The sequence below is a fragment of the Canis aureus genome, chromosome 16 (assembly GCF_053574225.1).
Source record: "Canis aureus isolate CA01 chromosome 16, VMU_Caureus_v.1.0, whole genome shotgun sequence".
NCBI classification, from domain to species: Eukaryota; Metazoa; Chordata; class Mammalia; order Carnivora; family Canidae; genus Canis; species Canis aureus.
In genome coordinates, this window is record NC_135626.1 from 55,254,471 (window position 1) to 55,326,559 (window position 72,089).

At 39.6% G+C, this 72,089-nt stretch overlaps 1 long non-coding RNA gene across 2 annotated transcripts; it reads left to right on the forward strand.

Annotated features, from left to right (window-relative positions):
* Nucleotides 1-29,554: 29,554 nt before the first annotated feature.
* LOC144285394 (uncharacterized) lies at nucleotides 29,555-57,098 on the forward strand. Of its 2 annotated transcripts, none has more exons than XR_013353665.1 (3): nucleotides 29,555-29,735; nucleotides 51,176-51,273; nucleotides 56,793-57,098. It is a non-coding gene; the product is annotated as an uncharacterized LOC144285394 (long non-coding RNA). The 2 variants fall into 2 exon arrangements; XR_013353666.1 differs by lacking the exon at nucleotides 56,793-57,098 and adding an exon at nucleotides 53,852-53,981.
* The last annotated feature ends 14,991 nt before the right edge of the window (nucleotides 57,099-72,089 follow it).

A 72,089-nucleotide genomic window follows, 5' to 3' on the forward strand; every position in this document is an offset into this window, starting at 1 on the left:
ATTTCAGTAAACATCCCTATTCTAGTTCCCTATTTCTGTCATTAGCTAATTGTGGCACACTGGAAAAGTTAGTTAACCTAAGGCTCAATATCCATGCCTCAAAAATGAGGAATATATCAGTGTTCACAGGATGGCAAAGCTTAAAGTGCTTAGTACAAGAGCCACCTAATAAGTGCTCAGTAAATGTTAGAGCGAAAATGACGATGATGAAGCTTATAAACAGCTTTTAGCACAGTATTTAGCATGTAACAATGACTGGATCAGTGATGAGAAGTATTCACATTATTGCATTACTATTTGTTCTAAGTAAAGGATGAGAAGAATCCAGTTGGCTTCTTTGTTCAAGTCCATTTATAGACTATTCCCCACTGGGGTCAACACATGGCTTTTGCCAGACCTGAAACTGAGGCTTGATCTTGAAATGCCATCACATCTGCTATTCTGAGACCTTGCTCCCTAGTACCTACCTACCAACATTTTAGTTCTTTAAGGGGTTCCAATCTGGCCTAACAATAGCCAATAACTTCCAGGAAAACAAAGAGCAGGATATTGAGGTCTTTTGGCCTTTGCAACAAAGAACAGCTGGATCCAATTCAAAGCCTTAACTGAAGAAAGAAAGAATAATGGACAGCCTTCCACTGGTCATGTGTCAGCCACTACAGGCTGTCTCTCTACCACCTGCAGGAACAAATTCAAATGGAGCATTTTTATTAAGGAAAATCTTCCACCAGATTATAAGCAGTGACCCACTGAGAAATCAACCCGGTAGAGAATTGGTGGACAATACCATCCTAAGATGTTGCAGCAAAGAGTGGCCTTTGGAGTGGAGAGTTCTAGGTTCAAAGCTTGACTGCCTCTTTAGGTAGCTTTATTTATTCTTTCTGACCTTCAGTTTCCTCACTTTACACAAAAAGGAGATTATAATAATAACATAACACTTACGTGAGAGAGCTGCTCCAAGATTTAAACAGGATCCTATTTGCTGTAGCACATGGCACAACCTGCAGTAAGTAGTAAGGGTTCAAGGTAAGTCAACGTGGGTTAGTTCCCTTCCTCTTTCTCAAAGCTTTCCTGAATGTGTCATGAGTACAATGGTGGTAAATATATGGTGGATACTCTGTAAATGGCACTTCCCCACAAAGCAGTGAGGAATCTTGAGACCTATGCTCCTGAGAGTGGCACTCTAGTGCCGAGCGCCAGTGGGTAGCTGGAAACCAGTAAGACAGCATCAGATCTGAGCTTCTCAAAGCCCATTGTTCCTCCATTTGAGGCTGCAAATTATTGCCATCGCCTGCTTATTATTACTTCAACTCTCCCCTCCTCTTCCACATTTCAATAGCTCGCCTGCCTGCCCTTGGGCGTCTCGGGGAAGCCCTTTCCACACCCTCTAGGGAGTCTGCAATACAGCCCAGATGCTCTCAAAGATTAGAAATACTTTTAAGTTTAATCTAAAAAAATAGTCCTATCCTTTGTCTCAGGCCATTATTTCTACTCTTACCAATTTTGGGAGGATGCAATTTCCCATTCTTCATTTATAATATTTTGTTCAGGGTCTTTGTAGATTGTCAGTCTATATATCAAGTCTCCTGCTTGATTACACCATATAAATTTAGTTCTATTTATAAGTTAAAGCACAACTACTAATATAAGAATTAAATACATTTTCAGTTTGGGAGGCAAACTCATTTTTCTAACTCACCATCTCTCTGGATGAAACATTAGCCTCAATCTATACGTTAGAATTTTAGTGCTCCAGAAATCACCTCATTTTGGAGGCAAAAAAGGCAAATAACTTGCTTCCAATGATATTTTCTTGCTAACAGCAGAATCAGATCTCACACATAGGTGGCCTGGTTCTCAGGTCAGGCGTCTCTTCGCTGTCCGGTAATACCAGATCTGGAAGGGTCACTCAAAGTTTAAACTCCTCTGCCTCCTATGTAAGTTCTTTGGTATATGGGATCCTGCTGAGATCTCCTACATTCCCTGCACTCTGTTCAGTTTATTGTCCATGGACCACTTCCCATTCCTTCCAACACATCCAGGGGACTTTTTCCCACTCTCAGGGGCGACCTGCCTCACCTGTCTACCTGGGAAATCAACGCAACCTTACACTTCTCTTCTGCAACTCGCCCCAACATCCTCAGAAAAATCCATTTCTGCACTTGTGTGCTAATAGAATTTTGCATTTGTCTCATTTGTAGAGGACACTGCATTGAATTATAGTTCTTTATCTTTGCCTCTCCATTTTATGATTTGTTATTTTTGTGAGTTGTTCAAACTTAGCAATTATACTTTATTCATCTGCGTGTCAACAGCTCTCCAAAAAGTTTCTGACACATAATAAGCCTTAATAACTACAATCTTTTTGTTTGTTTTCATTTTTATTTTGTTTTGTTTGCAGACAATAATTTTCATGTTAGTTGCTTTAAGTGAACAATAATGCACTTACATGGAGTATAACTATTCTATTCTGACCAACATCTAAATAAGTCTGAACTTCTGTGGATATCTAGGATTTCTAGGAACTATAAGTACTAAAAATAGTAATAATAATTGAAAAACTTTGCCTGGAGAATTGAGTAACTTTGTACAAAGAAACTGAGAGAAGGTTTACAAAATCAGAGCACCAAATAGAATATCCAAGGGCTTCCACCTTATGTTTTAAGGTAGCTTCATTTGCCAATCTTAAAAAAGTCCAGAATTTTCTCTTTGACAAAAAGCAAAACAAACAAGCAAAAAACCACTTAAGTGGATATATACACCAAAGTTTTAATATCAAGAGATCAAAATTAAATTGTAGCAAAATAAAAACTTGCGGTTACAGAAAGTAGATAAAACTCTATAGTAACTTAAAGTAGAGTCTTATCCCAAAATGGCAATGAAGTCTCCAACTATAATTAAAATACCTTAATAACACTTAGAGTAGAATTCTTTAAAAAATAATCTGAACTCTGAAGTATGTTCCCATCCTTGGGAGTTATCATGGAATTTCTCAACTCTGTAAATTATTCAGTTCTTTAGCAGAAATACATGAGTATCGCACACTTAGCGTGTGGCTTAGAAGCTGTGAAACACTAATGTTGAGTGACCAAGACTGCCCTCTACTAAATACTACTTCTACAGGCAAATTCTTACTTAAGAGACCCTGTGGGGAGTCAGTCCACCACAACCCCCATAACCCTCTCTTGTTCCCTGGAACTAAAAGAGCTATGACTTAGGTGGATTCAGTTTCCAATGTAGCTTGCCCTGGGATTATACCAGATTGATATTCTGAGCCATGTTTGGTTATTCTTGGCACCAGACAACCACATTTTCTACCAATCAGGTTACGATGTGCTATAATGGGAAGTCATAATATATTTAACAAAGCTGAAAACTGAGAAAAGAAAAGAAAAAGTTCTAATGCATGAAATACATATAATTCTATAGTAATAAAGGAAGTAATACAGGCTCAGGTATGTATTTTGTCTTAAGAACTTAGCACAAACACCATTCAACACAAATTAAAAAGATAAAGCAGCTAGCGTCAGAAGCTACAAAAGGTAAGTTATTTAACAAAAATGCCACTGTTTAGATTTCTTAAAGATCTGTGTGAACTTATCTTACCTTAGAGACTGAGGAGAAGGAAGAGAAATATCGGCTCAAGTAAAGAATGCCCCACAGATCACAGTAATGACTCTCTCAGCTGGAAACAGAAATAAAAGTCATATCGATGGTGTTAGTGTTAGATGATGCATGTGTGTTTGTCCAAACTCTATGTAGAATTTCAAATGGCTTGATCCTGATCACCAATTCCTGGCCAGAAACACACTTCCATTCAAACACAACTAATTTTTTTTTCTTTTTTCTTCAGCATCTCCTCTAGATTTATGAAAAAGAAATCTTTTATTTTGGTTTTGTTCTCTTCTCTTCTTTGTATTTGGAATAATTATAAGTCACGTAAATAATGACCTGTATTGGCTACTGGGCCCAGTGGAGAGATGAAAGGACAAAACAAAGGGAACATGTTAACATGACTCTTGGAAAGAGCACAGTTGAAATGCATGGCTTAGCATCTGATGGAAACTGAACCTTAGCTCTTCACTTGACTTGTTTATGCCCCAGTGTAAGATGAGAATTATGAAAATCAGTATTTCAGTTTATGGTAGCTAGCTCACTGCCTGACAGACGGTGGGCATAGACACATAACATTTTGTATTCTGCTTTCACATACTTGTCCATGAATACATTATTTTTCTTTTATGTATGTAAACACTTTTGTGTATATGTATATATACTTGCTATTATATACAACAGTTACTATTAAGCAATGAGATAGTGCAAATCAGGAAATAAGCAGAAAACAACATTCAAATGAGGTTCTTCTTTTTCTGTAAGCTATAATTCGGGGGTGGTGGGAATATTCAATCCAACAAAAACATTCCTAAGTAGTTGACAAGATGGACCAAGTTCCCCTGGACAGTCCTAATGAATGTGTGTTGTCTCAGTGTACTTATTAATAGCTCCCTCTTTCTAAGGAGTTCCCTAGACTTGATCAATTAAATGTTCACACATTGGGCTCCTGGGTGGCTCAGTCTGCCTTTAGCTCAAGTCATGATCCCAGGGTCCTGGGATCGAGTCCCACATTGGGCTCCCTGCTCAGCGGGGAGCCTGCTTCCCCATTTCCCTCTGCTGCTCCCCCTCCTTGGGCTCTCTTGTTCTCTCTCTCTTTCTCTTTCAAATAAAGCCTTTAAAAAAACAAAAGTGCTCACACACCAGTGGCCAAATGACATATGGTTTTAAGGGCACTTGATCCAGAGAAAAGCTTCCCAGGGTTAGGTAAGATCCAGGGTGATGAGGGGACATGGTTGTGTAAAGAATGAGGTAGAAAAATGGTACAGACCACTGATTTCAGGGGGATAGAACAGTGATTACAGAGATAAAAGCACAGGCATCTATGAAGAATTGGAGAAAAATGAGGGATCATGTAGTTCAAAGGAGAAAACTGCAAAGGATGACACTAGATAGATCAGTAGTTATCAGCTCATCAGGGTTGGGACATTTTGGACCAATCTATTTTAAGAGCACCCCAAAGGAAGAACGGTGTTCTGTTTACTTGAATGAAAGGATGTGCCATGAACATGGGGAGTTATGGGCACAGAAAATAAAGAGCCTGTTTTATTTGGAAGCCCTTGGAGAACTGTTTAGATTACAACAAAGTAGTATCACTTTGTTTGTGGCCTCCTTTCTCCCGACGGCCGATGGGATCTGGCTAAGAACCCCAAAGCATGCAGCATCCATTTCGCCGCTGAGTTTACATTTCAGCAGAACAATTCCAGAATGAATCATTGCATGCACAGGTTGTTGGTTATGCCCAGTTTGAAGCCCATTTTCAAAGCTCTTTTCTACTCTGTGTTCAAGGCTAAGTTTGCAGAGATTTATGTGGAGATTTCTTGTTCTTCTTGAAAAATATAAAATCTTTCACCAGAGTATTTTTCTCACTCAGTGAGGCAGTGCCGGGCCTCCTTGTTGTTATTCTCCATAAGATCTTTTCAACTTCCACTCAAAACTCTTAGCATTTTTATTTAAGAAAGAAAGGGAGCAGTTGAAAACAGAGAAATTAGCCCCTGACATGATCTAAAATGGGATGGGAAGTGAATGCATCCCTTTAAAATCAGCAAAATGTAAGAGAGAAACCAGTAACTCAAAAGGACAAAACTGTGTGCCACATAATAGGGAACTGATTTTAGGAGGATTCAATTTCTCCAAATCCCCTGCTTCTAAGACCTAGCCTAATGTGCAGCAGAGCCTGAGGAGTGTGCAGTTGCTTACAGGGCTGACAGTAGCTCAACACTGGGAAATAAACCTGATTAAAGGATGATTTTGATGGAACATGCGTTATATATCCAAGGAGGATAGGGCACTAGGTTTATAGTGAGTGGGTTTCATGAGGAAAGGAATCTAGGGAATCAGTAGGTGGTAAACCCAAACCAGGCTCTGCCATTTACATGCGGTGTGGCTTGGATAAGTGTCTTAAGTTCTCTGAGCCTTAGGTTCTTCATCTGTAAAAAGGGGATAATAATAGTACCTACCTCAGGATTGTTATTAGGATGAAATGTGTATATAGTACACGCAGCAATCCCTGACACAGAGTAAGTGCTTCTTAACAACAACAGTAATAACAAAAACCCACTAATTATTACTACCCTACTCTAAAATCTCTGCAAATTTAAAGTTTCTGTTTCTGTGAAATGATTTAGTCTCCGGCTATGTTCCTTCCACCTACTCAAATCTCCCTAAAACCAAGAAGAATTTTTAACACTTAGAGCAAAAACTACCAATTCAAAATTTATAAAGGAAAAAATTCACACTATGCTTTTGAAATTTCCGAAGAGACGCTCACCCATACACCAAGTCCCTTAGTGATAAGAACATTCGCCCAGGTGAAGATGGGAAGCTAAGACATGATGGGGAGCTAGACAGGGTCAGAGTTTATCTTTATATCTCTTTGTTTCAGTTTATAGAAAAAGAAAGGTCCCAACTTCCAGACAGCCATGAAAACAAAATAAACAGGCATGTAAATGAGATGTGTTTTGGATGTGAGTTTGTATATGTTGGCAAGAAGAGCAGTGAAACTTTGACTCTACTTTCTTATTCTTTTTTCTGTCCCCCTCAGTGCCAGAGGAGTTATTTTTAAAAGCATGGGTTCGTGTTTTTGATCATAATGTTATGGCAAAAGGGTAGATGACCTTTACATTTAGTTAGTAGCTGTTATGCAATCGGCAAGCTCCACATGGCAGCGCCTTGCGTCTGGTCACCAATAATTTGGGTATTGTACAGTTCTTTTGTTTGCCCTCATAATTAAACAGAACTTACTAAGCCTCAGCATGGTTTGGTAGTAATTTATTAAAAATTAATAATTAAATTAAATTAATGTATTTAAAAAATATACATAAAATATATATTCCCTCCCAAGTTCTACCCAAGCATCTTGCAAGGCCCTGTCTAATATGGATAATACCCAGAGATAAGTAAGCGAGTGTGCTAAATTTTTACCGACACATGCAAGTGTTAACCAAGCTCTGTGCACCAGGACTGAGACAGGACATAATGGCCAGAAGCATTTCTAGTAAATCCTACAGAATAAAGACATAACCTATGAAAGCAGCCACATGAGATACAATTCCACAGAAGACCGAGGCTTGTAACTCAACGGGGTCACATCAACAAGACCAGAAGGGATTGCCATAATTTATATAGTGTCCTCATTCCCCACCATTTCAATTTTTATTTTTTCAATTCTTTATTCTGTGGGTGTTAAGTTCTGGGACGATTTTCCTAGAGAGAAGGATGATAATTTCTGGCAAACAACAACAACAACAACAACTACTAACTTTGTATGTTTTATGCACTAATATTTTTTTTTCCTGGGGAAAGAGGGGAAGGAAAAAAAAAAACAAATTACGTCTGTGGCCTAATATTTTTTTCAGACCTCACCTTAGAAACCAATGAAAGCATTGTCTATATTATTCCAAAATTTTGACAGAAAACTGAAAAATTTAGTAAATGTTCCAAATAGTTTTCTTTACACAGAATTGAACAACATGGAAAAATCTTAGCATGCCACTAACTGAATTTCTCTATTTTCTTTGGATGTTTGGTGATGGATGGTCTAAGACTGCCCATTAAAATACAGTCATATAAAATATGTAGCAGGGAAAAAGAATATGTGCTCATGAAGATTTATCTGATCTTCATCGCTAACTTTTTGTTGTAAAACAAACTTAGCTTTTCAATTCCCAGGTCTCTGCTCCCTTGTTGGTATTTTGCGAGGAGAACTGTATCTAACAAAACTGGTATCAAATTAGATTCGCTCCACCTGAAGAACCAAATAAAACTCTCGAGGAGAGGGTGGTGGGGATGGGATCTCATCATATTCCTATAGAAACAATAAAACGTAAATTGTGAAAACGGGCAATGTTTAAAATGTGCATTTCTTTATTTGCACCAACAAAAAGATGCACAGTTTTGAGACCTATGTTAGAACAGTTAACACACTAGCCTCTGAGATAAGCAACCTCTGCATAGCAGTGGCTTAGCCCAACAAAGATGGATCCGTCACACACGCAAAGTCCACTGTTGGTGGCCCTGGGCACATCTCCCCCAAATGTCTCATGGGTCTGGATGCCCCTGCCCTATGGCCCTGCCATCTTGAAGCCCTTTGCTTCTAGCTGCACAGATGGTGGAGAGAATGGGAGCTCATGTGGAACAGTCTTGAAAGGAGTAATAGACATTTGAATTGATTTAAATGACACCTGACTGTCTAGGGGTTATGACCTGGGAGCCTCTCTGGCTTTCGTATTTTATCTACAAACAACCTGTTACACAATTCCTGGATCTTCATAAATCACATGCACTCCTCTTAAAGGGTAAAGAAGCAGACAAGTGGGCAGGCCAGCACACAACGGCCAAAGCCTGATTTACTGGTGGACCCTAGTATAAATCAGATGCAGAGAACCAACAGTCACATTTCTCACAAACGTCCGGCGGTGGCTCTTTAAACGTCTTCCCGCCAGTCCTCAAGCACCAAGACCAGTGAGTATGCATGGCTTTTTTTTTTTTTTTTTAAGATTTTATTTATTTATTATGCATGGCTTTTAAACGGCCATTCCCCTCTACTAAGAGAAGGGGGCTGCTAAAAACAAGACAACCGCCCAAAATGGAAACTGAGGGCGAGTTTCATTCGCCCAGAACTGGACTCTTGGACTAGTCCAGAGGGAACCGCCTGATGCACCCCTTCCACCCCCCCCACGCACCCCTGCTATCCCCCCAAGCACCCCTGCCATCCCCCCAAGGACCCCTGCTATCCCATGCACCCCTGCTATCCCCCCACGCACCCCTGCCATCCCCCCGCACCCCTGCTATCCCCCCAAGCACCCCTGACATCCCCCCATGCACCCCTGCCATCCCCCCAAGGACCCCTGCTATCCCACGCACCCCTGCTATCCCAAAGACTCCTGCCATCCCCCCACGCACCCCTGCTATCCCAAGCACTCCTGCCATCCCACACACCCCCGCCATCCCCCCACGCATCCCTGCCATCCCCCTATGCATCCCTGCCATCCCCCAGCATCCTTGCAATCCCAAGCACTCCTGCCATCCCCCACGCGCCCCACCATCCCCCCACGCACCCCCCCACCATCCCCTCCTCACGTACTCCTGACACCCCCTCCTAGCCCTGCCATCCATCCCACGCGCCCTGGCCATCTCCTCCTCACACACCCTTGCCATTCCCCGCAGCCCTTGCCATCCCCCCCCGCAGCCCCACCAACCCCCTGCACCCCATCTTCTCTCCCTGCAGCCCCTTCACCCCCCCGCACCCCTTCACCCCCCTGCACCCCATCTTCTCTCCCTGCAGCCCCTTCACCCCCCCCGCACCCCGTCCATCTCCCCCTGCAGCCCCTCCACACTCCCCATGCACCCCCCCGCCCCGCAGTGACCAGCCCGCCTCCCGCCCGGCCTCCAGCGCCGAGTCCTCTGGCTTCAGCCTCCAAACCCGCCCCTCCCGCCGCCCACGCAGGTCTCGGCTCAGATCTGCACCCCTCGGATCAGCTCATCCACGCGTGAAGGGCCCTCGGGAGACCAGGCACCCAGCTGCGCACCAACTGGAAAGGGTGCAGAGGGGGGTTGTTTTCCTGCCTCCGCAGTGTCCGGTGCCCGGGGTGACACCTGCTGGGACACTCCACCTGCACCGGGTGACAGTGCTTCCCAAGGCCCCTCGCCCAGGTCTCTAGTGCCCAGTCCAGAGAGGAGGGGAAAAGGTCCCCTTGTCTCTTCTCTTCTCATTTCAGCCTGGCCAAGGGGAGGCGAGAGCTCTTGCTTTCCTGTCTCACATCAGGCCTCACCTTTGGGTCCTGAGACATGGACTTGGCAACTGTCAAGTTGGGGTCCCCAAAATACGGTCAAAGGGAAATGTGGGTTGTGCCCCATGGGCAGCCAGGGTCCTACAAACCATCGCCAGGTCTGGGGAGAATTGGTTTTCTTTCTTCCGGTTATTTTTGGGAGTGGCTCTGGGCTTGGGGAGGGTGGTATCTTCTGCACCCTTCTTGAGGATGGCTCTTGTGTTTAGGGGGTTGTTTGATAGTGCCAGGCGTATTTACTGTTTGTCTGGGCTGTCACCTGGCAAAATCATTGAAAGAATTTGCCTTTTTGGGGGCACCCCTGGTAGTTCAGCGGTTTAGCACCACCTTCAGCCCAGGCTATGATCCTGGGGACCCAGGATCGAGTCCCAGGTGGGGCTCCCTGCATGGAGCCTGCTTCTCCCTCTCCTTCTCCCTCTGCCTGTGACTCTGCCTCTCTCTCTCTCTCTCTCTCTCTCTTTCTCTCTTTCTCATATGAATAAATAAATAAAATCTTAATTTAAAAAAAGAATAATTTGCCTTTTTTTCCCGAGTGATCTACAGTCAGAAGTTGGCCAAACTGGAAGCTGATATTCAAAGCCTGATAGGGACTTTTTTTTTTTTTTTCAAGGACTGCTTCTCTAAGCTAGAAACTATGTAATGAGGGGTGAATGTGAGGGGGTGTGATAAATTCTGAAGCCTTTATGGAAGAATTTACCAAAACATTCCAAAGGCACACAGCTCTAAATATAGGATATGGGAATCTTTTTTTTTTTTTTTTTGATATGGGAATCTTTTGACTTCCATCTTCTCCTTGCTATAAAGAAGCAAATTGAAAGTAATTTCAATTACTTTGGGGGGTGCCTAGGTGGCTCAGTCCGTTAAGCATCGGACTCTTGGTTTCGGCTCAGGTCATGATCTCAGGTCATGGGATCAAACCCTGCACATTGGACTCCAAGCTCACTGTGGAATCTGTTTGAGATTCCCTCCCTCCCTCTGCCTCTGCCCTCCGCCTGCTTTCACACTTGCATGCACCGTCTCTCTAAAATAAATAAATAAATAAATAAATAAATAAATAAATAAATAAATAAATCTAAAAAAAAAAGACTGTAGTTGGATGGGTGGGTCAGCACCTCACATTTACAATATTCTATCCTTTAGTTGCATACTTCTTCCTATTTTAGATTTTTAAATTTTCTATTAGTTTCTCTAACCTCTGAGCCCATTCTCCACCTACTAATTCACCATAAGCAAGCACACACACAAACACTGTCAACGCCCCTCTTCCAGGAAGGAGACACCAAGGTGCAACTAGAAGTGCAAGAGTTTTATTGAATGAAAGACAGAGAGATGAAGCAGAGAAAAGCATTGTCATGCAGCTCTGACACCTAGAAACAGAGCCTCAGCTATGATGCAGATCTAAGCCATCTCAGCCCGCCAGTGGAGACTCCTAGAGCAAAGAAAATTGAAATTTGGGCCCAGAAATGGCCCAAATATAGTCCTCTGTTGTGCTTAGGCGTTGGGTGGATGCGGTCCAGGAGGCAGGGCTTCCCATGAATGCTAAGATAGATCCCAAAGGCATGTACATACACAGGTGACACCAAATTTTGTTTGAATTTATTTATTTTACATTTTAAAAGTATTGTTTGACTTTTTTTTAAGATTTATTTATTCATGAGAGACACGCAGAGACATAGGCAGAGGGAGAAGCAGGCTCTTCGCAGGAGACCGATGTGGGTAGGACTTGAACCCAGATCCTGGGATCACGACCTGAGCCGAAGGCAGCTGCCCAACCACTGAGACACCCAGGTGTTCCTCAGTTTCGCTTTTGTATCATTTACGCACATACACACTTGCGGAAGTGTCTACATATTTACATAAATTCATTCAATAAGAATTTTACTGAGTTCCGACTCTCATCTTCGTACTGTGTTTTTTCCCATCAATTTCATTTACCTCTAATATCTCTAGAGTAAATCTAAGTAGTTTTATCAAAAGTCCACACAAATAGTTCATATGTTCTTTATTTTCACATCTGAGAAAATCTTTCTTTTGTTTTTGCTCATGAATGACAAGATGGCATATTATGGAATCTTTGAATCTTGCTTTTTACCACTCCACACTGTGGGAATTCCGAAATTATCTCTTTTTATTTTTTTTTATTTTTATTTATTTATGATAGTCATACAGAGAGAGAGAGAGAGAGGCAGAGACATAGGCAGAGGGAGAAGCAGGCTCCATGCACCGGGAGTCTGACGTGGGATTCGATCCCGGGTCTCCAGGATCACGCCCTGGGCCAAAGGCAGGCGCTATACCGCTGCGCCACCCAGGGATCCCCCGAAATTATCTCTTAATGTTAAGTATTACTAAGGAGAAAGAGTTGACTTTTGTTCCTTTGGATATAACCTAAGTTTTCTGCTTGAATATGTAGAGAAATTGTTTTTAAATCCTTGAAATGAAAACATTTTGTCAGTGTACATTTATGTGTGAACCCTATTCTTTTCAGTATGTTTTTCAGATTAATCTTACCTGCAAATAAAAGAGTCGTTATTTATAGATTTGGGCCTCCATTTTAAAACAGGAAATATTTCTTTTACATCTCCAATAATCCAATAATCACTTCTGAACTCGTTACATAGTTCTTTTGCCCAGATGCAAAAGCACTGGTGCTATTACATTTTTATCTGAAAATAGACTGGACCTAATATCCTTCTGCTTCTCAACGCCAGTTTAAAAGTCCTAAGAGCTATTTTGCTAGTCATACTACTAAGCCCTACTTTTACAGCATCGTCTTGAAATTTGTCACCCCATTTCTTTACTTCTGTTTCTTACTCAGTCTCAAGTACTCCTCTGGGAAGCAAAAAGAGGTCTCTTAATCATCTGTATTTTATTAAGTGTCTAATAGACTATAGGAGAAAGCCAATGGTCTGTTTTCCCAACATTTCAGCTGAGTACCAGAATTTGGAGCCAAATTACAGCAAACCCTTTTCAAATGAAAGAAAGAAAGAAAGAACAAAGAAAGAAAGAAAAAACAAAGAGAGAAAGAAACCTTAGGAGTTCTATAAGGTCCGAAACAAAGCAAACAAACTTAGGTATTTAGAGTCTTATCCAAAAGACTTTGTCACTATAAACCAAGAGCAACTCAATGTATCTCAAAAAAGATGAAGGGGTAAGTCAATGTGGCTGTAATTTGAACTTTACAGCTCTAGGGAGTCTCCCCATTTCTAACCTGAGATTTAGACCACTAAACTATCTCCCCTAGAGGATTTATTTGCTTCATTTTGTTGGTTAAAAAATGAGTCACTGTAAACCAAACACTGTAAGAATCTTTATTTTTAAAAGAGCATTACAACCGCTTGATTGATTCAGTGGGATGTTGGAAACTGTTTTGTTCTCTGAAAATTTTGAAGGCTTTTATTCAATTCTGGACAACCAATGGAGGACGTTACAAAGGCAGTATCACCTCCAACTTCTTATCCTGAAAACCCTCACCACTGCTCCTCATCCCTTTCTAAATGGACCCCTCCGGGTGCTCCAAAAAGGCCTCTAAAAAAGACAGAACAACCAAAGCTTCACTTACAACGTATCTAATCAGAGTAGAACACAATGAGACCAGTACTTCTTATATTGAGGATAGCACGCACTCACTGATTCACTTATTCATCAAGCATTTATTGAGCATTCATTATTTATTATTGAGCATTTATTGAAACATTCATATGTTTCACTACTCCAAATGCTCACAGTACAAAGATGAACAAGACCTAGACCCTGGATGACAATCTAAATATTCTATGATCACAATTATGATAAAGAGGAGGAAGAAGGAAACAGAGGGAGAAGGGAGGTCGTGTGATCCCCATTCGTTTGTGTACTGGCAGGCAAAGTAATACCCCAAAAAAGAAGACACTGGAAAACTTGTATAATACATGAATTGGGCCCTTCTTATTAAATTGAACAATTTCAAAAAGACATTTTTTGAACACCTGCTGCATTTCAGGCACCGCACTAATGGTACATGGATGAGGAGGTCATTGTCTCTTGAACAAGACTGTGAACACCTACGTACAGAGACCGAAATACACAGAAATATGACACAGTAAGTAGAAAAGGTATGTGTAGAGAGTTAAGAGAGAAGAGTTACTTGTTCCAAGCTGGGCATTCAGAGAAGTCTCCTGGAGGAAACCATTGAATTAATCTTGAAGGATCGATATGAATGAAGGCAAATAAATAATAGATTCATTTAAAAAAATAATTTAATTAATTAAGTTTAAAAAAGTGAAAAGGTCAAAAATTGGAAAGGATCTTAAGGCAGAGAGAACAGTCACCCAGCCACCATCAGACACAGATTTGGCTCCTCTCTGAAGGGAAGTGTGTCCCCCTGCAAACAACAGGATTGCATACAGACCAGCTGAGATGAAACTAGATGGTAAATCTAATTAGATGATACATGTTTAAGCTTAAACTGAGCAAGGCCCTAGGCACACCCAGATGACTCCAGTGTGAAGCCAGCTCTTAAAGAAACCATGTTATGGTGGAAGTCACTCACTAAATAGAATTTATTTGATGACTTAAACTGTCTTTCCAAACTTGGGAGAACACCTCTCTTTATTTTCACGCTGTTTCCAGTTTAACGTATTTAAATAGTATATTAAAACATGCCTGATGCCTTGCTTCCTGTGATCCACCTGACAACCAACAGAAAATATAATCCCATTGCCCAGCTGGTTGCTGTAAATCCATCTATCTGATGTCTTTCCATATCTGTTTCAGCATCTTTTAAGGGTAGGTAACATGTCATTGATGTTTTACAAGTTTTTTTTTATTTTATTGATGTTTTACAATTTTTTTTTATTTTTTATTTTCTGTACTCCCTACTTACCAACATTAAGTATCACTGATTGTGTAAGTGACTTGGTTTGGAAATGATTAGTTCATAACAAGGCTATATTGATCCCTGCCTTGTTTCAAAATGCTCACTAATCTCCTAGAGGGCAGGGACAGGAGCAACCCTCCACCCCATTTATTTTCTGGCTTGTGGTTTCATGTCACTGCAGTGTCTTTACAACCGTTTTACATCAAGGACAACGTTCTTTTGGAAGCACACCATCGGAGTTGGGAAATGAGCAGAACGTGATGAGACGGTGGAGAAACTGGGTCTCCTCTGACCTCTGCTTCTGTAAGAACAGCTTCCTTTTATCTGCTTCCTAACAGTGGGGTTCTACACAACATTTCACTTTTTAAAATTCTGCTGACCAGAAAACACAAATTCAAAACCATAGTCCTAGCCACGTGTCCTCCCAAGCCAACATGCCTGCTTTCGACTAGAGAGTTACCCTTTGATTGGATTCTTCTGGTGGTGCAATCACTCTGTTAAGTACTTAAACTCTATTTACCTTGGTATGTCTGGGTCTTAAGTTTATCTCTACTGGACTTGACTCTTCTCATTCTAATACATTTTATATCCAGTTCTTTATATTTAATGGTTGTAGAGAAATGCTCGACCGCATAAAAATAAGGAACTAATTTAAGAAAGAAAATGTTAAGGTGAATGTCAGCCTGAGCTCTGTTGTACCCAGGACTTCTTAAGTTTTGGTCTAGCTATGCACCGTTTTTAAATATACAGTAGTCCATTATACTGGTAATTATTTTATACTGAGCAGTTTGTTAAACATGTTGTCATTTTATTTATTTATTTATTTTTTTTTTTTTTTAAATAAAGATTTTATTTTTTTTTTAATTTTTATTTACTTATGATAGGCACACAGTGAGAGAGAGAGAGGCAGAGACACAGGCAGAGGGAGAAGCAGGCTCCATGCACCAGGAGCCCGACGTGGGATTTGGTCCTAGGTCTCCAGGATCGCGCCCTGGGCCAAAGGCAGGCGCTAAACCGCTACGCCACCAGATAAGCCCCAACCTGGGAACGAAGGAGGATTTCTCTTACTCGACCATAGCCATGGGAAGTCTTGCATGCTGAATGGCAAGGTATGACATGTACTGGATAGAAGTATGTCCTGTAGTGGCCTGAATACTCAAAAGGGAACAAATGACCACTTGACACAGGCCTTGCAAATTGATTGCTCTAGGATAGGAAGAGGCAAAAACACATTATGATCTCTGAGCTCCTAAAAACCTCACCTGATCACTGAAATTGTGCTAAAAAAGAAACCATTCCCCTCCCCCCAAAAAATTATCTATTTCCAGACTTCAAAGACTGTCTGTGATTTTACTTAAGAGTGAGACATTTTGGAGGGCAGGTTGGACAGAGGATTCAAGAGCCTGCACCTGATAGGCTACTAGGAAGGAAAGTCAGAGACCAAGTCAGGTCCTCAAAACCCTGCTGACTCCTCCCATAGTCGTTGTCCAGCCTAATCCAGCGCATCTCATGGGTCCCAGGGAGAATGGGAATGCCTTTCCTGGCCCCGTGGCCTCCTCAATCACCACCTGCTACAGAACTGAGAGATTATGAAGTCCACCAATTGCAACATTTTTAAAATTTCTTAGTTCAATTTTGTCTGATCCACCATTAAGAATACCCTTCTTTCCTACAATTTTAAAGAAAAAAAATCTCCAGTGGCTCTGATTTTAGGGAGGATTAAAGGTGAGATGCCTCGGGGTGAAAAGGTATGCCTACTGTTGACTTCCCAACCCTACCTCTTGGTGAAGAGGTTACAAAGATACAGATCTAATTCCAAATCTAATGGGGTGGAGGGTGGGACAGGATCTTTTATGTTTCTGAACATCAACAGCACGAGAAACCATTCAAAGGACATAAAGACAGTGCTAAGGATAAAGCTGCGTTTCCTGCCAGAGTTATAAACTGCATGGAAAGACCCTCATTGGGATATGCATGCAGTGACTGGATCCCAAGAACAGAGCAGGGGAATAACAGGCACCGAGGTTTGTTTCTTTCCAGAAAACGGGACACCAGCGGCCTCGAGATATGAGACCCTCTGATATTTTATTTTCAGAACAAGACAGAACCCAACTGCAGCTCCCTCAGGAGAGCCCTACTTCCCAGCACTGGGTCTGCAACAGGAGCCCTGGCATTTCCTCCTTCGCAGAGAGTGCAGCCAGCACAACAATCAAGCTGTGATTGGGAGCTGAGCGCAGTAGTTAATTAAGGCTGCATCTTTTATTCTCCAGGGCAATTCAGCACAGCTTGAATGCGCCCCAGAGCCAGTCTGTGGTGGGAATGTCTCCCTAGGCAGTGGGAGAATCCAGTCTCATCAGCATGACAATAGCCCCCAGGATGCACTTGGACTGATGTAATGGCCAGAGTTAGGGGGGTGGGGGTTGAAAGCCTTGTAGCAGAAGCCTGGAGCGCTTGCAGCTGACTGGGGCTATTTCAGTGCACGAAATTCCTTCTCTCTTTCTTTCTTCCTTTCATAAGAGATGTTTGCTAATTGGTAGAGCTCAGAAAACAATATACCATTAAGAATCCCTTTCCTTCCTCCCACCTCCCCCACTCCCATTTTTTAAAAAATCCCCAAATTCTTGCCTCACTGGAAATGTCCACTTTTTGTTCTGTGGTTTGCAAGAAGTCCTAATTTTTCTTTCTTTTGAACATGGAACTTATAAACAACGATTTACTAAGAGACCCTGCAACCAATTCTTCTGTATCAGGGTTTCCCTAACGGGCTCCCCACCTTGTAGAATCTTGGCTGTGGTCCTGCTACAACTCATACGTTTTCCTTGTACATGATACATTGATACAAAACATTTTGGAAAAGTGAGTCATGGAAAGTTAGTCTGATTTTGTATTTTTTTTTCTTTTACCTTTTTTTTTTTTTTTAATCACGAGAACCTATTTAAAGCTGGAGCAATTGAATCATTTAAGTTGACAGGGTAATGGTCGAAATGGAGGCAGTGTGAGGAAGTGCCAGTTGAGTCTGGCGATGGATATTGTTTGGCTTTGCCACCAACTCAGGAGTGACCCAGGCAAGACCCGGTCCTCCTCTCCTGCTTGTGTCTCAATTTGCTCATCTGTCCAAGAGGAGGGAGGGACTCAGTGATTTCTAAGGCCCCTTCTGAGCTAGGTAGGCACTTAATGTGATTGTCACATTTTCTTAATTGACATGGGACATAAGCTCTGACGTGCCAGAAAATTTGCAATTGTTCTTTAGGAGAACAAGACATCCTTATTCTATCTAGAGCTTTTAAATTAAAGCTCTTAATCATTCTGGACAATATTTCCAGAAGAAGCAGACCTCAAAAGACAGCATACACGGACTCTGACTCACTTGAGAGACTGGCACCTGATGAACAGACATTAGAGCAGCGTTGCTTTACGAGAATGTTCTTAACATTCTGAAGTATACAGAATCCTGAGAAGGGGTCAGCTCTGCAGCCTGTCTCCATTTTCTATTCTTTCTCATTGTTCCCCTTACTTGGCATTTGTAGAACCACTAGAAGGATTGGAACATGTCTCTTTAAGCTTTTCCCAAAGTCAGATATTTTTTTTAAAGTGGTCTAGTAGTCTGGATTTATTATTGGAATCACAACCTGTCACTCCAGCTTACTTCTTCATACTCTCATCAGATTATGTGAGTTGAGGAGAGTTTGAAATATGGCACCATTCTTTCCCGCAGGACAGATAGCATGTTTGTAGAGATTGGGGTCATCAAGAGATCTGGAGGACTGGAAGGTGGTTCTTCAAAGAATCTCTGAGTTCCCTGAAATTGTAAGCATTTTGAATGTGTATATGTGTGCATATTACTGGGGAGCAAGTGTATCAGTGGTGGGGGGGCTTTCATTCTGCTTACAAAGATGGTAACAATCATGGTCTTAAGGGAAACAATCTGAAGATTGAAACCTAAAAGAATGGCATGGATTGTGAAGGGAGGGAGACTCCAGGTCTACATGGATGATTATCTCTTCTTTCGGATGTTAAAATAAAAACTCTGAGGTCAAAAAAAAAACAAAAACTCTGAGGTCGTTCAAGACATTTCTATAAAATTCCTGCTAATAATCTGTGGAACTGATTTCAGTTCCTCATCTTATTGCTTTCTGAGATTGAACAAAAGAAAAACAGTAATAAACTCTCAGAAGCTTTGGAAACGTACAGCCCCTTAAATAAAACATAACACCCACGCTGCAAAAAAGCCCAGGCACTGTCACTAAATAATCTCAGTTATGGGGTTATTTCAGGTGAACCAGGACTTTGACTCTACTATTCCCATCTTCTCCCAAAGCAGCAAAATTCCAGTGGATCTCTACACTCCTTCAGCCAAGATCCTGGTCACTTGTTCAAAAAGTATCCAGTTGAAAAGCCTCTTTGAACTTCGTAGGGGTCCATTTTATTATCGTTATTATAAAACTTTTGAGAAGAATGTGGCTTGCTTGGTATTTTTCTCAGGCCCACGTCTGAAGTTTAAGTAAAGGAATACAATACCAGTGTCTTTTTAAAGGTGCCAGATTTATCATCAGCATTTGTCTTGGCAAGGAAACACACACACACACTCACACACACACACGCACACGCACACACGCATACATCCAGACAGCCATAGTGGTCTTCTCAAAAGGGAAAGAGCCTGTCCCAGTAGTTTAGACTGTTTGCAGCTGGGAGCATAATATGGTAAAATGAAGACTGCATATCCCCCCTCACCCTTTCAAGCAGCCAAAGAAATCTTTGTCCAGCCCAGGTGTTGGCTGTGTCCTCTTCACTGACATCCTGTCTTGAATTATTCAGGCTCATTCATTATGTATCCCACACAGACACAATTAAATCGTTAACTTTCCCCTCAAGAGAGCAGCAGAGCCCCCAGGGACTGGGGGACAGTAGTGTTCCTCAGGGCACAGAGCCGCCTGGTGGAGCTGATGGGAAGGGGAATGGTTTGCCAAGAGGCTCTGGGCTGGGGGTGTGCGGGGGCCTCTCTGCTCTGAAAGTCACAACCCCACTGCCCAGCCATGTTCCTTATTTGACCGCAAAAGCAGCTCCCATGGAGATTTCCAGAGAAGGGGAGCTGAGGAAGTACTGAGCATTTTGAATTCAGTTTAGGGGTCTGCATAAATTCCCCGAGGAGCTGCAAACCCGCAGACAGACGTTTTATCTCTGTGATGAGCCTGCATTTGGTTCCATTAGGTAGGAAGCTGTGAATGAACTCCAGATCCCCACCAAAGAGACTTGGCTGGGGAGGGTGGGGTGGGGGGAGAGGTAGGGGAAGGGGAGCCTGCAGAGTCTCAGCCTTGTATCTTCTGAAGACCAGCAGTGAGATAATAACTAAGGATTTTTTAACTCAAAAAAGTATGCTTTTATGCTACTGTTCCTTCTCAGGATCTCAGACAATAGCGGGTGGCTTATACAGAAAGAGCTACTGCCAAGATGGTTCAGAGCATCTCTAGGAAATGAAATGCTGAAATTATAAACCAAGGTAGGTGTGTACTGGGGGCAAGAGGGTGAGAGAGGGAATCTTCCTTCCCTTTGCGCATCCTCTTGTCCTGATTCCTTACCACTCGGGGCCTGGAACCCTTAGGTTGAAGACCCACTCTGTGTACCAACCAAATCACTTATTTGTCCCTGTCCAGCCCTGCTGGGAACTGACCAAAGGCAATCTGGTGGCAGTTTATAGATTCTTTGTGGTAGATAATGGTAGGTACCAGGAAGTTCAAGGTGGGAGAGGTTTAATTATTTTCCCCATAAACTCACTAACCAGTTATAATCAAACTAGCTGTCAGACCAAATCTGTCACACACACACACACACACACACACACAGAGATATTAGTGTACACAATTGTTGGCAAGTAGCACAAAAAATAGCTCAGAGGACCTGTTCTTTGAGCTCAGGGACGTCTCAGTGTTGATCCTTTAAGAGGATCTGGGTCCACCTTCTAGAAAAGATTTACTCAAGATAGACATGACAATGGTCCACTGTCAGAACTCAGTTATCCCTATGGTTGGCCCCATGTCCCTATATCCTCTAAACTAGCCTCTTTCTCAATTGAGGCAATTTTGCCCCCACCCCCAGGGGACCTTTGTCAATGTCCAGAGACATATAGGGGTTGACAAAACAGAAGGGGAGGAAGGAGAGTTTTCTACCAGCATCTAGAGAGAAGAAACCAAGGATGTTATTAGACATCTTACAATGGACAGGATGGCCCTCACAGCAAAGAATTACTTGACTCCAAATGTCTGAAGTGCTGAGGTTCAAAACCCCTGCTCAAAGCCAATAACTGGACATAAGGCCTTTTAGCTGTTAATTCTCAGTTGTCAACCCTGATGTAAAGCTACTGCCTTTGCCGAATCCTTATGCCCTCTAACCACAAAGGTGCAGAGGTCTTGAAAATATTTGAACCAAGTCACATCTCTCAAATGCTCTAAGTCAATATCCCTTACAAATATCTCTTATGCTGGTTAATAAACTACTAACTTACAGACAGACTGGTAAATAGCTAACGTCTGGCATTGAGCGAGATTTGGTGACAAACATGCTTGCAATATCCACATCCCGAGTTTGTTTTTTCTGATACATTCCCAGCAACCACACATTAAGTGTGATTCTCTGACTAAAATGATAGTGATATGTAGGATGAACTATTCAGAGGAGTAAATAAGTTAGTACATGAAAAGGTCTCAGAATGGTGCCCAAAATGGTAAGCTGTCATTATTTATTATTAATGTAGCATATGAGAGAAGGAAAGTTAGAGAAATTCGTGTCACTCTCTCTCTCTAGGTGGTGTTCTGAGTTCAGGATATAAGGATTTTTTTTTTTTAATTAAAAGTAGTCAAATCACTAACATGTCCAGATAAATAATTTCACTGGAAAGCAGAAGCTAGAATAAAGAATTCTTAAGATTTCAAGCACTTGTTAGAGACATGAAAGTTTATTTGCAAAAGTTAGATAAATCCAAATCACGAGACAGGATTTAGAGGAAGACTGTCTAAATGTCTAAGCTGAAAGAATGGTGGCTTCCTTGGAAGCCAAGCTTGGGGCCCTGTAGAACCTGCCTGATTTAAAAACCTTATCTTGACCTCATATTCTTGGCAAAACTCCTTTTCAAAGGAAAAATTTCAGTATACACAGAAACACCCAAAACGAACTCAGGACACCTGTTAACTATGAGTGGAGGCACTTAAAGTAACTGGCATAGATTCTCCCTCTCGGTCCACATTCTGGTCAGGCAAAATCAAACATTTAGCTTTCACTTTTGCATGACGTATCATCCTACACACACCTCTCAACACATGTCCATTAGCCGTAAATGGTCCCAAATGTGGGCCTTTCTGAAGTGATAACAGCAGAGCTATTAAAACAGTGACAGATCCTAAAAATATCTGCTACTCCATCCCCTCCTTCCATTGCACCCTCCCACCCCATTTCCTACCATCTTGAATAACTTAACTTCTCTCATTTGCTGGCAAATTAAAACTGATTTATCTTGGCTTATTTACCTTGCTTATCAAACAAAGAGTAAACATGCTGGTAAACCAAATAGCAACTAGAAAAAAAGATACATGATTAAAGGGGTGTTAATCATATTTGACTCTTTTCCAAAATAGTGCTCATGGAGAACCTAGATTTAAAACTACTACTTGCAAGAAAAAAATATTAATATCTAGCGACATCCAATGTACTTTTAGAGTTATAAAATGTTTAAACTGGAATGATTATTGGAATACAAAATAGTCCAACCACTACTCATCTGTGTCTTCATTCATGCATTAGTTCATCCAGTGTTTACTGAGTACCTGCTATAAGCCAAGCATGTACCAAGCTTCAGGAGCATAAAGCTAAGCATAAAGCTAAGAAGCTAGACGAATGAACTAGCTAGAGCAGAAGTCAGCAAACTTCTGTAAAAGCCAGAGAGTAAATATTTTTGGCTCCACAGACTGTCATAACTACTCAACCTTCCATTTTAGTACAGAAGCAGCCATAGACAATCTGTAAACAAACAGGTATGACTGTGTTCCTATAAAATTTTGTTTATAAACACTGAAATTTGAATTTTATATAATTTTCACATGTCAAAAATAATCATTCTGGGATCCCTGGGTGGCTCAGTGGTTTAGTGCCTGCCTTCGGCCCAGGTGTGATCCTGGAGTCCCGGGATCGAGTCCCATGTTGGGCTCCCTACGTGGAGCGTGCTTCTCCCTCTACCTGTGTCTCTGCCTTTCTCTCTTTCTCTCTCTCTCTCTGTGTCTCTCATGGATAAATAAATAAAATCTTTAAAAAAATAATCATTCTTCTTTTGTTTTTTTTTTTCCCCAACTACTTCAGCATGTAAAAACCAACTCACAAAATGTACAAACCCAGGCAATAGAAATGTTTGGCCTACAGGCCGTAATTTATCAATTGCTGGTCTAAAGGGGGAAAAATACAAGAAATCATAACTTCCTAACTGGTAACCTGAATAAGGTAAAAAAGAAAAAAAGGATTGTGATTAGATACCCATGTGAGCCTAAAATTTCTACTGGAAGTGAAAGAATAAAGGAAAGTAAACCTTCACTTAGCACCTTTTACTTCCTAAAATCATATCTACATCTCAGGTGCTGCTGTGCCCCTTTCTACCTCCATCCCCACGTGAGGTCCAGTGGGTTTGAGATCGTCCAGGTAATTAAGGACACTTGTCTCAAGACAGAGAAATCTTAAAGAGTTTGGATAGTATCTGATACCATAATGAATTAAGAATATGGAGAATCTAATATGAATGAAAAAATTTAATTGTCTTGTGAGTTTCAGAATTTTCATCTTGACCATGGAATCAAAGACCTGGGGGAAGATCTTATGATTGATAAGCAGTAGGGTAATATGAAATGTATTCAAATTAGGAACATAAAGAAGTGGAATATCTCCTCAGGAGGGGTTACAGAGATTTGGGGATAGAGAGTAAGATTTGATTTGAAGTAGGTCCCAGTAGGAAATGTTTAAGGTGTGTCTGGAAGATAAATGAAAACTGACTGTGGTATTTTCAGCAATGATAATAGCCTAGTGATTTGGTATAACTCAGATAGGTCAGCCTTTCTGGAGTGAGTACATGTGACCAAAAGTTAGAGGAAAAGTGGGCTTAGAGGCAAAGCATTAAGGGTCTTCAGTAATAGGAGATCCGAATCAGAGGAGAGATCCAAGAGGGTTTCAAGCAGGAGAAAGGCATGATCAGATCAGTGCATCAGTGGCTGCATCTGTGTTAATATGGTTAACTCTGGTCACAAGGTAGAGAATGGCATCAAACACGGATCAGAGACATGACAACTTGCCCAAGGTCACAGAATTAATAAGAGGAAAAGAAACATACACATACATACCCAAGAAAAATTAAAAATAGAAGCTTCTGATACCTCTTCTAGCACATTCCATTGATAAGATTTGGTCTGTTCTCCAGCCTTGATCACAAAGAAAGACCTTCGAGTAAAAGATGATAGTGCTGATTCACTCTCTATAAAGCACCCACTTTGAATTATTTTTCTAGGTAGCCAAATATATTTGCCAAGAACCATGTCTTCTTGAACTCTCCTCCTAGCTGATAACAGCATTCGTTTTTTTGTTTGTTTGTTTGCTTTTTGTTTTTTTTTCTGTTATATGTATTTTGATAACAGCATTTGACTATGAAGTGACTATTAGAAAAAAACAAAGAACAGCAATCTGCCTGCAAGTCAGACCTACTCCTGATGTCTTATACACACCAGCAATAGTCACTATGAAAAATTCGGGGATTCTAGAAAAGTATTTTAATGTTAATCATTCTTTAATTGTTGTCTATTCCCTTCATAAATGTGCTTCTTTATCTGCCATCTGAATTGAGGATACAGGGTATGAAAGCTAAAGAGAAAGTGCACTGAGTATGCACCTCCCCATGCCTTTATGTATTTTTGTTACATAAGTTCTTTCTGTATTTTCTGTCATGAAACCTTTAAAATATTGGTAAAGTTGACAACCAAATTCATTCCAGTCCATCCCCAGCATTGGGCCAAGTCAGAGTGGCTTGGAAGATGTTGAAGAGAGGGAGCTGGTGATTGGATGGAGGGTTCCTCTCCAAGGGATGACAGGAGGCAGTAGCTACATCAGAGCAGAAGGCATATCAGGCTGTCCTTACGGAAACAGAAATCCAAAAGTCTGCATCAAGAGGAGAAAGAATTCAAACCTCAGTATTCATTGTTAGCTCTTTATCTGCTCCATATAAAAAGAATAAAGGGGAAAAAAAGAATAAAGGAAGAAAATGTGATCTGAAGCACAAGTAAGAACACTTTTTCTTTTTTAATTTTTTTGTTTAAATTCAATTTAATTAACATACAGTGTATTATTAGTTTCATTCATGAGAGACACAGAGAGAAGGTAGAGACATAGGCAGGCTTCTTGCAGGGAGCCTGATGCTGGACTCGATCCCAGAACTCTGGAATCATGCCCTAGGTCAAAGGCAGACTCTCAACCACTGAGCCACCCAGGCAGACTATTAGTTTCAAAGGTAGAATTTAGTGATTCATCAGTTGCATATAACACCCAGTGCTCATTACAAGTGCCTTCCTTAATGTCCGTCACCCAGTTACTCCATCTCCCTACTCACCACCCCTCCAGCAACCCTCAGTTTGTTTCCTAAAGTTAAAAGTCCCTTATGTTGTTTCCCTCTGTTTTTGTCTTATTTTACTTTTCCTTCCCTTCCTCTATGTTCATCTGTTTTGTTTCTTAAATTCCACATATGAGTGAAATCATATGGTATTTGTCTTTCTCTATCTGACTTATTTCACTTAGCACTATATCCTCTAGTTCTATCCCCGTCATTGTGAATGGCAAAATTTCAGTCGTTTTGATGGCTGGGTAATATTCTATTGTCTATATATATATATATGATAGATGATAGATTATAAATAGATAGATAGATAGATAGATAGATAGATAGATAGATAGATATTGCACATCTTCTTTATCCATTCATCTGTTAATAGACATCAGAGCTCTTTCCATATTTTGGGTATTGTGGAAATTGCTGCGATAAACACTGGGATGCAGGTGCCCCTTCAAATCACTGTGTTTGTATCCTTTGGATAAATACCCAGTAGTGCAATTTCTGGGTCATAGGGTAGCTCTATCTTTAACTTTTTGAGGAACCTCCATACTGTTCTCCAGAGTGGCTGCACCAGCTTGCATTCCCACCAAAAGTGTAAGAGGGTCCCTCTTCCTCTGCATCCTCACCAACATCTGTTGTTTCCTGAGTCGTTCATTTTAGCCATTCTGACCAATATGAGGTGCTATCTTATTGTGGTTTTGATTTGGGTTTCCCTGATGCCAAGAGATGTTGAGCATTTTTTCATGTGTCTGTTGGCCATTTGTATGTCTTCTTTGGAGAAATGTCTGTTCGTGTCTTCTGCACATTTTTTTTCCTTTTTTAATTTAAATTCAATTAATTAACATATAATGTATTATTGGTTTCAGAGGCAGAGGTTAGTGATTCATCAGTCTTATGTAACACACAATGCTCATTACATCACATGCCCTCCTTAGTGCCCACCACCAAATTACCCCAATCTCCGTACCCCCCTCACCTCCAACGACCCTCAGCTTGTTTCCTATGATTAAGAGTCTCTTATGGTTTGTCTCCCTCTCTGATTTCATCTTGTTTTATTTTTTCCTCTCTTCCCCTATGATCTTCTGTTTTATTTCTTAAATTCCACATATGACTGAGATCATAATAATTGTCTTTCTCTGATTGGCTTATTTCACTTAGCAAAATATCCTCTAGTTCCATCCATATCACTGCAAATGGCTAGATTTCACTTTTTGTTGGCTGAGTTCTTTATCCATCCATCTGTCGATGGGCATCTGGGCTCTTTCCATATTTGGCTATTGTGGACATTGCTGCTATAATAATTGGGGGCTTCTGCACATTTCTTGACTGGATTCTTTATTTTCATGGTGTTGAGGTTGATAAGTTCTTTTTAGATTTTGGATACTAGCCATTAGGAAGCTTTCTTATATTTTTAGAAGAAATATACGTCTATGACATACTATGTAAGAGAGGGTTCTCACCAACTTTACAACAAACCCGCTAGCATCCCACCCCCTAAGCTGATGCCTGTAAATTCTCCAAAAGCTGCCACCACATTTTTGATAAGAAGTCAAGAGGAGAATCAAAAGGTAAGATGCATCCTGAGGTCTCCATCTGCTTAGTCAGGAAAGAAAGATTTGTGGAAACTCAGTGTTATCTTCCTGCGTCTCAGCCTCACTGGAGTTCCCCTACTGGAATTTTGTACATAGATAGACTGCCTTGTTTGAATAATCAAGAACTCCACAGATGATGAATATTTTTATTCCTACTTTACAGAATGCCCAGAATCACCTGGCTACGACAAAGTTAGCACCCCATCATCATTGTGTGTATGTCATAGGGTCATGAAGGAACATCCCACCAGGAGCCCAAGAAGCTGTGGTGGTCCATTAGTCATGTAGCCCATTGTTCTACATCTCCAATCAGAGAAATGGAAGAATTGCCCAGGGAAACTCCATCTGGAGGGCCACCAAAGCCAACTTGAACTTTGATTTCTCCCCTTCATTCACCTCACAGACACCCAGTCCCTTCTTCAGACCCAATGGAGCCTGAAGGTTTCAAATGAGCCGTAGGAGGAAGGCGCATTATTAAGAGAATGGAAACAGAGTGGATTCTGACCAAACGGCAACCCCTCCAAATGTAGTGTGTTCCAAAATAGGAACAATTGGAAAGTCAAAATAAGTGTGGAGAAACCCAGAAGTTGCAGGAAAAAAGTCTACATTTAAGAGAGGTTTGAGGCCATCAGGAATTTTCTATCACTGCTCACATGTGGCTTACCCGGAGACATGGATGGGGCTAAGAATCTAAGATTATTTTCACTCCTGTCCAGACCTTTGTTTCTTCTAGACTTTATACATCTTGGAGACATGGGAGCGTGAACTAATCGACATGGAATTACTTACGATAATAGTTTCCAGAGCGATTACATTACTTTTGGATTCTAAACACAGGTTTTGTTTCTAAAAGAAAACTATATTGTTTGTTTCGAATACTTGCTTTCTTTTTTTTTTAACACTTGTTTGGAGTTTCTCCATGGAAGGCGGCAGTAGCAATGTTATTTTTCCTGAATAAAAAGCATCCAAAGGGCCATTTAGCAACTTATCGTGCATAAGTACAGACACATTAATAAATATATGTGTAGTCCTACAGTCCCTACATTTCAGTGGGAAAAACAGAACATATTAGCTTGTAATGGTTTAGTTTACTTTGATTATCTTTTACACTGATTACTGGCTATCTTCTAATATTCAAATAGTATATTCCCTATGCAAGACATTTAGAAAATACAAAAAAAAATAGTTACTCAAGTCATATAAATACTGCTAAGAAATTATTTTTTTCTTTTCTCTGTCTCAATAGTTACATAGATCTAAATATACAGATAGACATATATTATACATATATATTTTATGTACTATTTTTACCTAAAATGTCATGAATTTCATTCCTGTTTTGATGACTGAACTAAAATCTACTGTATAATCTTGCATAAATGACCAATTTGAGCACATGTTGTTGACCGCCTCTTTGCAGACAGATTCTTTATAATAGGATCTCAAAAAAAAAAAATCAAAAAAATTAAAAAAATAAAAAAAAATAGGATCTCAGATATCGATTGTTGAGTTATAAAACACTTAAAGATACTAACACCTATTGCCAAAGTGCACTGTTTACACTTTCAAGTAGTTTATAAAATAACACTCCTCACAGCAGCCTTGATAGCATCGTTACCTATTCTTTCAAAATCACTTTTTTCAAAGGAGGTAAATATTTTTATCAGTGTTTCTTTAACAAGATTATTCCCTATTTTATTTTCTTTTCTTTTTTTTTTTAAGATTTTATTAGTTTATGAGACAGAGAAAGAGAGTACAAGAAGGCAAAGCGGCAGACAGAGGAAGAGGGAGAAGCAGGCTACATACTGAGCAGAGAGCCTGATGCGGGGCTCTATCCTAGGACCATGGGAGCCCAAAGTAGACACTTAACTAAGTCACCTAGGTGCCCTGAATTCTTTTCTATTTTCATTCACAATTTACATCTAGGGCAAGTCCTCATACTTTGATCAATGTGAATGGATTTCATGTGACATTGACATTGGCTCCCTGGGATGTTTTCTGCTCCTCAGATCTGATTGTCTATTTGGTGGGTCCTTGAAGAGACCAAGGCCAAACTCCCAATTTAAGCTCTCTAAAATCCCCAAGGGGCAGAAAAGTACCATGAGGAAAAGATATCATTATATCCACGTGGGACAACCAACTTCCTTCTGTTCTGTGACCTCAAACAGCCATTTTAATCCTTGTCATCTGTTCTGCTGCTTTGGAGCCCTGGGAGGCTGGATAGGAGAGTCTGCAGATTGTTCAATCACTCATTCATTTTATTTGCAATCTCAAACGCCATGCCTGTGTGCAGGAGGGACTTGGAAGACTTGGCAAATGTTTGACACCATGACTCTTTCCTGCTACTTGATAAATTCAGGATCTGGTAGTAGAAACATACGTATAAGCCAATAAAGCCATGTGACAAGTGCTGTCAGAGATGTGGCGCAGTGTGTCTCACACACAGATAATATAATAATCCAGCTACATGAGAAGGGGATTGGCTGTGAAGATGAGGCTAAAGGAGCTCTCTTGCAGAAAACACAGGGTATGCAGAGACCACAGTGTTCCAGAAGCTCTGCATTGTTTGGGGTGAACAGAATGTAAAGCTTAGGGTCAGAGAGTAGATGAAAATAAGACTGGAAAGAAGCAGGAAGAGAAGGCAATTAGGATTCTTACTGCTCATGCTAAGGAATCCGGATTTCTCCCAGAGATGACTGGAAGCACCTGATAGATTTGAGCAGCAGGGTTGAAGTTTCCTCTGCCACCAGCCCACAGAGTGGGTAAGAGGGAAAAGTGATTGGAACCTGTGGGTCACATAGAGCTGAGTTAGTCAAGGTGGCTCCGTTAACAGACGACATACAAAATAATGGGTAAATAGAAGAAGCTTGTAGTAGGTGGGTGGGTAGGTAGACATGGCTTAGGAGAGAGATAGGCAGATAAAGAGTGCGGTGTTAGATCTTGCACTTACCTGCGAGTTATAGGGAAAGACAGCGTAATCTACCAATGTCAAATGAAGCAAGACCAATCTATCCAAGCCAATATGGATGATGATAGCTAATAATGAGAGCTGCCTATGTTTCCTACATGTTCATAGTGCTGAGAGCTGGATAATGAGATTTCAGTGATTTTTAATTACTTTCTTTTTTTTATATGTATTTTGCTTTATATTATCAACCATATAAGTATTATTTTATGTGTTTTTAATAGTCCTGCAATGATGTATGTATACCATCAAAAATGTCAGTTTTGTAAAACCTAAAGCAAAGAGGAAAATAATTTCGGCTACCATTCGTAGTATCTACAGGTAGGTTTTACACAATATCCAGGGCTTTACATGTGTTTCTTTTTTATTTTTTTATTTATTTATTTTTTTACATGTGTTTATAATCCTCATGACAGTCCTGTGAGGTACTTGCTACCCTCAGAAAAAGGAAGGAACTAGTCTAAGTGCACAGACTAGTGTGGTAGATTACAAAACCCAATTCTCTACCCCTCCTTGTATCCACAGCCTTGGCAATGTGACTCTTATGCTGTTCTCACTAAGAAGTTGAGTCTGTTTCCCAACCTCTTGAATTTCAGCTAGTCTTCTGACTTTCTTCAGCTAAGAGAATATGGAAGCTGTGATGTGGTCACAGTTCAGAGCTTGGACTTTGAGATCCATTGGACACCTGTACTCTCTCTACCTCCATCACACCAATAAGGCCAGGCTAGAATGCTGGACAATGAGAGACAGTGTCCCAGCTGCATCTATCATCTCAGCCAATAGCCAACCAACCATTAAACATCAGACATGGGAACAAGACCATTGTAGGCCAGTGTGATGCAGGCTGACCTGCAAACTGACAAGACGACTCCTGAGTAAGCCCAGCCAGGATCAGGTGAACTGACCAAAATCAGCAGAACTGTCCAGCTGACTCATATGTAATGGTTGTTGCTTTGTGACACTTAGGTTGCGGCATTTTGTTATATATCACTGATACAATAGAAAGTGGAAGAACTGAGTTTTGAACCAGGTCTAGGCTTCTCCATGTGTCTTCAAGGCGTCCTCTGTCTCCATTATGGAGTTAGTGATCTCTCTGAAGCTTCATGCCGAATTCTCTTTCCCTGCCTCTCCTCCACAAGTGCTTTTAATTGGAAAGCACTCATTCTGTCTCCTTCCAACATCTAGTTTGGGTCACCGTATTTAAATTTGTAGACTGCTCCAGGACTGCCAAGCGTGTTATGTTTCATTTTGAATAATTTGTTGATATGATTAAGTTGCTGGAATGGAGAGTCTCTATACCTTGATTCACTAATAAAATTAGGATGCACTTAAGAATATATTTTAAGAATATATGCCACCTTCACATATTTCACTTGGTTTTATATTTATATTACTACAAGGTTAAAAAAAGTATCATCATACCTATTTTACAGGTAAAACAAACAAAACAAACACAAATCAAGACTAAGATAGATATAGAGTACTTGTCTGGGATCAAGCCGCGAATCAGACACCCCGTCTGCAAGCTCAACCTGACCTTACCACCAGACCATGAAATCTAGAATCTGACCCAGAATTATTTAATCCAGCTGTGAGTCTTAGGAGGCCATTTAACATGCTGGCTTTCTAGTTAAAAATAACAATCCATTTCCTATTGGATTTCAAACACTGCTGGTTTAACCAGGACTCTTCATTGTCCCCAGAAGTATAAGGGAAATGAATCAGCCCTCAAAGAGTATAACCTCCACGAGGGCAGGCCATTGTCTGTTCCCTTTGCCGCTGGGTCCCCAGTGCAAAGAAGAGGCATACAACATTAGTAAACAAGTGCTAAATTCTTAAAATACTCACTTAATCCTCACACACTCTTACTTCTTGCAAATTTCCTTCTTTTACAGACGAAGCATTAAGATTCAGACTTTTAGATCTTTTTCCTGAAGGAACTCGGAGAATGAGTGGCCGAGTCAAATTTTGAACCCAGGATTGTTGACGTCAAAATGCATGCATTTTTTTAACCCCTTTTTTCTTCCCCAAATAATAGACATGCGGGCCTGACAAGATAATCCCTAGGGTTAGATTTCTATGAGTAGCCTCAAGCCGCTATCTCTACCAGTGATTAAAAATGAGGAATCAGGCTTCATTCAGCTAAACCAGAATAAACATAGTAGACATTAATTTAAAAGAGACTTCCAGATTGTTAAATATTTGAGCCATCAAGGTATGCTGCAAATTAAAATGAGATTTTCTGATTTATGGTTTGACTCCACAGGGAAACAATTTTGTAGGTGACCACTGCCGACGTGATTGCACCAGGGAATTTGTGTGATCATTTCACAAAGTGCCGGAGCATGACTGTAAGGGCCAGATCATTCCCATTTTGCCTTTTGATTTGCTCTTCATCCAGGCCTTTCCTAACATAGCGTGAACACAAAGGTCAATTTCCTGCAGTCAATTTGAAAAAGGCCAACTCTCAATTAACTTTGCAAAAGAGGTCAGAGGTGATGTGGAGAACTAAAACCCACAAGTAATGTAAAACACCCATTTCAGCTCTGAGCTCAAATAGCCACCTCTAACCAAATGCTGATCGGAGCTGCTAACCAGGAATAACACAGATAAATTTGCAATCTGTTGCTCAAACCTCATCATTTCTGCTACGTACCTTGGGTGGACATATCAATAAGAGAAAAGTTGTAAGACTAGCAGCTGGAGAAAGAAGGAGAAAACAGAGAAAGGGATACTGGCACAATAGGCAAGCTAAATATTATTAAAGTAATTTAGAATGTATTAGATTCTTTCCTCCAACCTCAAATAGACATGCAAGTTTTCCCACTCACTTTTAATTGCCCTCCCACCCCAGCTGATGAACCAACATTTCTGGTGCCAGGCGGAAGACTCTGAACCATTGAGACACTATCCTACTCTCTCACACTGTGGAGTGGCCCCTTGAATCCAAACCAGACAGTGGAAAGTCTTGCTGTGGTCTACCAAAATTCAACCCCAAATGCTTACTAAGCCCTTAACTGTTGACATGGGGCAATATCAGGGACTCCTCAGTATGCCATGCTCTCTCGGGAATGGTTTATTCAGCCTTGTTGAGTAAGGGACACAAAGCCAAGGGAGCTGGGGAGTCCGTATAAAGGCACCATTCCACCTTTGATACAAATCCCTGTAATCAAAACCATATTTGGCCCACTCAGTCTTACTTCCAAACTCCCTCTGAGACGCTATAAACATTGGCAGACAATGCTTACAATTAAGGTGGAACACGTTCTCATAAATGTTTGTTTCTGTCTGCTAATTGTTTTAGTGACTAGTAGACGATGTCTTGTGGTCAGCCTGGAGAACAACAGCAAGGATCCCTAAATCCCCACCGAGAAGCAGCTCAGGAGAGTGGCACGATGACAGTGCTGGACTATGCAGCAGCAGCCTTGGGAAGCGTAGAAAGATGGAGGTTAGGATATGTTTTCCAGCCTTAATTGTCCAAGCGTGGGCTCGGGGTAACGGTGACATGATCAAGCTTCCCCCTCTTGCTATAAAGAAACACTGAGAGACTGTGTGCATTGTTGTCTTTCAATACCAAGGGGGAAGTGGGCGAAAGAAAGTAAGAGTGTTCTGGCACCAGAATAATTTCTCCATTACCTCAATTAGTTCCAATGATGTGGAAAAGTTCTGTCTGGAGAAATCAAACTAAACGTAAAATCACTGAAGTGCCGGTGGTGGCGGCGGTAGGTGTTGATACAGGCATTAGTCAGCAATACTGATTGCAATGAAGTCACTCAAATAGCCCTGTCTCTGGAACCGGGGCAGAGAAATAAACTCATTAGATCACCCCCTTTAGTGAAGCATGTGGTTTTCAATGTGGCACCAACGCAACCTGGCACCCACCACAAGATTTAGCTGTCTGCCCTTGGACGGCACAATTTACTAAGGTGTCTGGTAAAGAAATCTGGATAAGTTATTATTATTTTCTACAGAAACATAAATAAGTCCTCTTTCTTAAGAGCCACATTAGCCCTTAGTTATGAGATGTTGAATTTTCTTTAGAGAAGTAACTGGTTCTTTGCAGCTACAGAGCCCAGAATGGAGACAACTAAAAGGCAGAGACTACAGGAGATTTGGGTATTACACAGGGAAGACTTTATAATGCTTGAAGCTGGTCATAAGGTTCTCATGTGGGGATAGATACTAAGCTCCCCATTGGGTGTTCAGAGAAGACTGGGCCACAACCCTCCAGGGGTAATATAGGGAGAGTCCTTGCACTGAATGGGTCATCGAATGATTTAAAATTTCTTTCTCGAGCTAAGATCCAGCTAGCAGAAGGAGATGAGAGAATAAATAAAAGCCATTAAGAAAAAAAACCCTCTAGATTCTCAAAATATAGTCTGTCATATACAGAGTTATATTAAAATCATGTTTTCCTTAATGTTTGAAAAAATCGATAAAAATGGAGATGCTCTGCGATGGGTTGAACGACTTTATCAGTAGTAAATTTCTCCCAGTCTAATGATAATCTTCTTCAAGCACTTCTTTTGATAAAAGGTTGATGAGCACAGCATGCAAATGGATGTATGACTAGATAGATAGGTAGGTAGGTAGTAGGTAGGTAGATAGATAAATAGTCCACTTCCCTGTGTGGTTGATGAATTTATTATCCCACTACAAAAAAAAAAAAAAAAAAGCTGACTTAGGTATTATTTCCAGGTTATATAACTGAGGAAACTGAGTCTCTAAGAAGTTGAATAACTTGCCCCAAATCACACAGCTTAAAAGTGATAGAAGCAGAATTAAGATAAAAAATGGAGTCAGTCCCAGCTCCATCCACCCTCTCAGGCTTCTTTGCAAATCCTGGTCAGGGCATGGCTTATCCTGCTTTGAATGACTTGAATGTTAAATCAAGGAGGGATAGGGGCCCCTATTTCTTTATCATTGTGTAGAGATGGTAACTAATCAATGATTGATAGGAGAATTTAAAATGTCTCCTCAAAATGATTTTCCCTTTTTCAAGGTGACGGGGTACATACCAATCTAACTACTGACAAAGCTGGAATTTCACACCCCACTAGGAAGCCAGAGCCACTTGGCTTCAGCCCAGTCCCTGAAAACTAGAAGAGTAGTTAACAATGGCATGAGCCCCCAGGGCATATTGTTCAGAGAGCCAAGTTCAGAATTATTCATGACTATGTTGGAACCTCAATGACTAGAAGCAACCTCTTCTCCCAGCAAGTCTAAAATTTTATAAGATAGATGAGAGTGATGAAAATATTACTCCTCCACATGGGGATTTCAGCAACATGGAGGTGTTTTTGAAAATGCTATTTGAATTTTCCGGTTCCTGAAAAGAGGCTGGCTTTTACAGCTCGCCATAGACTAGGGCCCCACGCAGGAATCCAAGTTAGAAAGGGTCCCTCATCTGTGGTTTTTCCTCTGATTCCAAACTTTGTGTTCATGTATGTTTGTTCATCCAACTAGTCTTCATAACGCTATCTTTCAAATTACAAAAGGCAAGTCTTTATAAGTGAGGACAATAGGTAACCATTCTAATGTACGTCCCTGCAGAGAAAATTCCATATAGCCCACCAAGAAAGGGCTATTTTAATTAGTGTTTAAACTGAAAACTTGATTACCTACATTGGTGTTGGAACAGGAATTGCAAAAAAAAAAAAAACAAAAAACAAAAAACAAACAAAAGCTGCAGACAAACTGGAAACATTAGACCAGGTTTTGATTTTCATGTTCTCACATACCAGCTCTTTCCCTACAGTCATGTTGAGGGCATCACAGCATATTTCATTATAGATATTAAAATATCTTAGGCTCTTTTTACTCTTTTTACATTGGTCTCATCACTCCCTAAAAATTGTAAACAAGAACCACATCATCATGAAGAGCTTGGACTGACTCCGTGCAAGAAGAACCTAGAATCAGTCCACAATTCTGCTTCAGTGTGATCTTGAGTAGATGATTTAACCTCTTGGAGTGTCCACAGTAAGGATTATAATGCACCCTTTCAACCTTCCATCAGGTTGTGGAAAGTAATAAATGGGATACTTATTAAAAATCACCCAGCACAGTGCCTGGCACAGAGTGAAGGCTGGTACAAATGTACGCTATTAACATGGTTATATTCTCGTCTGCAAATAGTTTTGTGTTGAACACTTAGTAGAAGCTCAATATAAAAGTGATAATTTGTAACACCAGGGAGAGACAATAATCACAAATTGCACTACACTGACTATACGGCAGAGTAATTCCGGGAATTTTAAATTATTTTATTTTTTAAAAAGTGTCTCCCTTGTTACGTAATCCTTTCCCTGCCTTTCTTGTTTCCCAATTTTATACTTTGCCCAAAGAATCATTTAGTGTTCCAAAGTATTAGACTCTTATAGGTATTCAGAAGCCCCAGGAGAAATGGAATACATTTACAGACCCATAAACATCTAAATTAGCGCTATAAATGGGAAATATAGTCTATAGTTGGAGAGTGCCCAATACATAATATGTTGTGGCATAGAAGAGACTTCCTTTTTGGTGGCTGGAAAATCTATTTGCTCTAAGTATTCAATTTTAAAATGGATAATAAAAATAAATAATAGGCATGCTTCTGCTTAAATTGCACCTTTCATGGGAGATCTCAAAGAGTTTTTCAACTGTTAATTTATGACCCCTGGGGAAAGCTAGGTGGCAAGTAATATCTTTTTTCCTCAAATGGAGAAACAGACATAAAGAGGCCCAAGTGACTTGTCCAAGGACACAAGGCGAGCCCTGGCTTCAAGCAAACCATCCTAAGGAAAACACAAAGGCAGAGATATTCTCTTTAAATGATTAAAACCTGTATTATTTGCCTATAAAACCGGAGATGAATGCTAACGTGGGTTGTGTAACCATCATACAACCCACACTATTTTCATTAGTACATCAGCTATCTATTTCTGCAAACTACCACGAAACCTTAATAGTGTGTATTGGTAAATATTTATTCCTGTTCATGTAGCTGCAGGTTGGCTGGGAGCTGAGTCTCTAGACTGGGCCGAAGGCTGAGCTCAACTGGACTGACCAAGATGAAGGTTAAGTCTGGATCTTCTCCCTGTGTCTATGTGGAGCAGACATCCTGCCAGGGCATAATCATCTCATGGCAATGGCGAAGGAACAAGAGGCCCAACCCCGACCACATAAGTAAACCATGCCATTTCTACTAATCCTCACAAGGCATGGATTTCTATTAATCCACACAAGTCAATGACTGAGCTCAAAAGGAAGGGTGGGAAAGGATACTCTCCCCTATCATGAAGCTGAAAGGACACATGGCCATATCCCCAATTTAATTTCCTTGAAAGTATACTCTCCACCCCATGGAAGTGAGAGAAGGGAGTGAGTACTGTCACATTGTAATATAATCTATTACAATCAGCATTTATGATTGTTAACATTTCAGACATTTCGTATGGGCTAATCTTTAAAACTCTGCCTGTTTCAAATGCTTCTGTAACTTCTACTGGACCACTGACCTGATCCTGGCCTCCAAGGGTGCAATTTAAATAAGACAACAAATACCTCTAGTCACTTACTAGTATCTCCTTGGTATCTAATTAAAGAGACGAATCAGATTTAAGAGGAAATTGCCTAATAAAAAAATAATCCTGATTTACTTTGATGAAATCATATGTGTTGGATCAATGAAAAAAAAATGTGAGCTTCTTTGACCCTATTATTGAGTCTATTCACAGACACTGTGAATAGAACCTGAGATTTCCAAGGAACCAGGAATGCTTGACATCTATAAAAGGTGCAGTGAAATATCCTTAGCATATGGATGCTTATTTTAGATGAGATCCTGTTAACTAACAACTCTACATCCACGATGCCTCAAAAGTCAAACACTCCAGGATGCCATGTGAGGATTCTTCTTGATTTGCAGCATCCTGCTGTAAATCTGAATTCCCCTCAAGTCATTTCATGCTACCACTGTACTCCTCCAACATTCGGTTTGTTTCTCAACCTAGACCAAAATTTCCAATTAGATACTCATTGAGTATGAGACACATACTCTCTCTCTTTCTCCTCATGCTGTACAGAACTAAAAAAAAAAAAAGAGAGAGAGAGAGAAAGGATTAGGGTCCAGTCTAATCTGAGTATCCCACACAGAGATGAGATTTACGGGACTGTCATCATTTTAGACAATGAGTAATATGAGAAGGAGTCCAATGCATGGCAAGGCCCAAATGAGGTAGCCTGGATATAGAGGGAAAACAAGGAAACCAGTTATCCCTTTGACACCTCTTTGAAGAACAGCTTTCTCTCCAAGGTAGCCAAGTCCTCTCACATCACTGCCAACCCCTGCCTCCAGGCTCTATCTGAATCACTTTCCTTTCTGGTTAAATCTGTGGATTCCTGTGGGGAGAAGAGTGGCTCCCACTGGCTCAGGACTATTTCTCCAGGTTATATATGTCACAATTTTCCATGCCTTTAACAAGACTCAATTAAAAATTAATCGGTCCAGCATGGCAATTTGAGAGGTAATTGTTTCTTTTCCTGACTCTGTGGCCATAGGCAAAAAGCACACCCAGAACCTAAATTAATCATCTAATTGGGATTTTTCCATACTCCAGCCACTCAGCCTTCCAGGGGTCCCAGCAATGTGCTGCCTGACCTCAGTAATTAGATTGCCCTAGTGTCCACTCTGTGGACTTTGTGCCTTACTTTCCCTTCCAAGTCCCTTTAGTAAAATGGAAAATAGCCACATAGGCTGTTTACCTGGGCCCTCCTCAATGACCAACAGCCTTTATCTTCAGAAGAGGAAATACTAGAAACAGGGGGCAGGTTAATATATTCAACATGGTTTGTAATAGCAAAAGTTGGTTTCAACCTAAGAGCAGTCCTGCATTGGTTTAATATAAAGTATAGTCTATTCATAGAAATGCAGCTAAAAAAGAAGTAAGGAAATGCTGTGATTTCATAGGTCTTTAGGTCAAACCATACACATTTAACATGTACAGCAATGCTGTGAGTTGTAAATGTAATTATCTGTTTAAAAAAAAAACAGATGAATATATTGAACATGAAAAGAAATTAGGTTAATGCCAGAGGTATTTGTGTTTGTTCATAGTAGCTAACACACACATTACTTTTAAATTTAGTTTTTATATAAGACACACATTTTGTTGACTCTTCCCAAATTAAAGATTAATAGCATTGTTTGGGTTCTCTAGGCAAAGAAGGTAAAGGCCTGTATTTTATTATTTCATTTTTTAAACCTTGGCCTGAGTTTTGCATTTTCCTAAGGGGGTGGTTGGAGAAATCTAAGTATCTTAGTTTTTCTTAAGTTTCTACCTGCAAAAAATGAATTGAAATGTTTCACCATATCCTTCCCATATGCTTATCCATCATACATTAATGACCATAAATTAAAAAAAAAAGATTTGGAACTATAATTGTTTAAGTGGAAGATAATTCCTTACATAATTGATATTCAGAAGAACTGCCAACATTTGAGAGTCTCTTAAGATACTTCAGTTGTCTTTCCTTCATGACCATAAACATTTATCTTTATCACACAGTGAGTGAATGTTCTGAGTACAAACTATAAATTTATATATATTTGTATTTATGAAGACTTCGGATCACCAAAGACATACTTGTCACCAGGTAGGTAATTAAGAAGTTAATTTTAATTGAATCAACCTGACCATATCCCTCAACTTCAAGCCAATGTCTTTACATGATAACAGTAACATATGTGTTTTGTGAACTATATAGTATCACACAAATATTAGGCATAAATATTGTAAATAATAATGGAACCTATGTATCTGTACTGGCAGTTAATAGTATAAAAGAGTTATTCTTACCTAACCATTAAGACTTTATCTGCCAGTGCAGCCAATCTCTTCACAACAGTAAATGTAGCATCAATGACACTTTTTATTTTTTAGGATTTTATGTATTTATTCATGAGAGACACAGAGAGAGGCAGAGACACAGTTCAAGGGAGAAGCAGGCTCCCTGCGGGGAGCCTGATGCAGGACTCATCCAAGGACCCCAGGATCACAGCATGAGCTGAAGGCAGACACTCAACCACTGAGCCAACCCAGATGCCCTGACACCTTTTTCTTAGGGCTTAATAGTTGTATTAAGTTGTGGCTCAGTCAGTCAGTCGGTTAAGCATCTGCCTTCAGCTCAGATCATGATCCCAGGGTCCCTGGGATTAAGCCCCAGGTGGGGGGTTCCCTGCTCAGTGGAGAGCCTGCTTCCCCCTCTCCCTCTGCTTCTCCCCCCTGCTTGTGTTCTCTCCTTCTCAAATAAATAAATAAAATCATTTAAAATATAGTTGTATGAAGTTGATGAAGGGCATTGTTGTAATTTTTCTGGGAATACTTCTAGATGTGTAAAGAATAGTACCAATACTCTTTCAAAAATCTTTGGAGTACAAAAAAAAAAAAATCTTTGGAGTATACTCCAAGGAAACAAATGAATAAATAGAAAAAGTGGATACATTTTTTTTTCCTGATACTTGAATCCTTACTTTGGAACTGTCAGTCCAAGACCCTAGTTCCATTTATAAAGGATCCCGGCTCTAGTACAAAACGATTTAAGCTATGCCTCTTCATCCCACTAGACACATTTTCCAAAAAGCTAATTCTGCTTTTAATAGACTCACTTCAATCTTTAATAAGACACACACTTAAAAAAAAAGACACACACTTAATGCCTACACTGACAAAGAGCAGTAATATCGCACTTAACCTAATCATGATAGTCAAATGGTGCTGAGAAGTTTTGACAACATCTGCTTTACAAGTATATGGAAGGCAAAGACAACCCCAATTTTCAGTTTATCTGATTTAATGTGTTCTATAAAACTTCAGTGTTCACATCATCGGTTCACAGACCCTCTCTGAACATAATAAAGTTATTTACACAGCTGCTGATGGCATAGTCGAGGTAGAATTATTAGGATTCTCCCAACTACCTGTGAATCATAACAGTCCCAGAGCTTTATTAGCTATCTCCAGGCGCAGCATCTCCCCAGGGAGAAGAATTTGCAGCAAGCAGGAAGCTCTGGCTTCTTCACATTCATATCATGAAAACTCAAGAGGGCTCCCGTAAGACCTCTGACCTTTCCTCCGCGGCTGAGGTTGCCTGGGGGGCTCTTTCTCAGGGAGAAAGATCCACCAGCTTACTTTCCCCTCTCTCTTTCCTCCCTCCCCTGCAGCCTCACCTGTGATCACCCAGGGTAGGAAGAGACGAAAGCCCTCCCCTGGCTCTGATAACAGGGTTGCCTGACTGTAATTACAGGCTTTTGCTTCCCAGCTATCCAAATGACAGTCACAATCGAGCCTGAAACTCCTCAGTCAGATGGAATCAATTACTGAGCAAAATTGGGAGGTTAATTTTCCCCAGAATGAGATATGCCTTTTAGCTTTGCCATCTCTTTCACTCCAGCTGGTGGCTTATTTGGTTGCATTGTTCTCTGGCCACATGAACAAAGTTCCATTAGGAAGGATTTCCAAAAGAGTTGATTTGAAAAGGAAACTCCATCAGCCCCCAAACTCAATACATTCTGAATGGGGGAACTGTTATTAACTAAGCAGCATGGATGGCTAGTCACTAGAATTTACATTTGATGGACATGGAGTTAATCCAATAAGAAGAAATGGAATCTTCCAGTATGGTACCACTCCCTTCTTAGAAGTTCCCCTGGCTCTATAATAGCATGACCCAGCATTGAAAGAGTCTTCTCTTCTGGAAACTGCAATGAAAATAAATCATTTCCCTCATCTGAATAATTTTCTAAGTATGATGAAGCATCTCTTTAAAGACAAATAAAACAACCAGTATTCATCTTCTCCAAATGGAATTGCATCTTCTGAATGGCCTAGTAAAAGTGCTATGATAGCTTCCATTTAATCAGTGATAATTATAACAATGATAAGGATGGTATCAGTGACTAAAATTTAGTCTTTACCGTGTTGCAGGAAATGCTTAATATTTCTCTATTAACTCGGTCCCCTCAAAACTTCCCTAAACCAAGGCACTGAGATGTTGGATCACTTGCTCATGTTTACTTGATTGGCAAATAATAAGCCAGACTCTAAACCCAGGTGACCAGATTCCAGAGCCCACAATTGAGAATCATGCTACTACATGATCATTGTCATGGATTTCAAAAGGGAGTACTCCCATCACTTCGTAAGTGGGGAGATTGAAGTATGGAGATATTAACTTGTTCGAGTTTATGTGTCTCATGAATTAATGAGGCTGCTATTCTACATCATACCTGTCAGACTCAAAAGCCTCAACATATCCATTAAAACCCTACAGAGACTTTGCAAACAGCCACTTTTGCACAGTCTTAGGTGACAGTTAACTAAAATCATTGGTGGCAATTATCAATTCTAACATAACTTGCATTCTTCTGTTCGTCATCTTTAGGAGTATGGCTCGGTTGAATCAGTGGATTCATGTGATTCCTATAATAATATTGAATGCATTGCACTCCAAATCCGACGTATTTGTTTCCCTTGTAGCATCTTTAAAAACTGTCACTCCATGAAGTACATACTTCATCTGAAGCCAGACTTTGAGAGTTGGAATAACTTGTAACGTAAGATCTTTGGAATTAAAATTTGGTGCCATTACTACTCTTGAAATTCAATATCCCCGTGATATCTGATAGATTAAAAGGCAGGTGATTCACTATTGGCCCTCAGTCTCTGAGTCAGAAAAGTGAACTAGTAATTGCTAGTTGTATGACATTTGTTGGAGGTAGAGCTTGGCGCATCAATTCAGTCATTTGGCAAAGAGTCACTGAGTTCCTCCTGCATCCCGGCGTGGTAGCATGGTAGCAGCCCTGACGAAAGCCTCAGAATAGCACAGACAATGTTCCCTGCTCTCACAGACCTCATATTCTACCGATAAACTAGGCCAACACATTTGCAAATGGCTTTTACATTTAGCACATGTTACGTAACGTGGTGGGGAAATAAATGGCAAATAAGTAGCGTTTTCTTCTTGCAAGTCAAATAAGTTTTTTCTTTCCCTAAGGAGTATACAATGCAAACATAGGCAATTAGGAATATATGAATGTGGCCAACAAGAAAATCATCCAAACTGAAATGGAAAAAAAAGATAGTTTTTCTTTCCTTTTGGAGAATGTGAAGTGGGGGAGTGCTATTTACATTACAGCAGGACTCCTTATGGTTCATATATATGTTGGTGTGCGTGGATCTTTCATTTCATGAAGAAAAGTTACTGCGAAGAAATATCAAGAATACGGATTAACAAGTACTGCTAATTTAAAACCAATTCTAAGTAAATGGAGTTTAAAAACTTCCGAAGTTCAAAAAAGAAAAGAGTCACAAACTTATAGTTATATATTATATACTATAATTTATATATACATTATATGTATGAACATATATACACAATTATAGAATTCATTGTGAGAATTTGATTCATCAGCATCATATCCTAGACCCCAGATTTCATAAAGCGAGGCTCACCTCTGTTTAAAATACATCTGGGGTGATACGATATTAAATAAGCTAGGAGGACATTCAGTTCTCAGTAGACACTGAGAAATAATGTTTTGTATAAGCCAAAAGAAACACACACCCACACACTTTTAGTACCCCATAATTTTTTTCAGATCTCCAGAACATGATTTCTGGATTCAGAAAGGATAAGAGGCCATATGGCTCTGGATCTCTACTAAGTGGTCTCCATCCCATTTTTTTCTTTTCTCTTAACCCTGGCTTTTCTTCTCATAGACTCTGTTTCCTTCCTTGCAAAAGGTAGTCCCTGATTAGAGCTGGGACACAGCACACCTGCATGAGCACTAGCCTCCCCCAATTACAGCATCTTTAGTGTAGGTGTAGGAGCAGACCTTGTAAAAGGGGCTTTCTCATTATTATTATTTTGTGGTCAAAAGGTTGCATATACTATTTTTTTTTCTGCTGCTAAAGCTTAGAAAGGGTGGAAAGCAAAATATTTTGATAATTATTCAGGCCATCAGGTTACATAAGAGGTTCCATAGCTTTCTGCATCAAACTTGAACAGTTGAAACCACAAATTCTGTTTTTGCAGCCATAAAACATTCGTGGCAAAAAAAAAAAAGAGAGAGAGAGAGAGAAAGAGAGAGAGAGAAAATAATAAAATCCATTTTCCATTCGCTTGAAACATAAAATTTAATGTGGTGAAAAATGACAGTTTACTCCCAGTAGGAAACTGCTCAGAGCCTGTTTCAGAGGCATGGTGTGGAGACTTTGGTACCCATGTGCAGTCACTGAATGCTGCAAGAAATTGAATACTGAAGAGGATGTTGCACAGTAAAACATGTAAGGGGCAAGGTAAGTAAGCCCTTGTTCAAAGTGGAAAAGGCTTCCTTCTCTGACAAAATTGCTAAGTTACAACTATTCAATAATCACTGTTCGATCCAACTCTCAACTTGAGAAATACACGCACAGGTAGACATAGTGTAGTAGATGTCCTCACACCAAGACTGAAGACATTTGGCTATCAGTGGTAGGTGAATGTGTTTATCAGTGTGGGAGACGTTGAATTATTTTTCAGAAAGATCAAGTGGCAATAGCTGTGAACTCCACAAAATATAATATTCACACAGTATTTGTCTTCTTTATGAATATCTCAGAGCAGAATCAAGGCATTCAATGAAAGTAGCAAAAATACTAAGCTCTGGTTCTTTCAATAACAGGAGAAGCAACTGAGGACTCATCCTTTAACTCAACTGGCCTCTATTTCTTTCCTATAAAGTTAACAGTTGGACTAAGTGATTTCTAAGCACCATTTTAACTAATGTTCTGTATGAATTTTAGAAAAGAGTAGTTATCGGTTATCCAAATCAATGGAGCATTGAACCAAGTAAAAACTGAAAGCAAGAACTGCCTTGTCCATATCTGAGTGAAGTTGAATATTACATGTGGTTTGTAGAATTTCTGAGTCTTACACAGACATTTGTCATGCCCTTAATGTTTAACTATTTATATCAGTAATCTATTGACACAATGCTCTCTAATCACTCCAGAACTCGGTGAGTTAAAACAATAAGCATCTATTGTTCCTTAAAGTCTGTAGACCCGCAGGGAAGTTCTGATCTGGGCCAGGTTTAGCTGCTCTCAGCTGGATTTGCTTGCGCATCTGCAGTCGCCTGGTGGGCCCCAGAGAGTAGATGGTTGGTCTAGGATGGCTTCACTTACATATCTCACAAATCATTACCTGGTGACTGAGTGACACTCAGCCAGAAGTCTCTTCTTGTTTGGGAGAATAGCACAAACTCATTCTTATGGCAGATGAGAAGGGTTCCAAGAGATAAAAGACACACAGACAGTTAAAGCAGTTAAAGCATATGCACAAAACTGGCACATGGTCACTTTTACCACATTCTGGTGGTGAAAACAAGTTGCAAGACAAGTTCAGATTTGAGGGATGGGGAAAAGGAGACCCTCTCATGATGAAAGAAGCTGCAAAGGTACATTGCAAAGCATGTGGATTTAGGAAGGTGTGGAGAATTAGGAACATTTTGATAATCTGACACACTATACTTAGACACTGCCATGGCTGAAAGTATGATCTTTATTTTCTAGTGGTAACAAATGTGTTTCTCTACTTATTTTGTAGTGTTCTGTAATTTCCTATAGACATTGTCTTCCATCAATTTTTTTTCCCTATGTAAGCCACTTCACTTACCATCATTCAGTATCATATTTGGCCAAACCTTAATTTGGGGCTAATTAACGTCAACCTAATTATTGTAGCATTTACTATCTATTTACTCTTAGACTATTGGTATGGAAGCCTTCATCATTATTATAAATATGTGAATATTATTCCAAAATTGATCCTAATGCAGTTGTTATATAGAAAAAGATAGATATGATCCTTACATTGCCTGGATTCTAAATTACTAGAGTCACAGTTAATTCTGGAGATACGGGAGATCTGAGATGATATATACTACTTGCTGCTGTGCTTTGTATATCATGTAACCTTTTTGAGTCTCAAGTAGCTTTTCTACAAAAAAATAAAGTTTACTTATCTAAAGTGTCTTCTAACCTTAAGTTCTACGGATCACTCATTTTAGGTGGACTCAGTATGCCAACATTCCTGAGTCATGTTAGACCCCAATAACTTACTGAAGTCTTAGAGTATATATGCTCTTAAATATTTTGAGTATTCTTAATGTTAAAATAAGTAAAAATGTCCAAGTTACCCATGTAGATTGACATCAGCAAGTGGCTTTGACAGAGTTTAGTCAGGGACAAGTCTTTAGCTACATCAGATAAAGATAGGTTCATTCCTTAAAAACTTCATCAGTATTTTTTTCCAATATACTTGTGAAAACACTGAGAATGCTTTTCCATACAAATGTTTTCTAATAAGTTTGCAATTACTCTCCATTAGTCATGTTCAAATCTTTCTTCGTTATCAGTAGTCTCTCTAAATCCAGGTAGATCAGAATAATTAAAATGAGAGAAATATTTGAGATCAAACATGGTGCTATAACATAATAAATCTTGTCTCATTTTCTATGTCATATGAAAAAAGACTGGTAAGTAAAAAATAAGGTAAAATGTTTATTATAGTTCATATATACTGAGCTCCAGAAAAATATAATTGACATACAGATGTAAACCATTGATTTCCATTTTAGAATGAGTTCTGGTGATGGTTACAGGAAAGAGATTTACCTTCTTATTCAACATTTCCATAAGCCTTTCACAAACTTCAAAAAATTTAAAAATACAAGATGAAGAAATACATTAGAAATTTTCTAATAGTCAACCACAGAAATATAATATTACCAACTTAAACCAAACATTATTCTCCCTCTTTATTAGAATGTGACACATTTGATCATCAAATACAATTAAAAATATCATTGAAGAGTATAATTTTATATTTTCTATTTAAGAAGAAGAAAAATGTAATGCTTGAAATACTGGTAATGAGCAAGTGTAAAATGAAAAGTAACTAAATATAAGACAAGGCACTTTGGAATAAGCAAAGTCTCTAGGATTTTAAGAGCTGGTTAATCCCAAAGCCACTGTTTTTTGTTGTTGTCCATGTGTCCTAAGAGTTTTTCCAACTGGCAAAACAGTGACAAGGTGCATACGCTTTTTCATACTTTTTGTTGTTTGTATAAAGCTATTTTGGTTGACTCCACACAAATAAAGGGAAATAGAAGCTTGAGGCCACCACTGGAATTATTCAAAAATCACAAAGAAAACCCATGTGTTTCATTCACACAGCAATTTGGGGTGAATGTGGTTTTTGGCCAACATTTTCCAGAAAACCACTTAATCCTCCAAGTTTCTTCTAAGTCTAGATACACAACCAGAATCCCAGCTGAATGGATTCACTTAGTCTGAAGATCCAAACTGGTCCAGGATATGCAGTCCTCATCTTTCTGAACTCTTGGAGGATCGGAGGAAATTTATGGGTAATATGGAAATAGAAAAAGCTCAATGCCTTTCAAATTCTAGTGGAGTAAGTAATCACAGGCTGAATCCTTTCAACCACCCGGGATAGTTACAGCATTCCTCGACTGTTTCTCATGGAACTTGTTTTATGCTAACATACCTGTATGTTAGCCTTTGGAACCAGGCTTCCTAGGTTCACATCTAGACTATACTATTCACTAATTGTGGAATCCAGTTATTTAAACACTCTCTGGCTCTGTTTCCCCACAAATAACATAAGGATAATAATATATAACTCATAGTGTTCTTGTTAGCATGAAATAAGATTATGTATACAAAATTGCTTGCTATAGTACCTGGCACATATTAAACACTCAATAAATGTCAGCTTTGATATTGTTATTATATCATATCACCATCACCATCATCATCATCATCATCATCATCAGTAATACGCAACCAAATACATACAAAAAAAGTCCAACCGTAAATCTGACATCGACCTTACATATCACATGCTTGTTACTAATAAAGGAATTCTTAGAGAATTCCTAATTGAAGAATTCCTAATATGGGGGAACTGCATTCATAACTCTGGGCTCTAATGCTCATCCGTGGCAAATCATTAAAGGAGATTGAGAAGCCCATCTTTCAGGCTCATCCTAACCTCTGAAAGCCCCATTCATCCCTCGTCTCATCAATCAGTATTTATGGAGCACCACATCAGACAGTGATGGAATTAAAGGAGGAGAAATGTCCCCTGCTCCAGACAGACTCATCACCCAGGGAGGAGACAGCCATATTCACAAATAATTACCATGCATTAATGCATTGCATTTGCTCTTGGAAAGCAGCAGGCCAACAAAGAGGATACTTACATTATGCCTAAGGGGATTGGAGAAGGCTTGACACCGGAAGGGACATGGGGTCCCAGTCTTGGAAAATACGAAGAAGCCACCAAAGAGAGAAAGGGGAAAAAAGGACTCTGCATACAGAGTAGCAGGTACCAAAAGGTTATGAAAGTTCTTGACATGTACCAAGGATGCATGTAGTTAGATGCAGTTGAAACAAAAGATACATTCTAGAGATCAAACAAGTAAGCTTGGAGAGGGAATTATGAGAATATATGCCCCACTACCTTCTACAGAAAGTAAAAATGAATTAAAATATAGATTATTCAGAGATGTCTGAAAAAAATGACCAAAAAAAAAAAAAAACTTGCTTAGACGACAGTACATTTTACTTGCTCTTGGAAAATCTCCCTGTGAGTACCTTCTTTCCTTCTTTTTTTGTTTAATGGACCAAAAGGAAACGAAATAATATTTATTGTGTCTCTTGCATTTGCTCCTTAGGAAAATGGCATTAGCCTCATATGGAAACACTTTGACAGGCCCCTGAAAATAATTCCTTAACCACAAACATGTCTTCTACTTGTCTGATCTCAAATTGTTCCAAGTGAGTATCACAATTTCAGGTCAGGTTTAAGGATATGACAGGCACTATCAGTCCATTAAATATGAATGATATATGAGGTAGAGGGCGGAGGTGTTGGCACAGAAGGAAAGACTGCTGGTGGGAGCCCCATTCCAGGTTCTGTAGAGTGTCTGCCTCCCTAGGAACCTTCCAGTTCCACCTGAAGACACTTACTGGCAGCTCCTCAGCACAGATGAAGGGAGGAACAATGGAACTTCTCTGTGTTCATCACCCAGATACCATCTCAGTACCTCAGTGGAGCATGATTATTGGAAGCAAAATAACACAGATAGGATTTCACATTCAAGCTTTGGAAATGAGAATAACAAAGATGCGAGGACACAAACAACCCCTCTCACTGCCCTCCACCCCTCTTTACCCCCCTGCATCCACCTCCTTGTTGCTCTTTTGCTTCCTACTTCTAATTGGCAGATACTTGATCCACACAGCCATTTATTTCATTTTCAGAGTGCAGAAGGCCACTTGAGACCTACTGATATGTGTGGGAAAGTGACAGCCATGCTACTTGCACCTGTTGCGGGGAGCGACCCGTTGCCTCTCCCTCCCTTGCTGTGCCCATTGTGTGCCACCTTCTTCTGTTTCAGTAGCGGCAGAAAAGAAGTCAAAGTAGCCGGCATTCAGCATGACCACATACAAAAAGGAAGCCAGAAAGCTTCCTTGTACCTCTTTTCCTCCCAAAGCTTGCCCAGTGGCCTATTTCAATAGTAAATGTAGCAATCCTATCTCTTTTAGAGCTACAGCATGTAAGAATCAAGAATCAGTAAAAAGCAACAGCATAAGCATTTATTTGGATGGCCCACTGAGCATTACTGGGATGAATCAGCTACACACACACACACACACACACACACACACACACCCTAATTCAAAACTATTCATAGTCTCCCAAGTAGACCATATCTCATACTTTTTGAGCAAGTTAAGTAGACTTGAGATCCAAGGCTCTGAGGACTTTTAACTTCCCAGAGAATAAGCTGCAGTACCAATAAACTTTCACAGCAATCTCCTTGGAATGCAGACTAAAATCGGGTAACTCTATATACAGCTCTTAATGACAACACCGAAGAGCACACATTCAAAGGAGAGGGGAAAGAAGCTTAGCAGCTACTGTCTTGAACAACTGTGCAGCAATGAAACAAGACCAAATTTTGAAGTTGGATGGCCAAACTGTTTAGTTGGTGTCTGTTACCATGTGGAGACTATAACTGCTCAATGGTGGTAATAATACATCATAAGACCTGGAAATGGAAAAGACCCATTAAATCATCAAGTAATGCCTTTGCCAGCACAGGATGCAGTTCCCAGAGAATATTCCTTAAAGTGCCCCTTGGGATGAGCTCCAAAGACCATGTCATTTTATCCATCTCCAAAGAGTGCAATCCAGCTATCTACAGTATCCGATTGCTGTTATGAAATTAAACTTTGGCCTTAAAAGCATTGTTCCATACCAAACTAGTCCTTGGTACCAGGTTTTCATTAAGGACCAGTCATAGCCCTTGGAGGAGGCAGGAAAGGTCATTTTATCCATTCCCCTACCTCCGGGCAGGTCTTGTGTGAAATGACACCAGCCTGGCTCTTATTATAAAATTCCCAGAGCAGGAAGTTCTATAGCCCCTGTTGTAATGTGCTTTCCCATGACACATAACCCTCATGTAGAGAGTGTTTTCTACAGTCTAGTCGAAATCTCTCCCACCACAGTTTAAAAACACGTTCCCACAGTAGCAGAGAACTATCTATCACCTGCAATGTGGTGTGTTCACCTGAGAAGAAGACGGCCGTTTCATAGCGCTTCCTTTGCTTGAGACTTGATTTTAGCTACGGTTTTCATATCTGAGTTTACCGAAACAAAAGGTGATAGGGACTTCTGGAAGGCAAGGCTTGTTCTTTTCCTCTTAGTAACTTTTTGGATTTTGATTAGTTATAAAAATAAAGTGACACTCTGTGGACTCAAACAGTTAATTCAGATTTTGGTGCATGTGATGCAAACCCATTTAATGCTTCATTTCATATTTCATTTTCATTATATCAAAAGAATTACAGATTTACTAATCAATTACATGCATAAAATCTGGAATCCAAAACCTAGCAATGTTAAAATATTCATGAAGTAATATGCTAATTACGCATCATTATTATTTATTTTTTCTCTTACTTAAAATAGATATGATCGGACCTTTATTGGCAATCTCTTATTCTACTTTTTAAATTACTGTAAGTAATTGAAAGTCATGAAATAGCATGTCTCTGCACTTTTACAAAAATGGCGATTGTTTTTTATTACCTCTAACTGCTCTTTTCAAAATTTGTCCAGAGTAATGAAGCATCAACCATCTTTCAATAAGAAATCTGGAAATCGATAACCTGAGTTTATGCTTCTGACGACTTCCTTATCCGGCTTTTGATCATCTGGTGAGTCTATGTTAACAACAAAATACTTCAAGGAAGGAAATCAGAATTGATTATCTTCATGATATTCTTGTTTCTCATTTTCGAGAAAACAAAGTTTACAAGAATAATTTTAATTTTATACTAAAATGTATTAGTCTTCATGTTAATAGAACATTTTCTAAGACGTATTATATTGATTAAATGAAGCCAAGTAAATGATAAAATGTATGATGTAGTCATTTGTATTTAATGTTTATTGCAAATTTTTGGTAAAACTTGAAAGTATTAAATTTTAGTGTGGAAAAGAGGGATCTAGTGCTTTTTATATTTTTAATTTTTAAAAATTAAAATTTTGTTTTGTTTTGTTTTTGAGCTAGTGCTTTTTACAACACATACATCTTTGTCTTTCCCGTACTTTGTCTGTGTTAAAGAGAGAGAAGGGACATTTTCTTGAAGCTAGAAAGAAGTATTCTAATGATCATTCCAATGTGAATTTTCTAACGGAGTTGTCAAATCAGAATTACTTCACATCTAGGAAAGTTTAACCTTATGAAAATTCTTAAGGAATGCATACCTTAACTCAAAGTGGGTCATAATCTTAAGTATTTTATTTTTCATCCAAGAATGCAATGCTTCTGTAAGGTCACAATGCCCATATATAAAACAATGGTATAGGTATCATGCTTATACCTCACATAACATTTTAGGAGACCTTCCTTTTCAAGTCTCTGCCTCCAAAGACAGACATATTTTTTTGTGGATTTCTGAACTCAGCCAAGATTGTTGGGAAAATACTTCTGCACACCAACAAGAACAGTTAACATTTTATTGAGTGCTTACCATGTGCTAAACACTCCACATGCATCATATTATTTGATTTTCATAATCACCCTGTGAAGTAGACACTATCGTGATTTCCATTTTGCAGGTGAGGTTCACCAAGGTTAAGTATCTTGCCCAAGGTCACACAGCTGGTAAGTAGTATGGCCAGGATTTAAACCTGACAGTTCATCTACAGAGCCTCGGACTGTGTTCTAACCAGGCTTTGCACATGAATCTCTTGAAGTATCACTTTTATGTCACTCCGCTTTCTTGTGCCCAACAGATTCAACAGCTTGGAATCATTAGAAAAATAAAAGCACACAGAAAAGCAAATCAAAGAGATCTGAAATAAAAACAGTATTTTAAAATACCTCTTTCAATCTCATGATCAGTAAGAATGAGTAAAATTAACTCCTCCGTTTGATTTGTTTTCCTTTGTTTAAAAACTGGAAGACGCCCTAACTGCCTTGCTAATTCTGACCTCATCAACGTTCTGTGACATCGAAGAACAAATGAAAATGAGACTGGCCTCTCATGACATTTAAATATGCCATGGCCACTTCTAGGAAAGTTTCTAAGTCTCCTATCCCGCAAATAGAGCGAATTTAAGTACAGAAGGAAAGAAAATAAAACAATCAGAAAATAATTATAGGCATACCATTTTCAATAAAAGCGATTTTAAAATTTTTATTTAAAGATCTTGTTGCTTTTGTTCAATCACGGATCATTGCACATAAACCATAAACAGGAACGACTCCATGAGAACGAATTATTGCATTTTCAGGACTCAGCTGAATATTGAAATGAAGAGCTTCTGCATTTACTTTAAAGGATTTTTTAAAGAGCACATAACTGTTACTAGATATGATGAGGTATTTCGTGACACAGGAAGTAATTATTTGACACAACTGGCAGTTTTAACTGACTTTAGAAAGCTTGCTTCTCTGTGGTCAGGCGCTCATTGCTAAGAGCAAACGGATGAGCTTCAAAGCATTGGTTTGGACCATTGGAAACAGATAATCAACAGATGATGGAGAGAAGTGTGGCCCCCCTTTTGGGTTTTTTTTTTTTTTCCTTCCAGTTCTTCTTGTCAAAGGATGATTGATATGTGTGGAGCAGCCCTTCAAACGCCAGCCACTGCCTGAGGCACTTCCTATAATCAAAGCACACGCCCACCCAGAGCTAATTAGACATTAGATTAGTGTCAACTGATTGATTTAAAGCAGCCGGCCCCTCTTCCCCACCCCTCCCCTCGCCCAGCAGGGTTGAGGATGGGGCTGGTCTCCAAAATGGCTCTCTCTCCAGACAGGCAAATTATTCATGGAAGCTCCAGGAAGGAAACCTAGAGATAATACAATGTGGCTAAAAACACAACCAGAAGAACTTGTCTAGAAGGAAAGTGAGAGGGAGGAGAGAGAGAAGGAGGAACAGAGAGAAAAAGAGAATGAATCATGTTTCCCAGAGCAATGAAACCCCTTGGTCCAATTTGTTGAGTTAAGTTAGAGAGAGTGTTTGTGATGTTTGAAAGAAAATTATTTGCAATTTAACCTAGGAGAGTTCTGAGTACATTTGGCTACAATTTAGATACCATTTTTCAAAGTCTTTTCCTTTCATTTTTCCCCCCCTTTATAAATATATGAGCCGGGAACATTCAAAGTTGTCTTAATGGATTAAGCAGAGACAAGGCTGCAAGGAGCAAATTAAAAATGAAATAGTTACAGCTGTTGGAACTGGCATTGGGCAGAGAGAGAGGTAAAAAAGATTTCTCTTCTTACAGGATAAGGGAGATTTCAGGAAAACACTGAGCCCTTGCCGGGTTCAGATGCGCACGCCTGCAAAACAGTGAGTGATTCCTTGACTTCTTAGCAACTGCACAGCTCTGCTGCTGCTTGCTCCGTGGAGGAGCCCAAATAGCTGGAGTTCAGCTAAAAAGTGAGCCCATTCCCAGAAGAGACCACCAGAGTAGGGGGCAGCCAGGGGCCAGTTTTAGACTTTTCATTTGCAGATTAAAGGCCTTTTCCACTTGTCACGTCCTGCTACTATTGCACTCTGGGGTCAGGACTGATCCAACACAAACACACCTCTGGAATTATTTCTGTGAATATGGGACCCTGAGAAGTGCTGTAATGGCAGCAGAAACGTGTGAGACAGATAGTACTTGCTAATGGAACTCCAAAAGCTTTCATAGAAGGACGTCATGTCGTGGGTGGGAGAGGGGAGAGGGCCAGAGAAAAGGAAGAGGGAACAGCTAATGATCTGGGGGGAGGCAGGTAGAAGGTGAGAAGAACGGTGATGGCCAAGTGATTGAAATGACATTCCAGTTAGCCATGACGTCTGATATTTTTAATGTCGGTATAGCTTACCAGGCTATGTGTGTGTGTGTGTGTGTGTGTGTGTGTGAATTATATATATATATATATATATATATATATATATATATATATATATATATAATCTATTCATGAGACTTAGAGTCAGAGACACAGACAGAGGGAGAAGCAGGGAACCTAATGCGGGACTCGATCCCAAGACCCAGGATCATGACCTGAGCTGCGGGCAGATGCTCAAGCACTGAGCCACCCAGGCGTCCCTCCAGGCTGTATATATTATTTCACTGATTTTCTACAAATCCCTGGAAGATAGATAGGGCATGTGTCATTATGAATTTACAGACTAGATACGTCACCCATTACAGATGAAATGATTAAGACAAGTAATTTTTCCCTCACATTAGTAGGAAAAGTCAGTGAACTGGTATCAGATAAGCCCTTATCAACGTGTCATACTCCCTCCAACCTTCTGTCTTGCTTTTTTTTTTTTTTTTTTTTTTAAGATTGTGTTTATTTACTCATGAGAGACTCGCAGAGAGAGGCAGAGACACAGGCAGAGGGAGAAGCAGGCTCCCTGGAGGGAGCCCAATGTGGGACTCGATCCTGTGACCCTGGGATCGCGTTCTGAGCCAAAGGCAGATGCTCAACCACTGAACCACCCAGGCATCCCCCAACCTTCTGTCTTAATGGCATTTCACATATACATATAGTTCTTATTATTTTAATATTTAGATACCTAGTCCATTTGCATGGTTTCTAAGACTTTAGGACCCACCCTTCTTAGCTCAAGAAATGAACCAGACCATAATCCAGAAATCTGGGAGGTCATTAGGGAGGATCTACAGGGTCCGGAAGAGGAAATGCTGAATCTTGGATTAAATACGAGAATAATAACTCAGGGTTTTTTTCTATGAGAAGACTAAGGACCCAAGTTAACTTCCGACTGGTTCCCAAAAGAACCAGTCTTTTGGTTCCCACCAAAGAGTAAAGATGCAGGGAAGTGGTCATTGAAAATTGAACACTGCACTCCAAAATATGTTGTGAAAACTGACGGAAGTTTCTGGAGTCCAAAAAGCAATCAGGCACCAGAGCAGAATGGAATTACTGCTTTATATTTCTTGTGTATGGGTCTCAGCATCATAATGACAGCTTTCAAGGACTACTTAGGTTGAAATATGAAGCCACTAAGGCCAAGAGTGGGTAAAGTCTGGACAATTCCATCCACGTCACTGTTTCCCCCTGGCTCTCTTGTCTCCCTGTGGAGACAGGAATTCAGAGAACACAATCGGAGAGCCAAAAGGGGAGAGGCGTACGGGAGAGTCCTCCAAATGCCGATTCGGCAAATTTTAACTTTTGCAGCTATAAACCTTTCAATACCTCAAAATAAATCCTTCAGTTTTATATGAGATTTTGGTTTCTGCAGCTGTAGATTTATGCAGTGTGCTCAGGCCAGGCCAAGAGAAGTGAACACAAGTGATGTAACAGATAACATAAGGATGTTATTCAGCTTTTCACTATACAGCACTGCTCACTTAGGAACTTTCCAAATGTCATGTGTAGCCCCCCTCATTAATTAGCTGCTAAAGCAGCTGATCTTTTGCCATGGATGCGTGTATCCAGCTGCTGGCCTTCGGCTTGCGAGACACAGGAAGCAATGCACTTCCTCGCCCCGGCCTGGATCTGAGACTGTCAGACAGGCAAATCACCCAGCGGCATCACTGGGGCAGACTAATCTGTCCATTGCTGGTCTGCCCTCTTTTGTGTGCCAAGTTGTGTGCCTTGGTTGCTGGTGAGAAGTGGATTACTGAAACGTAATGTGCTTCTAGAGCCAACTATATTCACTAGGAAAATTTTTAAGACAGGTCAACCACATAAGCAGCCAGGAGCTTTTGATAATAAGACCACGCACAAGGCAAGAACAGACCTATTACTGTATTGCCTTTATTGACTTTCTTGAGAATAAATTGACTAATATTTTATGAAAATTATTATGAATCAGGCTCTATGCTATTTTTCCTACAAATATCTTAGTTAATCCTCATGATGACTGCAAAGTAGATAATATCAATTTCACTCTACAGAGGAAGAAACCAGGGTGGAGGGGGTTAGATGCCTTACCTAAAAGTCATCCAGGTAGATGCTTGAGGAACCCTGTCTCCATTTTCCTCAACACCATATGGAGTTGCTAATTCCTCCAAAAATAGCAATGTGTAAAAAGAAAGAGGAGACTGTCTTCTAGCTAAAATTATGGAGAGAGACCTACATCGCTGCTCTTACATGAGAACTGCAAAGGTTTTATCATTATAGCATCACCTGTATGCGAGAAGAATGGGTTTTGTTAACAATGACTGAAACCATGGTTTTTTACATTAGTTTTAATTTTACCAGAGTTTTACCTGTGTGAGTTCTACTTCTGGCCAAGATCGAGTAAAACGGTCTATACCCTCCCACATCCAACAAGCTCTCAAAAGCAAGACAAAAATGCATGAGACAATGGTTTTGAAGATACTGGACATCAGTCCATGAAGGACAGTGAAACCCACGAAAAGGGAAACAGCAATGTGAGTCCTGTGATTTACTCATCTCATTGACCAGGTGCAGAGCAGGGAGGGGTACCCAGGTGGTACCCAGGGGTACCCAGCTTAGCAGTCTCCTGGAGTCAAGGAACCAGAAATGGTTGTCTGGGAGGGTCAAAGCAGTGAGAGCTTGCAGAGCAGGGCCCTTAAGAGGATAGTGATGTACTGAGCAGAGAGCTCCAGGGATTAGAAATCTTTCACTGATCATTGCATATATTGGGGAAACTGTCTGAAGCTGAGAAAAGAAACACCTCCAAGACTTAGAAGAAACAATTTCTAGACCTCACCAGGGCCCCAGAATAGTTCTTGTTCCCACCAGCCAGAAGGCAACCCTGGCCATTCACGAATCCTCAGGTACAGAAGCAGGGCAAGATCAACTCTGAAATACATGCTGCTTTGTTCTTGCCTAATGAAACTTGAAAGCATGACCCTACAGGACCTAACTGTTCCAAATGACTGCATTCCAGAACATTTTCTTGTATTAGGTCTCTGGTGATTTCTTTTCCTCAACATATCTTTGGATGAGCAAGAACAGCTTTGTGAGAATGAAGCTGCTGCCAGGATATACTTGCAGAGAACTTGTGACCACGACAGAAGTCCAAGTTTTGTCTCTTGTCCCAAGTTTTTCATATACAGCACAAGCATTACTCTTGACTCCCAGTTCTCTTTAGTATTCTCCAGAAAGTACCCTCCCTGCCTTCTGTTGGGATAAGGATAGGAATGTGGTGAGAGAAGGTTGGGAACCAGATTTTAGTTTTTTACGCCTTATTCTTCACTTCTGCCTTGCTGAATGCCCCCTTTGCCAAGTACCTGAAATTTACTGTGTTTTATTAGCACAAATCAGCTCATTTTTTATTAATATCTTAATTTATAGGCCCATGGTTTTCAGCTCCCTGCTCTGTGTTATACCATTTATCAAACTGGTTACCCACTTTCTATTAACCTAACTTTTGAAGAAATTTCTAGTTCATTCTGTTCACCTTTCTTAGCTTTTTAAAACTAGAGCTTCCTTTGAAATTATTTTACTGCCATGTGAGCAGGGCTTGAAGAGAAACACATGTGTGTTGCATTACACATATTCAAATGCATGTTCAGACAATTTTTAGCTAGAAGTTCCAGGGAATTCTTCCTAAACTGCACATGAGCAGCCTACACTGAAATCTGATGAACTGGGCTCCCCTCTTGCTTTTTTGTTTACTATCTTATTCTACCAATAAGAAAGCTCAGGTGTAAAATGATTCCATAAGTTATTCAAGGTCACAAAATCATATGAGTTGTAACGAGAATTAAATAAGGTAAAGCACTTAGCATGGTTATGGCCTTATCATTGCCGAGTAGAAAAAGTTGTTTTTCATGATTAAGCATCTGGTCCTTATTGATTCTCCAACTTCTGAATACACTATAGGTAAGTCTGTAGGAAAATGGAAAAGATAGAAAGGTATATGAAGGGATAGGACATAATATGTTCAACCAGGGAATAGTGACATCCCAGAGGAAGTGACAATCATTTTATAAGCTCAGGTGTAGGGCTTACATTTGTTTGATTTTTGGATTTTTTTTTTTTAGCTTTGCAAGCAGCTATGAAGCCAAAATATGTTGGTAGTACAATGACAAACTCTAGTAACTCTTTCATAGAGTAGATTGAATCATTCCTTATAATGTGAGAAAAATAAAGTATAAAACTTTCAGGAATTTCTTGGTAAAGTATCTTTAGTGTACTAATGTTACATTCAATTCCATTTTCTGAATCCCTTAAATATGTTACTTTTCTATTTTATTTTCTTGTGTTTCCAAGTAACTTTTTAAAGTTTCTGCCTCCTGCTATGAAGACAGTAATAACTAGTGCCAGACAATAAACAACTCAGAAACTGGACAAAATATATGAAACGACAGATTTTAGACACTGGGCAGCAGGTATTATAGGACTGTGATCCCTGCAAGAAGGGAAACAGATAAGGTAAACCTTATGATCACCCTGACTTTCTGCTTGGAGGCAATTTTGGAATCATGATGTAAGAAGGGAAGAAAAGCAGGACCCGGTGGTCTCCTTGAGCTGAAAAGACAAAGATCAGAGTTGGAAGAGGCTGAGGTGGTTGGAATTTGTGCTTCTGAGTGCTAGAAAGGAGAGATCTACAACAGAAAAAGTCTCAGGAATCTGCAGAAGGGTCTTCTCATGGCTTTAGTTACGTGGTTAGAAGAAGACTCCACGAAGCTAACTAAGGAAAAATGAATGGAGATAAGACTACTTATGGGAAGCTCTCTGGAGGAAAATAATTATATTACATATATCTGAAAAAAAAGTTTTATTCAAAATATATAAAGAACACTTACAACTCAGTAATAAGATACACACACCAATTAAAAATGGGCAAATTATTTGAATAGCTAATTCACAAAAAAGCATGAATGACTGATAAGCATATATAAAACTGCTTATTAGAAATAATGGAAAGGCAAATTAAAACCATACAAAATAAAGGAGTGTTTTACTGTTATTAACACATACCCACTAGAATGACTAAAATCTAAAAGACTGACAATAGGGATGCCTGGATGGCTCAGTGGTTGAGCGTCTGTCTGCCTTTGGCACAGGGCGTGATCCCAGGGTCCCAGGATCGACTCCCACATCAGGCTCCCAGAAAAGCCTGCTTCTCCCTCTGCCTATGTCTCCTCCTCTCTCTCTGTCTCTCATGAATAAATAAATGAAACCTTAAAAAAAAAGACAGACAATAGCAAGTGTTGCAAAGATTTGGAGCAAATAAAACTGTCATACATGATTGGTGGGAGTATAAGGTCATTTTGCAAAACAGATGAGGAGTTTCCTGTAAATTTAAGCATATACCTAATTAGTGATCCGAGAATTCCACTTCTAAATATTTATCCAAGAGAAGTGAAAATGTAAGTCCACAAAAAGATGCATGCATGAATGTTTATAGCAGCTTTCTTCACAATAGCACCAAAAAGGAAACAACACAAATGTACATCAGTGGGTAAAAAAATAAGTTGTTATATATTCATAAATGAAATAAACTCGGCAATTTAAAATGAACAAGCTACTGTCACAAGAGCAAGGGTGGATCTCAAAATGTTTATGCTAAGTGAAAGAAATAAGACGCAAAAGAATGTATACTATATAAGTCTGTTTAGATGAAATTCTAGAATAAGCAAAATTAATCTATCATATAGAAATCAGATCAATATTTGTTTGGAGAAGAATTGGCTGGGGAGGGACATAAGGAAATTTTCTGGGATAGATGAAAATGTTCTATATGTATTGATTTGGGTGATATTTACATGAATATAGAAATTCATCAAAACTCATCAGACATTAATGTTACCTTTCAGATAACATTGATTTCGTCTGCTTAGCTCGGATTATTTTTTTAAATATTTAGGGGCACCTGGCTGACAGGGTCAGTGGAACATGCAACTCTTGATCTTGGGATCATAAGTTCAAGCCCCACATTAGGTACAGAGATTATTGAAGAAGAAGGAGAAGGAGAAGGAGAAGGAGAAGAAGAAGAAGAAGGAGAGGAAGAAGAAGAAGAAAACTTTAAAAAATTATTTTGTAAATGTTTAATTGCAAACATTTCCACCTACGGAGCCAAACTTAAAAAAAGATATAAAAAACTTCAGTGGAAAAATCAGTACAATTTATTGCATTTATATATAACTCAACAATGGTTATTTTAAATATGCACATTAAATACTCTTCTCCAACCATGAGTGATCCGAATTCTTAGAGAAACACAGGGAGAGCTTTGGGGCACAATTAAAGAACACTCCTCTGGCAGAGGAAGAAGATTATGATGGGAATTAGCAATCAGGTAGGATATATCCCCAAATCGACTTCTAAATCTAAGGGATCAATGAGGAGTAAGGATCAGGCAACTATCTCATGATTAGAAGTATCAAAAGTGAGATCAGAAATGAAGCATGTGCGTCAAAAAGGAAGTAAGGTAAGAAATAGAGGAGATCGTGCCTGATGCAGGCCCAAGGGAAGAAATACCATTGGTTCTTCATAGTAGAACAGACAGTATCATGATTAGACTTATAGGTACAAACAAGGTAATGCTATAGTATCATAACCACCAGCAGAAAATGCCAAAGGACCCTGATTATCCTACTATATGTACTGGTGTCTCCTTTTTTAACAGACTCAAGTTATCCTGTTTCCTCAAACTATTTGTTTCTACTCAAAGGTTAGTCATCCCCAATTGCAGATCCAGAAAATACCCCAGAATATTTCCTTCTTTACTGCAAGATCATTTTAGAGTAGAGGCCTGAGATCACTGTCACTGTAACAGTAGGAGTCTACACAAAGTTTGGTGTTGAATTACTGGTGACATATGTTATGCTAAATGATGGGCTATTTATTACCGAGAGCAGTACATGAGACTACAGTGTGAGTGCTAATCAGTCTAAACATTTTCTTTAGCTATGACTTTCCATTCAAAGGAAACATTTTTTTTTTTTTTAAGGGCACGGATCATTAACATTTCAATACCCCAAGCTTAGATCTGGCACCTTACAGAAATTTTTCAGAAGAAAGGCACACAATCCAAGTGACTATCTTAATTACCTGCATCAGCCCAATTAATTTGTGGTGTATTTCAAGCTGAAACAAAGGCCCAGGAATGAATCTTGCTGTCCCAGCCAGAGGATTCTATGAAGCCTCTCCCTCAGTCATTCCAAGGAAGAAAGACAATAGGATGTAGTTGAGCCCTCAGGGGCTTGGCTGCCAAAAGAAGTGGAGAGGAAGCTTTGCCAGAGCTCATATCAGTGTGGAAAATCACATCACAACCAGCTACAGTGAAGAATTCTTGAGAATGGAAGGAACAGACTGTAAAACATCTGATAAAAGCAAAATGTAAAACTTGTCCTGAGGATGGGTTTTACTGCCTGAATCAACAGATGTATAAAATTTATAAACTCCTCAGAGAGCTTTACTAGCCTCTTGATGGTATATGGTTCCTTTTCCCTCTATAAGTAAGTATCACAGGTGTGTCCTAAAGCTGGATTCTGGGAGGATCCTCTGACAATCAGGAAACACCTACCATCCAGCAGGAAGCAACTGCCTGAGTGTCCTTACTCCCCAAGCACTTTTCTGTTAAAGCCTTTGCATGTGACCAGAAGTTTGAATCAGGCCCGAGCCTGCTGTCTTCGAAGCTCTTGCTCTAGTTTGAATTGTTTCTACTGTATAACAGATTAAAGGCTACGTAACAAATCAGTGCTTACATAGAATAGGTGGAAACCCAGGTGGCATGTTTTGTAAGGATGCTAAGAATAACTGTAACCCCAACAACTATAAAATTCCCACAAATCCATTTGTGATGTCTGCAATTCCATCATTGCAAGTTTATTTCTTTGGGTTCAAATAGAAAAATCAACTAACATGTAAAAAAAAAAACATGTGGACAGATAATTAGATTATTACTTATTACTTATTAGATTATTACTTACTTACTACTATTACTTACTATTACAACCACTTACTATGAATTTTTCTATTCTAAGTATTTCCAAGAGAACAAAAGTCCCAAGATTTATATATAAGAAGGCGAAAATATAAACTATTATGCACCAACCAAATGGAATGAAGCCAGGTGGGAGGAAGGAAATGAGGGCAGATCAGGGTACTAAAGATCTTGGGAAAAGAAGCACATCAAGAAAACAAGAATAGGAAATAAACAGTTGCCCAAGACCCATTTTACCTATTTCACAATTCTATAAATTATCTGACACAGAGAAAGGTCCCTGGTTAGTACTCTTAGAGGAATAAAAGCCCATGACGACCTTTCTCCAAACTACTCTCAAGAAATGACTGAGTGAAATCAGTGAAAAATCATTATGGTCCCTTTGAAAATGATCAAGTGCGGTAGATTTAGGCCATAGTGTAGGCCGGTGCTGGATGACCACCAGCTCATGTGTCAGAGAAAGTATCCTTATATTGGAAGTCTGAGTTGGGCCAATTGGGTCTCCTTGGTTTCATGTATGATAATAAATGTTTCACTGTAGAAGAGCCTCAGAGTGGAAAACATAATAAGACATTTCAAAACTGGGGCTCCTGGGTGGCTCAGCGGTTGAGCATCTGCCTTCAGCTCAGGGCGTGATCCCATAGTCCCAGGATCGAGTCTCACATTAGGCTCCCTGCATGGAGCCTGCTTCTCCCTCTCCCTCTGTTTCTGCCTCTCTCTCTCTCCCTTTCTATTATTTTCATAAATAAATAATAAATAAATAAATAAATAAATAAATAAATAAATAAATAAAATCTTTAAAAAGAAAGACATTTCAAAATTAATAAGTAAGACAACTATACATCTGAATCAGGATGCCTACTCTTTCAGGGCTCCCGGACCCAAATCCAACATGGGGGTTGGGGTTTCCCCACACACAATATCAAGCATTCTTGGACACTAGTGTCCAAGAATTCAACTCAATTCTGACTCTATCTATCCAGACAGCATCAGATTCCAGGGGTTAAGGGTTCAACCCTACAAGACGGTTCCTGATCTCCACTTCAGACTCCAGTCACAAGACCCAGCCTGTTACCTGTGCTTCTGACCAACTGGCTACAGATTGGAGGTTCCAATGACCTCCTTTTCAAGTTCAATTAATTTTCTAGAGTGGCTCACAGAACTCTGGGAAACATTTATGTTAACCAGTTTATTAAAGGATATGATAGAGGATATGAATCCTCTGTTCCTAAGTTTCAACAATCCTATGTTGTCAGATGGAGAGATACACAGGGAGAGGTCCCAAGCAAGGGAGTTTCTGTCTTCATGGAGCTTGGGGCTCAGCTTAGTGGCACATGGAAGCTTTCTTGTTCTCCAAGCATGGACCCTCTCTGAAAAAGGACCAAAAAACTGTCCTCTTGTCCTTTTTATGGAGGTTTCATTACTGACTCTGTCATTGGCCATTGGCTGATTTAACCTCCAGGCCCTCTCCCCTTCCTGGAGGTCAAGGGTGTGAAACTGAGAATTTCAACCCTCTAATCACATGATTGGTCTTCTTGACAGTCCCCCTGCCCTTGCATGGGGTCTAAAAGTCACCTTCATTAATAAAAACACACCCATTTCACATTTATGGTTCTGAAACATTTTCAGGGATTGTGGATGAAGACCAAATATACCAGGGAAATACATTTTGCTCACCTGAATGACCAGATATATATTTCTTACAAACCATCATATTGTACCTACCAAGTGCCAAGTGCTATGCTAGTTCCTACTCTCGATAAAGTCATAATCTGGCAATCGATCAACAAGTAAACCAATGAAAAAAATATGAGAGAGGAGCTTGAATGCTGGATAAATCTAGAAGAGGGTTCAAACCCATTTTGAAGGAAAGTTCCTCACTATCCGCTGCCTTACTACATGTGAGTAAGGCTTAAAAGATGAGGACTTATGCAGATCTTGAGGAGGGTGAATTCTATGGAGAGGGAGTGGCCGTGTAGTGCACTCACAGGCATGGAGGCAGGTGGGGGCATCCAGATTGTGCAATGAGTGAGAGGTGAAAGGGTGAAGGCCAGAGAGGAATTTAAATTCCAATAACTTGAATTAGATATTATTGGTGAAAATGTTTAGTACAGCACCTGGAAAATAATTGGCTCTCAGTAAGTTTTTGTGGGATCTGAAATCACTTTAAAAAAATAATTTTAACAATTATCATTGAAAGAACTGACTTTAATTCAAATGCAAAATTTGAGAAATTTTAATATAACGGAATATGGCTTATAGAGGGAGATGCCAGGGTCTTTGGTCGTTGGGTCTCACTTATATGCCCTGCTAAGGAATTCATGTGAACACGCACTCCTGTTTGTATTTACAGCCCCACCTTATTCCAGAGAGGATTTAAAGTGGCTGTTGTCATAGAGATTGGATTGTATTATGAATGCAATTGAGTGTAATTGAAGGATTTTAAGCAGGGAATGACATGCTCAGGCATGCATTTAAGAAAGATTACTCAGGCAACGCAGAAAATAAATTGTAAGGGGTATAGGGAAAGGGACGAGACTTCAGGCAGTTAAGGCAAAATAAAGGCAATTACAATAATCCAAGGGAAAAATGAGGCAGGCCTGAACTAATGCAGTGGCGCTGGGAATGGACAAGGGCCGGGTAGGTTTGAGATGTACTTAAGATTGGACAGATTAATTTCTAAGCTAGTGGACCTAATGATACTTAACGCTATGGGAGTAAACCGAGTAGAAGAAATTACTCAGGAAATGTGTCTTGATCAGGAATTTGAATAAGGGAGACAAGTGATCTAGACAATTTGCCTGATATTAGAGAGCATTTATAGCGTGGAAATATACAGTTTCAAGTACTGTGGATTTACTTTGAATTTCCATTTGAATCATCAGCCTAGTTTCTTTTAAGCACAGCCTGATTTCTTGCAAGGCACAAATTCCAGGGATTGTCGTAATTGCCCTTGAAGCTGCTCAGTGCATTTTCTTCAAAGGAGAGCTGTTGGTAGCAACACCTCAAGATATAAAAACACATCTCACTCTCATGTCTACTTTTTTAGCATGCAGACACTGAGGGAGGTGATTTTTCTCTGGAAGGGAAAACACTTTCCCAGTTAAAGCAAACACTTTGCATAGGAATTTAAAGTCCAATAACTTGGATTAGATATTATTGGTGAAAATGTTTAGTACAGCACCTGGAGAATAATTGGTTCTCAGTAAGTCTTTGTGGCATCTGAAACCACTTAAAAAAAAAGAATTTTAACAATTATCATGGAAAGAACTGACTTTAATTCAAATGCAAAATTTGAGGAATTTTAATATAACAGAATACGGTTTATAGAGAAATTAACTGGGATAAAAGATTAGTGTTGGGGATGAGGATGTAGTTTTGTAAATGGAGAGTGATTAAAAGAGATAATAGTGAAAGTTTGGCCATATGGAAAGTTCATGCTTTCCTTCTAAGAGTTTCAATAGGGTGTGGAATTGCTACCTAAGTGAAAATTTAGGCTATAGAAATATGCACAGCTGAGAGAGACTCTGTTTTAAAATGTATATGTAATGGTAAGGGTTTATCCTAAAAAAGTAAAGATGGCTTAAGATTAGGTTATTTGTTAATGTGTTCAAATCTATAGATAACACACACACACACAAAAAAAAAACAAGCTAAAAAGTAGTCTTGAAAGATACCTAAAGACATTTGATAAAATTCAACACTACCCTCCTTCCCTCCCTCCCTTCTTCCTCCCTCTCTTTCCTGCTTTCCATTCTTTCCCTTCCTTCCTTCCTTCCTTCCTTCCTTCCTTCCTTCCTTCCTTCCTTCCTTTTTCTCACAGAGCAGAGTTGGTTCCTGTAGGAATTCAGACTATATCACAAGGACAGTAGGAATAGCCTAGGGTTCTGAATAGCAAAGGTTGAGAGAAATGAAGATATTGAGAGAGATTTGGGAGGTAGAATTTGCAATGCTAGCAATTGTTCGTTGTGCCATTGTTTGAGATACTGAACGTGGGTAGGGTGGGCCCTGCAGGGAGGCAGGTTCCCAGGGAAAGGTCAGTATAACATGGTTGGTGGGTGAATGCACCTTGGCTCTGACTGCCCAGGTTCTAACCCATCTTGATCCCTTCGGATGAATCTTTAAACTTTAATAATTTTGGCTTTTTCATTCATAAAATAGTTGATAGTAATAGAATCCACCTTGAGAGGATTATCTGAAATTACCTCTCCAGTGTTTTGCAGAACATTTGCTAACATGACTAACACTTAGGAGGTATTCTCTAATATCATGATCACTCGTGGTGTTTAGACACATTTATTCCAAAGGATCTGGAAACATCCAGGAGGGGACATTTAAAAGATATTTGGCTATAAGGCCTGGACCTCTGGAAAGAGACTTAAACCAGATGTAGATAGTATTTGAAACACTTTAAACAGTGGGGAAAAGAATGATTATTGAATAAATCGGTGTGGTGACTGGTTAGTCATTAGAGACACAAAATAAAATAAAATCCTTCTCATAATCTGAACATATAATGTAAAAGGATTAAGTGACTTAATGTAAAGAAAAGGAAGTGTTAAAATATTACCTTAAGAAAATTCTTTGTAAACCAGAAACACAAAGCAGAAGCTATAAAAGAAAATATAGATGTATTTGAATACATTGAAATTTTTTAAAAATTAAAGCTAAAACCCAAAGTTTTGAAATAAGAACACACTCAAAAAATATAACAAGTAACATGAAAGGAAATACATAAAGAGCATCTATAATTAAACAAGGAAGAGGCTAACAAAGTAGATAAAGCCTATGCTCAGATAATCAACAAAAGAAGAAATATGAGAGACTCCTAACTCTGGGAAACGAACAAGGGGTAGTGGAAAGGAAGGTGGGGGGGATGGGGTGACTGGGTGACAGGCACTGAGGGGGGCACTTGATGGGATGAGCACTGGGTGTTATACTGTATGTTGGCAAATCGAACTTCAATAAAAAATATACAAAAAAAAGAAGGAATATAAATTAAATCAATGTTGCATATTATTTGCCCATTAGACTAACAAAATATCTTAACGTTTTGAAATTTTAATGAGAGCTCATTAAGTGTTAGTGAAGGTAAAAGCAAATATGTGCTCTAAAGTAGTAATTACGCAATTCATTTGCCAATAAAATTGTTTTAAAAAATTACAAACACTTTCATATATTTTTTAAAGGTTCATTATTTATTAGAAAGAGAGAGAGCACAGTCAGGAAGGGCAGACAGAGAGGGGAGAGAGAAACTCAAGCAGACTGTGCTGAGCACAAACACCAATGGCGGCCTAGATCTCATAACCCTGAGATCATGACCTGAGACCAAGAGTCAAACGCTCAACCAACTGTGCCACCCATGTACCCCACAGACTCTTTTCATTTTTTAAATTAATATTTATTCTTAACTTTAAAGAGTTGCAATATATATAAATATTATATTATATATATTATATATAATATATAAATATTGATATCTAAAACGCTGTCACTTGTCTACATTTTTTTTTCATTGCAATCTAAATCTAAGAATTATTTGGCAGCCATAATTATTCACTTTTAAAGAACAGGCTCTTTAAGATTTAGAAACTATACTTAGTTTTATTTATCTTTGAATTTATATTTTTATTCCTCTTCCTAATGTATTTTATAGTCCTATAATTTCATTGATCGTTTTCTGATTTGGTCATTTTTTACCCATCACAAAATTTAGTTTGAAATTCTAAAACCTATTATATTCCCTCTGACCATGCATCTTTTCTGGAGTGAGTTATGTTCATAGTTATCAGAGGTATATAATTGAACAGAACTACATACAATATTAAATATTTTATAAAAAGCTAGTAAACATACAAAGTAAAATTTTAATGCATGTCCTCCTTTGTAGTAGGCAAAATAATAGCTCCTGAAAATGTTCTTACTCTACCATCCAAGACCTGTGTTACATGACCTAAAAGTGGAAGACGGACCTGGAAAAGAAAGTCAGAGAGATGAGACAATGGGAGAAAAGTCAAGAAAGATTCCAAGCCTGAGAGAGAGATGGTCCAACATTGCAGGAACTGAAGATGGGGAGGCCAGCAAAGGTTCAAATAAGGGTGGACTCCAGAAGCTGACAACTAGTAAGAGAATGGGGACCCCCGTTGTACAATCTCAAGGTGCTCTGTTCTCCCAATAACTGGAACAAGGAAGAGAACAGAGTCTCCAGAGAGGAGACCTACTCTTCTCCTTCAGAACCTGCTTTTTCAATTTTTTTTTTGCCAAATAGACAGGCTGAGCCTTCTCCAGATCCCCAAGTTCTGATTCTTTTTGGCTTAACTGATTCCTTCAGTTTTGCTCTGTCCTCTCATCTTTCACTGTAAGGGGTCAGGAGAAACCAAGCCATGCCTTCAATGTTTTTCTTAGACATCTTTTCAGCTAAATACCCAACTTCATTGCTCACAGGTTTGACCTTCCACAGAACATTGGGATACAAGTACGCCAAGGTCTTTGCCCCTTGGTAATAAAGATCTTTTCTCTTTTCCAGTTTACAGTAACATGTTCCTCACTTCCATTGCAGACCTCTCCAGAGTGTCTACTAGTGAGGACATTTCTACCAGCACTGGGTTCACGATGATGTATGTACTCTCTGACACAGCAGCGGCTTCCCCCATAGGGCTCCTCTTTGCCCCCCGAGCCCCCCTTTAATGGTCCTAGAAAGGCATCTTGCCGCCAAATGAAATGCTCCATCGAGGCATTGTTTGAAGATCAGGAGCAGCTTAAAATCGTGAGTATGCAAACAGAGGGACCTAGGACTTTTTCCTGACCTCTTTCTGTCTCACTAGCCCAGGCGGACTCTTTACAGAACACTGATTTAGGCAGAGATCTTGCTGCCCTCTTACTAAATGTAATACTTGACGCTTCTCTCATTTTGGTCAAATTCACTCTGAATTCCATTTTAGGACATCTAGGGTACAGGGATCACATGCTGATTCTCTGGCTGTACTCCAGCTGCATTGATGCAAGATTTTCATGAAAGAAAGAAAGAAAGAAAGAAAGAAAGAAAGAAAGAAAGAAAGAAAGAAGAAAGAAGAAAAAAGAAAGAAAGATGAAAAAAGAAAGAAAGAAAGAAAGAAAGAAGAAAGAAAGAAAGAAAGAAAGAAAGAAAAAGAAAGAAAGAAAGAAAGAAAGAAAGAAAGAAAGAAAGAAAGAAAGAAAGAAAGAAAGAAAGATGAGGGCACCTTGGTGGCTCAGTTGGTTAAGCATCTGCCTTTGGCTCAGGTCATGATCTCAGGGTCCTGGGGTCAAGCCCTGTATGGGCTCCCTGCTCAGTGGGGAGTCTGCTTCTCCCTCTCCCTCTGCCTCTGTGTTCTCACGCTCTCTCTCTCTCTAAAATAAATATATATTTTTTAAAGTGTGGAGAATGTAAGTTTTGAGATCTTTCAGTAGAAGACAGAACTTTCTGAAGCACAGAACATACCAAAGACAAGGTCCTGTGGACAAGCCATGCGGAGAAACTAAGGGTCAGAGCACTCTCAGAGTCCACGGAAATGATCCTGAGAACATGTGTGATGGCTGGGACACCTGGAACCCGGCCCTGCTTCCCCCACCAGTTAATTGTGTGACTTAATCAGGTCACTGATCCTCCCGAGTTTCTATTCCCTCTTCTATTGAAAAAAAGCAAGGATTAGATTAGATGGCTTTTAAAGATTTTTTTTCTACTTCTAAAATTCTGTAGTTTTTAATACATTCAGACATTCTTTCACATGCTCTGACTATTAGAAACTCCACCTTCTTTTAATAAATTCTATTTACTTGCAGGTGGTTGGACTATTAAGAAAAGCAAATTGTTTAAATAATGTCTGACTTTTTGACTGGCTTGACTCCCCTAACGGGCCATATATATAATTTTTTTTTCTGGGTAGTGATTTTTTTTTTTAGGTACATCAATCAAGTAGTCAGCATTTATTGCATGGAGCTAATTAACTTTCAAAATGACATTTTCATTGGTAACATTGGTTGAGATTTGAACTCAGATCTCATCAATGAAAAGCAGCTGCACTAATAATCCAAGCCCCTAATTCTCCCCGCTTAGCCTCACCGTAAATGTGTGATTAATCGCAGGTTTAAGGGAGTTCTCAGTTACTGTGAAAACAAATCATTACCAGAAACTGGCATTCCCAATTTATTTTATTTATTTTATTTTTATTTTTATGACTTATACCCTATTCTCCATATTTTCCATATGTTCTGGGTCCTTTTCATCCATTCAGGACCTTGTGGAAAGCTCAGCTCACCCCATCTCCTAACGGGTCATGATAAAGAGGAGAATGTTATTTTCTCCCCACTTTCCCATTTCAAAGGATGTAGAAACATGAGCACTTTCTAGGAAGAGATGAGCGAACCGTGTCTTTGACAGCAGGACAGCGTGAACATAGAGATGAATGCACTTACTCTTCATCTCAGGTCAATACCGCAAACACAAACGTCACCTACCTGTTAGATCCAGACGTGTGAGTGGTTAGGAGCCTGGGGATGGGCAGAGGGACCTGATGGTGGCTTCTCTTTACTGAATTCTCATTCACTTTTTCTTTTTCTATTTTAAGGGGAAGTTACATAGGGGGACTAGATGAACAGTTTGACCTCTGTTCTCCTGTTTGTGAAACACCAAAAATTGTTAGATGAACTTCACCATTTGGAGAGTTTGAGGGATATTCTGATTAAATAAACTTTGAGGGTGCTGAGACACTCGTCAAGAACATGGACACCAAAGCTGTAGGAACTACCCTGGGAATCCAATCAGAAGAGACATGTCTTGCTAAGGTGCAGGGACAGAGATGACATTTGGCGCAGTCATATGCAAGCCTGAATCTGAAGTGACAAGGTGCAAGCAGCCTCTGTCACTTGCCTCTCAAATCTCCAGCTCCATGAAGACCAGAATTTCCAGCTGAGGACCAGCAAGTAATTAACTTATTTGACAACAATGCACAAGACTCCACAGCAATATCAGATAGACAGGCTAGTGAGTATGTATGTAAGTGTGTGTGTGTGTGTGTGTGTGTAACATATGCCTTACACACGAAAATCTCCCAAGTCCTTGAATATTGTAAGGACACCTTTTCAATGAATATCTACATAAATTGCCTTTATCCTCTCATGAGGAAGGCAAAGACTTCCCTGCTTAAAAGGCTGATTTTTTAGGAGGAATTTACACTTCTCATGGTCACCGTTTTCTCCACATTCCTATTCTTACTGAACTTCCCTTTATTTCATTTCTGTCTCATGGGAGTTTTCTCTTGTCTCCACCCAATATAAGCCCTGAAAACACATCCTCCTTGTCTTGACCTTCCCCCAAAATCACCACCCTAAGCCAGTTCTGTATAATGAACACATAAGGAAGTTTGAAGTTTAAACAATGAAACAAGGTAGTTCCATCGCAAGATCTCACAGTAACCAATTGAGCAGGTCTTTGCATGAAGATTCCATTGGCTGATCTCATATCAGGAAATTTCTCACTGGCTGTCTCTTTGCCCTGTTTTACACTTCCTTCTTTCTCTCATGGCCAGCCTCCAGTTTTCTTCTCCCCATGCTGATTTGTTTCTTCTTCAAAATAGGACAGCCCTCCACCCGCTACCTCCAAGGAAGGAAGACTT